The 69807-nt window shown below is 49.4% G+C and overlaps 3 protein-coding genes and 1 pseudogene across 4 annotated transcripts; 3 read left to right on the top strand and 1 right to left on the bottom strand.

Annotated features, from left to right (window-relative positions):
* The first annotated feature begins 5765 nt into the window (after positions 1-5765).
* Aqp2 (aquaporin 2) lies at positions 5766-11745 on the top strand. Its single transcript, XM_004649818.2, has 4 exons — positions 5766-6230; positions 10009-10173; positions 10574-10654; positions 11536-11745. The coding sequence occupies exons 1-4, from the start codon at positions 5871-5873 to the stop codon at positions 11743-11745; spliced, it is 816 nt and encodes a 271-aa protein (XP_004649875.1). The 5' UTR covers positions 5766-5870.
* A 7405-nt stretch (positions 11746-19150) lies between these two features.
* Aqp5 (aquaporin 5) lies at positions 19151-22960 on the top strand. The gene is made up of 4 exons (XM_004649819.2): positions 19151-19513; positions 20518-20682; positions 21114-21197; positions 22349-22960. The coding sequence occupies exons 1-4, from the start codon at positions 19151-19153 to the stop codon at positions 22535-22537; spliced, it is 801 nt and encodes a 266-aa protein (XP_004649876.1). The 3' UTR covers positions 22538-22960.
* A 9761-nt stretch (positions 22961-32721) lies between these two features.
* Positions 32722-39031, top strand: Aqp6 (aquaporin 6). 2 transcript variants are annotated; one of them, XR_006637741.1, is made up of 5 exons: positions 32722-33242; positions 34808-34966; positions 35193-35273; positions 36121-36829; positions 39020-39031. XR_006637741.1 is itself a non-coding variant. In XM_004649820.2 (4 exons), exons 1-4 carry the CDS (start codon positions 32850-32852, stop codon positions 36316-36318), a joined length of 831 nt encoding a protein of 276 aa, XP_004649877.2. In that variant the 5' UTR covers positions 32722-32849; the 3' UTR covers positions 36319-37881. The 2 variants fall into 2 exon arrangements, 1 of the variants encoding a protein (XP_004649877.2); XM_004649820.2 differs by lacking the exon at positions 39020-39031 and having other exon boundaries at positions 36121-37881.
* Positions 39032-47168: 8137 nt separating this feature from the next.
* Positions 47169-48459, bottom strand: LOC101608748 (annotated as a pseudogene).
* Between the last annotated feature and the right edge of the window lie 21348 nt (positions 48460-69807).

The raw sequence follows: 69807 nt of genomic DNA on the forward strand, positions 1-69807 counted from the left end.
AAAGAGTTCTGTCAATAACTCAAAAAATTGTTTAGTGACAAGCTGAGCATGGTGACACATGCCTTTAATCCCAGCACTCAGGAGGCTGAGGTAGATTATTGTGAGGTCAAGGGTTGCCTGAATTACAGTGAATTCCAGGTCAGCCTGGGCTAAAGTAAGACACTACTGAAAAAAAAAAAAAAAAAGGAAAAGAAAAAAAAAAACAAAACCTTAGAGGTAAGAAAGCATTCTCTGACTTGAAGCAAAAAATATTATTGTTGCCAGGCGTGGTGGTGCACACCTTTAATCCCAGCACTCAGGAGGCAGAGGTAGGAGGATTGCCATGAGTTGGAAGCTACCCTGAGACTCCATAGTGAATTCCAGGTCAGCGTGGACTAGAGTGAGACCCTACCTTGAAAAACAAAAACAACAACAACAAAAACATATTTATTTATTTATTTATTTATTTCCAGGTATGGTGGCATAGTCTTGTAATTCCAGCACTTAGGAGGCTGAGGCAGGAGGATCAGGAGTTTGACACTGAATATAAAGAGACCTATCCGAGAGAAAAAAAAAAGGAACAAAAAAAGGAAAGGAAAGAGGAAAGGAGAAGAAAAACCGTCTCATCTCAATCAAAAGGGAATTCAGGAAAGTTGGACATTGAATGTGAAGAAATAGTGGGACCATTTTGGTCAACTTGTTTGCCTGTGATTGATTCCTCTGCTATGCACAAGAGTGATTTTGACTTGAAAAAAATCATATCTAATATAAAGAGTTCTGTCAATAACTCAAAAAATTGTTTAGTGACAAACTGAGCATGATGACACATGCCTTTAATCCCAGCACTCAGGAGGCTGACGTAGATTGCTGTGAGGTCAAGGGTTGCCTGAATTACAGTGAATTCCAGGTCAGCCCAGGCTAAAGTAAGACACTACTGAAGAAAAAAAAAACCTTAGAGGTAAGAAAGCATTCTCTGACTTGAAGCAAAAAATATTATTGTTGCCAGGCGTGGTGGCGCACACCTTTAATCCCAGCACTCAGGAGGCAGAGGTAGGAGGATTGCCATGAGTTGGAAGCTACCCTGAGACTCCATAGTGAATTCCAGGTCAGCCTGGGCTAGAGTGAGACCCTACCCTGAAAAACCAATATATATATATATATATATATATATATATATATATATATATATATATATGCCAGGCATGGTGGCATAGTCTTGTAATTCCAGCACTTAGGAGGCTGAGGCAGGAGGATCAGGAGTTTGACACTGAATATAAAGAGACCTATCTGAGAGAAAATAAAAAGGAACAAAAAAAAGGAAAGGAAAGAGGAAAGGAGAAGAAAAACCGTCTCATCTCAGTCAAAAGGGAATTCAGGAAAGTTGGATATTGAATGTGAAGAAATAGTGGGACCATTTTGGTCAACTTGTTTGCCTGTGATTGATTCCTCTGCTATGCACAAGAGTGACTTTGACTTGAAAAAATTCATATCTAATATAAACAGTTCTGTCAATAACTCAAAAAAGTGTTTAGTGACAAGCTGAGCATGGTGACACATGCCTTTAATCCCAGCACTCAGGAGGCTGAGGTAGATTGCTGTGAGGTCAAGGGTTGCCTGAATTACAGTGAATTCCAGGTCAGCCTGGGCTAGAGTGAGACACTACTGAAGAAAAAAAAACCTTAGAGATAAGAAAGCATTTCTCTGACTTGAAGCAAAAAATATTATTGTTGCCAGGCGTGGTGGCGCACACCTTTAATCCCAGCACTCAGGAGGCAGAGGTAGGAGGATTGCCATGAGTTGGAAGCTACCCTGAGACTCCATAGTGAATTCCAGGTCAGCGTGGACTAGAGTGAGACCCTACCTTGAAAAACCAATATATATATATATATATATATATATATATATATATATATATATATATATATATATATATATTATTGCCAGGTATGCCAGGTATGGTTGCACACACCTTTAACCTTAGCACTTGGGAGACAGAAAGAATATCACTGTGAGTTCGAGGCCAGCCTGAGCCTATGTAGTAAATTCCAGGTCAGTCTGGGCTAGAGCAAGATCCTACCTCAAGAAAAAAAAAATTCTTTTTATATGTGATAAAATAAAAGCTATCATCAGATCCATCTTTTAATATTTTATTTATTTATTTGAGAGATAGAGAAATAGGCAGAGAGAGAGAATGGGCACACCAAGACCTCTAACCACTGTAAACGAACTCCAGACACATGCATCACCTTGTGCATCTGGCTTACATGGGTCCTGGGTAATTGAACCTGGGTCCTTTGGATTTGCAGGCAAGTGTCTTAACCTCTAAGCCATCTCTCCAGTCCCCATTATGTTTTTTTTTTAATTTTTTATTTATTTATTTGAGAGCGATAGACACAGAGAGAAAGACAGATAGAGGGAGAGAGAGAGAGAGAATGGGCGCGCCAGGGCTTCCAGCCTCTGCAAACGAACTCCAGACGCGTGCGTCCCCTTGTGCATCTGGCTAACGTGGGACCTGGGGAACCGAGCCTCAAACAGGGGGTCCTTAGGCTTCACAGGCAAGCGCTTAACCGCTAAGCCATCTCTCCAGCCCCCCATTATGTTTTTATGAGAACAGAAAATTTTGTATGCACAGTCAAAAAAAATCACTGCAATTCACCTCTGAACTGAGGTGTTTGGGCCAGCATTTGTTGGCTGTGCAGTGCAAAACACTATTCTGTGTCTAGAGCCAAGGCTGCCATGAGGTCACACAATGCCAAGTCAGGCAAGCACTGCAAGAAACATCTGATTCCTTACGCACTTGTTTCTTTTTTTGTTTTTGGTTTCTCGAGGTAGGGTCTCACTCTGACCCAGGCTGACCTGGAATTCACTATGTAGTCTCAGGGTGGCCTTGAACTCACAGCAATCCTCCTACCTCTACCTCCCGAGTGCTGGGATCAAAGGCATGTGCCACCACACCTGGCTTGATTCCTTACACATTTGATTTCGAGTTAAATTTTTGTCGTTGGGTATTCAGAAACCATTTACTGTTGCCAAAGTTTTACAACCCCTCCCACATTCAGTTATGTAGTTTATAGTTTACCAAGTTGGGAGCTAGACAAAAAAAAAAAAAAAAGCTGTGACCTCAAGAAGTGCTGCAGGCACCCAGAGCCACAGCGGGAGCTCAGCGGCTATGGTAGGAATGCCTTCTTCCTCCCTGGCATGACGGAAGACCAAGTGCAAAGCCAGGGTATGAGTAGGGCACAATCATAGTTGGTCTCCCCCTCCTCCCTGGCTGGGGCCAGACCAGAATGCCCTGATAGCTACTGTTAGGTGTGTGACCCAGCAAGCTCTAGAATATAAAACAAGAAACAGGGCTGGAGAGATGGCATAGTGGTTAAGCGCTTGCCTGTGAAGCCTAAGGACCCCGGTTCAAGGCTCAACTCCCCAGGACCCACGTTAGCCAGATGCACAAGGGGGCGCATGCATCTGGAGTTCGTTTGCAGTGGCTAAAGGCCCTGGTGCGTCCTCTCTCTCTCTCTCTCTCTCTCTCTCTCTCTCTCTCTCTCTCTCCCTCTTTCTTTCTGGGTCTGTCACTCTCAAATAAATAAATAAAAATAAAAAAAAGAACCATAGGTGACATGACCGAGATAGCTATTCTGTGTTAATCGTGTCGCTTGACTGGGTTGGGACCTATGCTGCCCAGAATTGCAGTCAGTGAGTCAGTCACTCTCTCATGTCACGTCTCTCACAAACACCTGAGCCAAAGGTGAGAAACCAGAAGGCTTATGGCAAACTCCTCAGTGGTTGTGGGTGGGTTTGGGAATTATAGTCATAACCTCAGCTCATGCAGGGACCCCTGGGGCTCAGACTCGAAGTGAGCGTGCTGAGGTGGGAAGTATGGCCAAGGGTCATGTGGCCACCAATACAAGAAGTAGGGAAGCACATTCTCTTGATGGGGTCCTAGATCCTTTCTGTCTGCCAGGTCAGGAGGTGGGTCCCAGGTGCCCTCATCAACACAGAGCTCTGCTGTCTTCTCCCTCTGACTCTTCCTGGAGCACTTGAAGCACGTGAGGAGGGAGGGGTACTGTGGGAAGTGCCTGGGTCAGGCCCTGGCCAAGGCCCAAGGCCCATGAGAACCACTCTTCCTTTCAGGTTGTTGGCTGATTCTTCCTCCCCTCATCTTCCTCTGTAGCAACAGGAGTCCCAAGTCATGTGTATGCACATGCACACTCATGTGTGTGTGTGGGGGGGTGCATTCTCAGTTGCAAACTTCGCTAGCCATTATCTCACTGTGTTCCAAAAAAAATCATTACTACCATTGTCTAGACAAGGAGACTGCAGCTCAGAGTGTTCCTAGGCCAGGAGAAGGTGCCATGGAAAGCTTTCCACACAAGGCTCTAGCCCAGCTCAGTCATCAACCAACTGGGACATCTTAGGTAAGTCACTGGCCCTTTCTGGGCCTCATCCCTCCACCCCAAACAACACAAATGGCTCCACACACTACAATCTCCAATCCCTCCCAGATCCCAGCTTTCCATTTGGGTGGCTGTAGCTGGCGAAGATGAGAAGGCCATCTCCCTGATCTGAGAACCCACCCTTGCCAAAGAAGGAGCAAGGGGGAGGCTTAGGAAAGATCCATCCTCTGAACCCCAGCAGCCCCCAGAGCAGTGACGAGTGGTGAACTGACCCAGCTGAGTGACAAGGCCAGAAAGTCCCTATCAGGCCTCATGGCCTCACTGCCCCACAGAAACGTCTTCCTCCTGTGGCACCAAGCTTCAGGGGCACCTAAAGCCTGTCGGCTTTGAAGGCGCCAACTTGACTTTGGAGATCTGGTCTTAGAATGCTGTGCACAATGTGTGGGCCAGGTGCTACTGTGAGGGTTCTACAAGCATTTCACTTAATCCAAATCCTGCTTCTGTGAGATGCTTTTTTAAATATATTTTTTATTGACAACTTCCATAATTACAGACAATAAACCATGGTAATTCCCTCCCTTCCCCTCCCCACCCCGGCTTTCCCCTTTGCAACTCCACTCTCCATCATACCCCTTCCCCTTCTCAATCAGTCCGTGAGATGCTTTTATCACCGTATTTACAAAGAGACGAGAAAAATTCCGTCTCAGAGATGGAGTGGGTGCTGCTCAGCAGAAGCCCTCAGCTTCCTCTGCTGACCCCAGGTGACTCCACCACCCAGGGCCAGGGTCTCCGGGCCCCTGAAGCCACTGCTGAGTCCAGGCTATGGGAGCTGATTTCTGGCTAGGGTTCCTGGGAGAAGGTGAAACTTAATGATGTATGGGTGATTAACTACCAGAAAGCAAGCACGAGACGCAAGACCTTTATGCCTTGGAAATTTGTTACAAGGCAACCAGTTGTTTTCCATCCCTGTCAAGCTAGCACAGCAAGGAGCGCTTCCCAGTCGCTGGAAGGGAAGGTCTGACATCTTCCCTCACAGTCAGTTTTGGATGAAGTGTTGCCCCTATCAGTCAAGGACAAGGTCAGTGGACACAGCCTTGTACAGAGGAGCTGTGTTGGTGATCACTCAGAGGGCTCGGCCAGGCCCTGGGGCAGCTGCCCTGGGGTAACTGAGGGAACAAATAGGGAAAACAGGGGACGTCAATCCTTATCTGGACCTCATTAATGGGGAACATTAGTCAGCTGTGAAAGCCAAGATGGGGTGATAGGCCTATGGGTGGGCAGGGGTGGGGGGTAAAGCCACCAAAGGGGAGACAGGGTATTGGCTAAAACTCCACCTCCACCCCACGTGCCCAAAGCCGGGATGGAAGGGCCCTTTATAAGTACCCATGGCCCAGCCTCCCCAGAGGCCCAGAGAAAGAAAGGAGAGAGAGAAAGAGAGGGAGGGAGAGCCACCACCTGCTGGCAGAGACCTGCTGGCCAGCGCGCAGGGCACGCAGCATGTGGGAACTCCGCTCCATAGCCTTCTCCAGAGCTGTGTTCACTGAGTTTCTGGCCACGCTCCTCTTTGTCTTCTTTGGCCTCGGCTCAGCCCTCAACTGGCCTCAGACTCCACCCTCTGTACTGCAGATCGCTATGGCCTTTGGCCTGGGCATCGGGACCCTGGTGCAGACTCTGGGCCACATCAGCGGGGCCCACATCAACCCTGCGGTGACCGTGGCCTGCCTGGTGGGTTGCCACGTCTCCTTCCTGCGCGCCGTCTTCTACGTGGCTGCCCAACTGCTGGGGGCCGTGGCCGGAGCCGCTATTCTCCATGAGATCACGCCAGTAGAAATCCGTGGGGATCTGGCTGTCAATGCTGTGAGTAGCCTGAGCTTCGGCCCTTCCACAAGGGGAAGACCCGGGGGGCGAGATGGGAGGGACCGGTCCTGGGTGGGGAAACGGAGATGGAAAGTCTGGATCCCTGAACACAGCTGCCTTAGGACAGCCAGGGAAGAGGGCCATAGTGTCGGCCGGGGCAGGGTAAGGAAGGCCTTGGAAGACCTTCTTAACCCAGCTCCACTGAGAAAGCACGCCTTCAGGTGTCTGGGTGGACTCCATTCCAACATGACGTGAGGACTGGGCTAGAACTCAGCAAGAGCCAGCCCCCTGGAGCAGACGGGCTTTCTGAGCTAGGGAAACCTCAGAGTGAGGTTGCAAGGATCATCTACTAGGGGAAAAGAAGTAGACATTCCCCAGTGTTGACTATGCCTGGGGCCATGCAGGAGCTCCTCACAAGCCCTCTGCAAAGTAAGGAGGGCCGGGACACACATGCTTATCTTGTGTAAATGTGAGAATGGAAGCGCCAAGAGGGGAGCACTGCCCAGCCACAAACCCAGGCTCAACTACCAAACTCACTAACTTTCCCTCAACCAGTGGTCCTGAGCCACCAACTAAACCTCCTCTTGCAAACCAAAAAAGATGAGGCTAAGAAAAGGAAGCAATGGTCCAAAAGTTCTAGAGTTTGCCAATACCAGAGAAAAGACTGGAACCTAGAAGGAGGCTGTAGGTGCAAGGCCGCCCCAGCCCTGGAGAAAAACACCCCCTCACCCCTGGACTGTGAGTCAGGGCTGGCTTCGTGGCACAGTAGCTAATCCCTCTGGGCACTTTAGGGGCTGAGGGTGAAGCCACAGCCCCTTCACTCTCCTGTGTGTCCAGGCCTAAGTACCCAGGGGCATGCATGGACTGGGGTTTTCTCAGCACAATTCTCACCCTGTTCCCACCCTGAGTTAGGAAAGCAAGTGCCTCTCATGCCTCCATCTCCCACATTTATATATATTTTTTTAATTTTTAAAAATAATTTTTTATTTATTTATTTGAGAGTGGAAAAGAGGGGGAGAGAGAGAGAGAATGGGCGCGCCAGGGCTTCCAGCCACTGCAAACGAACTCCAGATGCGTGAGCTCCCTCCACATTTATATATATTTTTTAATTTTTTTATTTATTTGAGAGCGACAGACACAGAGAGAAAGACAGATAGAGGGAGAGAGAGAGAATGGGCGCACCAGGGCTTCCAGCCACTGCTAACGAACTCCAGACGCGTGCGACCCCTTCTGCATCTGGCTAACGTGGGACCTGGGGAACCGAGCCTCGAACCGGGGTCCTTAGGCTTCACAGGCAAGCGCTTAACCGCTAAGCCATCTCTCCAGCCCACATTTATATTTTTTAATAATTTTAAAAAAAAATTTAATTTGTTCCTTTTTATTTATTTGAGAGCAACAGATAGAGAGAGAAAGAGGCAGATAGAGAGAGAGCGAGAATGAGCACGCCAGGGCCTCCAGCTACTGCAAACAAACTCCAGACGTGTGTGCCCCCTTGTGCATCTGGCTAACGTGGGTCCTGGAGAATCGAGCCTCAAACTGGGGTCCTTAGGCTTCACAGGCAAGCACTTAACCGCTAAGCCATCTCTCCAGCCCCACATTTATATTTATTTATTTATTTATTTATTTGAGAGCAACAGACACAGAGAGAAAGACAGATAGAGGGAGACAGAGAGAGAATGGGCGCGCCAGGGCTCCCAGCCTCTGCAAACGAACTCCAGACGCGTGCGCCCCCTTGTGCATCTGGCTAACGTGGGACCTGGGGAACCGAGCCTCAAACCGGGGTCCTTAGGCTTCACAGGCAAGCGCTTAACTGCTAAGCCATCTCTCCAGCCCACATTTATATTTTTTAAATTTAGTTTATTTGCGACTCAGATGGACAGAGAGAAAGAGGCAGATAGAGTGAGTATGGGCGCCCCAGGGCTTCCTGCCTATAAATGAACTCCAGATGTATGTGCCGTGTTGTGCATCTGGCTTTATGTGGGAACTGGGGAATCAAACCTGGGTCATCCGACTTTGCAAGCAAGCACCTTTAACCACTGGGTCATTTCCCAGCCCATCCCACATCTATTTTTTTTTTTTTTAAGTCTGCTCCTGGGCCCTATACAGCTTTCCTTCTCTGAAGAGGTGGCCTCCCTCGTGGGAGGTACAGAGGTGCTCTGGTGGAATGCTTTTATTCAAGATGGAAAATAATATGAGGCTGGGCATCCAGGGCCAAGAAAGGCTGAGGTGGGCGGAGGCATGCAGCAGTGTGTCTATTTCCACTAAGAATTAAATGAGTTCACTTTGCAGCAGGGAGAAGCCCAGACAGAATTAAAGAGGAACTTCTGGGGAGTACATCCCAGGAAGGGTTTGTCTAATAGCAGGGCACCGGCAATGCTAATGTCATAGGGAACACTCAGTCCTCGTTCCCCATTATGTCCCAGCCAAAGCTTCTGTAAGCTGCTCTTCACCGTCAGCCGAGCTTGAGTAGAGGAGGGAACCTAGCCTAGCTGAATAGATCAACATGGGGCCTGCTTGTCCTGAGGCCAGAGAGAGCCTGATGACACCCCACCATCACCGTCAATTCGTCCCATTTCTCTGAGGACAGCAAGAGCCAGAGTGGTCCCCAATGAATTGGCACTAATGCAGATAACACTACAGGTTCAATTCTGAGGATCACCCCGCCCCATCCTAAGGGATAAAATAAGTTCAGTGTTCAGTGGACTGGACTCACAGAGCTATCTGGAAATAGCCCCAGCTATGTGAAACCAGACCCACATCCAAGCCATCTCCCTCCAAGCAGTGGTTTCCAGCAGGAGTGGAACTGGGACTCTGCCCCTCGTCGCTCTTCTGTCCTCTAGTAACTGTTTGCCTTCCTCATGGTACAGAATGAGAAACTGAGACCAAAGCAAATAGAGAGCCCAGCAAATCAGAAGCCTCTAAAACGTCAGTCCCCAACGCTCTTTTCCCAAGTCTTAGAAGGCTTGACACTAGTCAGCAACAGGAGAGGCTGGGGATACATTCTAGAAAGATCCTGGGGTGTCAGAGATGGGGCTTTAGAAGCGTGGGAGTTTTAGACATGTGGGAGTTTGTGAGCTGGTCCAAGCTCCACCAGTAAGTACAGCGCTCGGCCCCACAGGGCAGGGTGTGGGGTGCAAGATGACAAAACCCAAAGAGAAATCCAGCACTGGGTGTGGTGGTCTGGTTATGAAACCACCTCTTTGCTCAGCCTCAAGTTCTCTCCTTACCCAGGGCAGGGGATTCAGGGATGATGGGTGCCTGGCATGGGTGTGGAGGCTTCACCATCAGTGCCCCTTTGCCCCCACCCCAGCCTCCACAGGATTCACTGGGAGTAACCCTGGGGCAGAACCCAAGCCTGAACACAGTGGGGGGCAAGGAAAACTGATCTATGCTGGCCTGGTAGGGGAGGGGCAGGTGCCCAGACCTCAGGCCTCCCTGTTGCATCAGTGAGATCTATGGGAGATAGAAAGACCTTCCTGTTACCAGGACCAATGCTTCCTGCTACAATTGGAAGCTCTTCCCAGATTCTGGGTCACAGCATCTTTTTTTTCCTGTCATGCTGCAGACACAGTCCTTGGCCCCATCATCTAATGGGCTCTGGCCTCTTCCTCCCCTGCTTTGGGAGTAGAGGCAGTAGCTGCAGCTCAGGTGTCTGGGGAGCTTGTGTTCTGACTCCAGCCCAGGGGCCAACCTGGAGTCAATGGCAGAGGGGTAGGAGGATGAAACCAGCGAGAACACCACGCTCAGCGTCGCCACACTCCCTCCCTCCTGTTCTCAGCTCAACAACAACACGACAGCGGGCCAGGCGGTGACCGTGGAGCTCTTCCTGACCCTGCAGCTGGTGCTCTGCATCTTCGCCTCCACCGATGACCGCCGTGGTGACAACCTGGGTAGCCCTGCCCTCTCCATTGGTTTCTCCGTGACCCTGGGCCATCTCCTTGGGGTAGGTCGTGGCTACAGGTTCCAGAATCCCTAGAGGGACCAGCACATACATCTTCCCTTGCTCAAAGACATTCCCGTAGACCACTCTAGAGACAAACATATCGGACTCCCCAAAGTATCGGACACAAAGATTCCCAGAAGGACAATCACAAAGTATACCCAGAAAGGCACACAAACTCAAACTTTTGGCTCCCTAACACTCCTGAAGGGCAGATAGCACTGGAGCCCTAAGGGAATCCAAACAGGGAGGTGAGTGGATGGGGGAATTAACATATAAAGTTAACTAACTGTCCATCACACAGATCCACTGTAGGCTGACACTGAACTATTGGTCAGAGGAGACAGAAAACTCTACCCCGTCTTCACCTCCCCTTTCTCCTTGACCCTCTCTTCCGCCACAGATCTACTTCACTGGCTGCTCCATGAACCCTGCCCGCTCCCTGGCTCCTGCTGTCGTGATTGGCAAGTTTGATGACCACTGGGTAATGACCAATCCCCTCCCTACCTTCTCCACTGCTAGAAATCATCCCAGGAGGACAACAGGGGCTATAGTAGACTGGGGGTGGGGTCTCATCTACATCTGTTCCCCAAATCCTGTACATTCCTTCTGAGGCCCTGGAGCAGCTTGGGATAACCTCAGAGTTTGTGTCAAAGACTCAAGTCTCTGGTGGAACGTTGTAGCCCACGCCTTTAATCCCAGCTCTCAGAAGGCAGAGATAGGAGGATCTCTGTGAGTTCGAGGCCACCCTGAGACTACAGAGTGAATTCCAGGTCAGCCTGAGCTAGAGTGAAAAAAAAAAAAAGACGCAAGTCTCTCCTACCTGTCCCAGGCTATAAATGAAAAATAACAGTGTATGATTGGCTTCCTAGGGAAATGTATATATATATATATATATGAGCTTACCTGTATAAAACAGGTAACACCATGCCTGGCACTCGGAGCTGCATAAGTGACATTTCTGCTTGGCAGTTAAACAGTGCTCAGTACGTACGTGCGTTGGACTCTAAGTACTTCGCCAAGCATCAGCTCCCTTAATTGCCACAACTCTGGGAAGTAGGCGAAATGACAGGACGAAGCACATACATGGAGGGTGACCTAAGCTCATACAAGTGGTGGAAAATCAAGATTCAAAACTAGACAGCCGGCTTCAGAATTCGACCCCCCCCCCCCCCCAGTGCCAAACTAGCAAGTCTTCCGTCCCCAGCAGTTCAGGCGACGCTGCTCATTGCATGAGTATTTCACCGTAGGATGGGTTGGGAGAAGGGGGAGGGTTGCTTCCCCTTGGAGCCAGGGAAAGGAGCGTGTCCCAGGCCAGCGTCGGCCTGGGTGCGCGGTGCCAGCGCCCCTGTCGCCCACCCTCAGGTCTTCTGGATCGGACCCCTCGTCGGCGCCATCCTGGGCTCCCTCCTGTACAACTACGTGCTGTTCCCGTCGACCAAGAGCCTGCAGGAGCGCCTGGCCGTGCTCAAGGGCCTGGAGCCGGACACCGACTGGGAGGAGCGCGAGGTGCGGCGGCGGCAGTCGGTGGAGCTGCACTCCCCGCAGAGCCTGCCGCGCGGCAGCAAGGCCTGAGCGCCGGCCGCCCGCGCCGCCCCGCAGCCGCCCGCCCGCCCGCCCTCCCCTCCCCGGGCCCGAAGGGGCACCCGCCCCCACCCCCGGCTGCCCCCAGCGCCAGGCCGCAGGAAGCGGGGCGCGGGCCCCGGCGTCTCACCCACGAGCCTGGCCCGTGCCCGCGGTCGGTGGACCCGCGGGTCCCCTGCCCGGACCTGGGGACTTAGGGGGCCCGAGCTGATGAGGAGGGAGGGCAGGTGGAGAGCTCGGGAGAGCCCGCGCCTCGGTGCCGGTGCCGGCGGCGCAGTCAAAAGCACAGACTCGACCTTGCGGGGTGGGGGGGCGTCTAGGATTGATTGGTGCGTGCGGTGTTGCTGATGTGCAAACGTGCTTTCTCCAATCCCCGCGTGGCTCTCTCCTCGCGTGCAGGGCCCGCGTGCACCTCAGTGTGAACGGGAATGCCTGCGGTCGTACCGGGCTGGGGACTTCGCACTCCCACTTGGCCCGCACCGCCCCCCCCCTTCCCACACCCGCAATGAACCCACTTCCGTTGCAGTGGCCGAGTCCTCGGTGGCATCCAGCCCCTGGAGAAGCAGGAGGAGGAGGGGGAGGCTAAAAGGAAGGCCCTGACCCCCAGCCTTGCCCCTCCTGGAAAATTCCCCCAGGCAGCAGCCCTGGACCCCAAGATCCGCCAGAACTCATTGCTGGAAGTAGAGAGAACAGAGAACCGAGAACAGCTTCGGTACAAATGGTCTGTGGACAAAAAGGCCAGCTGCGTAGCCAAGGACTTCCTTTCTGCCCTGACTGAGGGCTGGTGTATGTGTGTTGGGGGTGGGGGGGGCGACGTGTGTGTACACACGACCCCAACTCTCAGGACCACACCCAAAGATTAGCCTTCTACTTGGGTAAAGTAATCAAAACCTCTCTGTGGGCCCCCGGCTTTTGTCCTAGGGGGGAGGGGGGGAGATTTGCAACTAGACACTTCTTGAAAGGAGACACTCTGTTTCGCAAGTGAGCCCTCGAGCCCCGCACGCCGCACACACCTATGGCTGGAAGGGCAAGGCACTCAGGCATGCAACCTTAGGCACCAGGCAACACCTCTCTATCACCTGTTGCCCCCCCCCCCCCAAGGAATCTCTGTTCCCTCCCTTCCTCCTCCCCTGTGCTCCGCCCTCTTCTGGCTCCCACTGCCTGACAGTTACTGTGGACCTTGCTGCTATTCTTAGGACCAGAGAAGGGAAATGATTTGTTCAGGCCCGGGCAAGTCTAAATCTAAAACTCAGACTTCTAAATGCCCAGGCGAGTGCAATGGTTCTCAAATGAGATTAACTGGTATTAAGTGAGAGGATGTGTGTAAAGATGCTGTGAACTGTAATTCTTAATACCATTAGCATGTCGTATTAGGATCATTTTCTTTCTTTTTTTTTTCTGCTTCCTTGGGTGGGTGGAGAAGGTAGAAGAGGCCTGACTTTCAGCTTCCTCCACTTCCTTTAACTGGTGATCAAAACAAAGGAGAGCCTTGGGGACCCTAAGATCCAGAGTCAAGGAACTAAGTTTGAGGCTGGCTTCATCCAGGTCTAGCCTCTGAGCCTCTCTCTACAGAGTGCGCATTGGCAATCCTGCTTTTTTTTTTTTTTTTTTTTTTTTTTGACTCTGCTGCCCTCCCCAGCTGCTGCCAGAGATCACGCTCTGAGACCCCTTGTCCATGCTGTGTGGCCATGACTTTAGGGTTTCTCACTGTGTCACTCATGCCACAGGACGGCATATAATGAGCAACACTGTAACTGTCCCCTTGACTCAAACTCTCTTTGGAGGTAGAATAAGGCTGCCTTGGGCAGCTTGTGGAGAGGACCCTCCCAAACCCCAACCGCTGGTGACAAGTGGCTTGGCCTTATTGCTGGTGGAAGCATGGAGTGAGAAACTCCAGGGATCTCTGAGGCTGCCTCCTGATAATGGGGTGTCCAGTGTCCGTGCCCTGGAAGTTCCAAGGCATCCTACTTTATCCTAACACGCCCCTCCAGAAGGTATCAAGAATTCGTTTGTGCCACTTCCCTGGTTTGTATCTCCCCTCAAACTGTGAGAGGGTGACCTCTAGCCTCTATTCCAGATTGGAGTCAGAGGTCAAAGCACGATTCCAAGTGACGGGAGGGAGTGGGGTGATGGACACTTACTGAGTGTCACTGTACTTCCAAACCACTCCCTCAGCATCCCAGCCCTATGAGATGAGCAGGGCAAATACTCTTATATCCATCATATAGATTTAAAAAAAAAAAAAAAAAGGAGGCCAAGAGACTTGACTTAAAAGTCACACTAGGGAGGCAGAAGTGGGAAGACCTACATGAATTTGATGCCAGCCTGGGCCACAGAGTGACTTCCGTGTCACTAGAGTGAGACCCTGCCTCAAGAAAAGAAAAAAAAAAAAGTCACATAGCTAGTATGCAAGCAGCCAAGACTTGAACTCATGTCTTCTTATTCAAAAATCCCATGATCCTTCCACCGAGATGAGCTGTAGCTTCCTTGTGGGAGCCCCTGGCGGCAACCAAGACTCTTATAAGGCTGTGTTTATTCAACCTAGCCCCTGTATCTTGTGGCGGACCCTGAGCCTTAGCGGTGTGGGCAGGGTTGGGAGGAAATGACTAAGGACTCAGACCTGGATCCTGCCCTTGAAGAGCACTCAGTACAGAAGGTGGAGGGCAGAGGGAGGCAGGGCGACATCAAGGCAGGTGGACAGACCTTCGGGTCCCCATACTGGGGACACAGATGGCTCTGGGCTGAGAGGAGGGGGTGCCTTACCACTGGAGGCTTCAGTAGCATCCATTCCTACATTCCCATTGTGTGCCAAATGACTTGGTAACCTCCTATCCAGATTGTAAGCCCTTTGGGGGCAGGGAAAGTTCTTGAATGACATTCTTCTATCCACCTTCCCTCATTGGTATTACCTAATACAGTGCTCTGTATATAGTAAGCACTTAATAAAATGCTTATTTGTCAATAAGTGTTATTTCTTTGACAACTTGTATATATATGGTCGGTATGTTTGGATGCCATAGATGGGGTGGGCTCCCTACCATTTCTATGCCAGCTGTCTGCTTCTCTCAGGCAATCCAGAGGTCAATATATAAAGTGGGGAGGGAAAGGCAGTCTCCCTGAGGGATGTTAGCCCCCGTGCCACAAATGGTAAGACCTATCTCCCAGCCCAAAAGTTCAGGAAAACCTTGTTTTAGAGCAGAGGGTTCTAAGTCCTAAGACATACTATTTCCAGTAAAATATAAATATATATATTTGCAAGGAGAGAAGGAAAGAGGGAGAATGAATGGATGTTCCAGGGCCTCCTGCCACTACAAGCTCCAAACATATGGGTTGTTTTATGTGTCTGGCTTTAGGGGGGTCCTTAGTAATCTATCCTAGGCTGTTAGGTTTGCAAGCAAGTGCCTAAACCACTCAGCCATGTCTCCAGTCCCTTCAATAGTTTTGTTTGTTTGTTTGTTTTTTGGTTTTTGTTTTTTTCCTTCAAGGTAGGGTCTTACTGTAGCCCAGGCTGACCTGGAATTCACTATGTAGTCTCAGGGTGGCCCCAAAGTCACAGCAACCCTCCTACTTCTGCCTCCCAAGTGTTGGGATTAAAGGCGTGCGCCGCCACGCCAGGTCAGTAATTTCTTGTAACTACCCGGGAACCTAGTAGTGGACCTGGTGGTGGGAAAGATGGGAAGGCCTCAGGCACAAGTCTAGAAAACATTATTAGTTCCTTTGGGGTAACCTTGACAGATGGGGCCTCTTTTGGCCTCACCAAGGTCACTCCTGGTGACCAAGTCTGTATGGCAAACTGTGGATCTTATCTCAGGTCACATTGTGTGATCCTCAGCAAGTGAGTCTGGGTTCCTTCACAAAGTTGTTTGTGTTGTGTTGTTAAATTACACAGCAGGGCTGAGCAGATGGCTCAGCGGGTAAGAGTGCTTGTAGCATAAGCATGCAGGCTGGAGAGAGCCTGATTAGCACCCTGAGCTTGACTCCCCAATAACTCCATAAACAGCCGGGCATTGCCACACTCACCTCTGGCCTCTGCATACACACACAAGAGGCGTAGACATCTTACACACATGTGCATACACTACACACACACACACACACACACACCTTGTCACATAATATTCACAAATGCATGTACGTGTGCAAAAATAAAATACACAGTACGCCGGGTGTAGTGGCACCAGCCTTTAATCCCAGCACTCGGGAGGCAGAGATAGGAGGATCGCCATGAGTGCAATGCCACCCTGAGACTACATAGTGAGTTCCAGGTCAGCCTGGGCCAGAGTAAAATCCTACCTTGAAAAGCACCCCTCCATACAATTTTTTTAATATAAAAAATAAAATGCACAGTAGAGATTATCTATATTTGCATAGACTACTCTGAATATATAAATGCAAGAATAAGGTTGGTGGGATGGCTTAGCAGTTAAAGTGCTTGCCTGTAAAGACAAAGGACCCAGGTTCGATTTCCCACGACCCATGTAAGCCAGACGCTCAAGATGGTGCCTGCGTCTGGAGTTCATTTGCAGCGACTGAAGGCTCTGGCGTGCCCATTCTTTATCTGCCTCTTTCTCTCTCTCAAATAAATGAAATAAAAAATAAATATAAAGCCGGGTGTGGTGGCACACGCCTTTAATCCCAACACTCGGGAGGCAGAGGTAGGAGGATCGTCATGAGTTCAAGGCCACCCTGAGACTCCATAGTGAATTCCAGCTCAGCCTGGGTTACAATGAGACCCTACCTCGCAAAACCAAAAATAAAATAAAAGTAAAAAATGTTTGTTTAAATGCAAGGATAGTCTTGGCCTTCGTTAGCTGGGAAGGACTTGGTTTAAATCATCAGGCAGGAGCTTCCTCTAGTCGCTCACTCTTCTGTGAATTAAATCCTGCTCCACTCTAAGAGGATGGAATATGGGGCTTTTGGATTCAGGTAGACAGTGCCCGTGCAGAGAAGAGAAAGACAGAAGCGTGTGGATAGAAGGCAAGTGTGGCAGAGGCAAAAGTGCCTGGTCCCCAGGCCTCTGGGGTGATCTTGGTCATTGTCCAGCCTCTGCCCCAGACCGTGAAGAAAATCCTTTATATTGCTGCTCTGCTCTGCTGGAGGCACAGCCCAGAAACCTATGGGGAAAGGACAGCCTGCCTGCCTTTAGAGAGACGTGGGGGAGGAGCTGCTCAGCAGGAAATGCCAACAGCACAGAATGGGGAACAATACCGGGGTTTCTTGAGCCCCTGTTTTCTTTGGCCTCTTAGCTGCCACTGAGCCCAGGGCCCCTCCTCCAGGTCCTGGCTTTTCTCTGGGCTCCTCCTCTCTACCCGAGCAGGACTCACAGACAGGCGGCACCGGTTGTTTCCCTCCTTTGCACCCAGGGTTCAATCCTCAGGAGGCATGAAACTTTTCCTGAGCCTTGATGGGAGCCTGGCTAAGTGCTTCTTAAGTAGGCGCGGTGATGGAGGGAGAAGCGCAGCTCCTCTCCCAAGATCCCAAGGAGGGGTCCTTGCCCTCCCTCCAAGTCCTCGAGAGCCCTTCAGCTTCATTCCCCACGTGCCAAACCTGAAAAGGGGGAAGATGGAGGGGTGGGAGGGGCACTGGAGAGTGGCTTGGGTGCTCAGAAGGGAGGAGTAAAGACAAGAGAAGGCTGGAGAAATGGCTCAGTGGTTAAGGGGATTGCCTGCAAAGTCTAACGACCTGGGTTCGATCCCCCAGTATCCATGGAAGCCAGATGCACGAGGTGGCATGCTTCTTGCAGAGGCAGGAGGCCCTGGCACTCCCCCCCCCCAGCGTATCTCTCTACTTATAAATCAATAAAATATAATTTTAGAAGACATGAGAGATGAGAACTAGAAAAAGTGTTGCCTGGTCCAAGAGTAAAAAGTTTGGAGGAACCGAAGGGGGGAGGGGTGTAAAAGAGCTGCGTGTGCAAAATGAGATGGAGATAGAAACAAAGACCCCAAAATTCAATGAGGGCGAGGAAAGGAGAAACAGTGAGAAGATTCCAGGGAAGAAGAAGGAAAAAAATAAAATAAAATAAAAAGGAATAAAGGTCGGCTGTAAGAGGAAGAAAAAATACAGAAAATGAGAACGAGTGTAAGAGAGAGAGACAGGGAAGGTGGAGCGACAGGCCGAGAAGAGACAGGGCAGTTGAAGAAACTTACGGAGGGAGCGAGAAAGAGATGATCACACACACACACACACACACACACACACACAGAGAGAGAGAGAGAGAGAGAGAGAGAGAGAGAGAGAGAGGGAGATTGACCTTGTTTGGAGAAAGACAGGCAGGGATAAGAAGCGGGCAGACTGCTACCCGTATAGCAACCAAGGAAGGGTTTAAGGAAGAACCTAAGTGAGGCTGACAAAAGGAAGCAAGAAAGAGAAAGCGCCGTCTAAAGTGGGGGGAATAGATTAAGCCCCCTCACTGACCCCCAAACAAACCCGAACCGATCACCCCCTATGAACAAGAAGAGTTCAAAAGCCCCAGCTCCCGTCCGGAGCTCACTGGGGTTCCCAAGAGAGCTGCTCCCCGCGACGGCTGCCGCCGCCGACAGCGCCCTCCGGGAGTGAGCGAGCGCGCGCGTGTGCGCCCCGGACCCGGCGCTGCCGGATGCGCGGCGGCGTCGAGGATTGCTAAGCGCAGGGCTCGGATCCCAACGCCCCCGCTCCCGCCGGGCTGGGCCGGGGAGAGGCGCACGACCGCCGCACCGCCCCTGCCACGGGCGCACGGGGGAAGCTAAGAGGCGCTGTCCTCAGAGCAGCGCATCACACTCCGGCCCAGCCGTGGGTGAGGCTGGGTCAGGATGCTCAGGTCGCGCGAGGCCAGGGAGGAGCAGAAGGAGAGAAGACGACCACGGCCGGAGGTGAAGGCCGACCGGAGGTAGTAGACTTCCAGAGCGTGCCGGCACCCGGAGAGCCCGGGACTGGGTGCCACGTCTCCGGGGGAGCCCGGGACGCACTTGAGCGCAGCAGCGTGCGGGGAAGCTAGCTGGCCCCGGAGCGCACCATGCGCGCGACCCCGGCCGCCGGGCCGGCCTACACCGCCGCTTGGGTCACATGGCCGGGGCGGGTCCGTCGCTGTCCGGGCGGGGGGGCGTGCGCGGGGCCGGGGTCGGGGGCGCGCGGGGCCGAGCGCGCGGCCGTCAGGCTGGCTCCGTGCGCGCTGCGCTGGCCGCTGGCCCCGGGAGCCGCCCCCCGCCCCCCCGCGCTCGGCCCGCCGCGGCCCGCGCGCCCTCTATATAGCGCGCCCCTGCCCGCGCCGCGCCAGGCCGCCAGCCACGGAGTGGGCGCCGCACCGCGCGCAGCGCCCCGCAGCCAATCTCGCGCCCCCGACGCCTCCGCCTCCGCTTCCGCCGCCCCGACGGCCGCTCAGCGACGTAGCCGTTGTCGCCGGGCCCCCAAGGCCACCATGAAGAAAGAGGTGTGCTCCCTATCCTTCCTCAAGGCTGTGTTCGCCGAGTTCCTGGCCACCCTCATCTTCGTCTTCTTCGGCCTCGGCTCGGCCCTCAAGTGGCCCTCGGCGCTGCCCTCCATTCTGCAGATCTCGTTGGCCTTTGGCCTGGCCATAGGTACTCTGGCCCAAGCTCTGGGGCCTGTGAGCGGTGGTCACATCAACCCGGCCATCACCCTGGCCCTCTTAGTAGGCAACCAGATCTCGCTGCTCCGGGCAATCTTCTACGTGGCAGCCCAGCTGGTGGGTGCCATTGCTGGTGCAGGCATCTTGTATGCGCTTGCACCCATCAATGCCAGGGGCAACCTGGCAGTCAATGCGGTGAGTGCCCACAGGATTGTGGGGGTGGGTGGGCCCAGACCATGGGGGGCGTTCTGGACCAAGCCCTCCTCACCCCATCTTGCACATGGGTACAACCAAAGGGCCACCATAACACCTTTGCCAGGAAGGCCACGCAGAAAGATCTCCCCGCCAGCCTGTGCTCCCCCACCCCAGTTCACATCCACTTCTGCCCCCTCCACTTGGCCTCCTCCCCTCTGCCTTTTCTCCTGCTTTTACCAACCGTTGAGTTCTTTCTTGTCATCCCCCTGGTAGTATCCTTTTAATGGAACCAACAGAGAGCAATGGATGGTAATCCTGGTTTGGAGCCACCCTGGCCGCTTTGTGCTTCCTGTTCCTCGGCCATTATATGGGGATGGTCACACCACAACAGTTGTCATAGAGATTACACTTAGAAATTATGATGTGACTCCTTAATGCGGTGCTGGTGCACAGTGGTCTCTATTGATTATTGGCCCATCACCCCCGCTCCTGCCCCTTTGCTGCCTCCCAGCTTCTGCAGCCCCAGATTCAGGCCCCCGGTTCCATATTAATTGGGTTCATTAATCAAACACAGAGGAGGATTTTTGCGGCCATTGTCAAGCAGTGAGTCAGCCACACTGGAGAGACGGGTTTGAGGTTGGCACCAGCAGCGGGTCAGGCACGGGTAGGAGGCCGGTGGCAGTGTGCAGTAGGCAAACTGGGCAGCTGCCCACAGAAGGGAGGGTAAATGCCAACTCGTGGGGGCTGGGGATTGGGCACAGCGGTTGACAGGATGGCGTCCAGGAAAGGCTCCCCTGACACCCTGCCCTCTGGCCACAGGCCTGAGCTTTAAACTTACACACAACGAAGTACAGTCTCCCGGACGAATGGCCTGTCTGCTGTGTGCAGGGCTTGGTGTTCAGGGCTGAGGCTCTAGATGTCCTTGGAGGCCAAACGTCTTGTTCCCCCAGCTCTAGTCACAGAGCCGGAAGGCAGCAGGGTCCTAACCCAGCCTTCCTTCACAGCTCAACAACAACACGACAGCGGGCCAGGCCACGGTGGTGGAGCTGATCTTGACTTTCCAGCTGGCACTCTGCATCTTCTCCTCCACTGACTCCCGCCGCACCAGCCCTGTGGGCTCCCCTGCCCTGTCCATCGGCCTGTCTGTCACACTGGGCCACCTTGTGGGGGTGAGTACCCCAGCTGACACCAGCCAGGGGTGCCACTGAGGGAAGCCGCTCAGGGCAAATAATGTAATAATGCAGCAGAGTTTAAGGCCTGATTTTGGGGCTGCTGAGCTGTGGCCCTATTGGGCCCTAGGTTTGACTTTCCAGAAGACTTCTCTGGGCCGAGGAAAAGATGAGAATGAGCGGAAGGAAGGAGGTGGGTACAGGGAATCGAGGCCAAGCCAAAGACCAAGGAGGGAGGACGGCCTGGGCAGGAGTCCACAGTTAAAGGGACAGCTGGGGTGCATGGATGGAGAAGTCACCAGCCTAGGCATCAGGAGACTTGGGTTTGAGATGTGGCTGTGACCTCTGAACTGTGTGGGACCCTGGCAGAGTCCAGGATCTAGAGGAGTACAGGGGGTATTGCCTTTCTCACTACCACCCCCTCTATCCAGATCTACTTCACTGGCTGCTCCATGAACCCAGCTCGCTCTTTCGGCCCCGCGGTGGTCATGAAGAGGTTCAGCCCCTCGCACTGGGTGAGTGTGAGCCCCTCCTTGGCTCCCTGGCAGCGAGAGCTGGAAACTGGTAGTGCAGAGAACCAACTGGACTTTCTGGATACTGTGGGACCGGTACTTGGGGGGGGGCTGGGACCTGTGGCTGGAGAGAGAAGGGAGCACAGAAGGGAGTGGGGTGCACAGGAAGAAGGGCCGGGGTGGGTTTCTATGCCCTGAGCCTCTGGGGACAGCCCTCTAGAGAACAGGATCTGAACTTCCTCTAGAAGTACAAAGGGGAATTATGTTGATCTCTGAAGATTTTGTCTGTCCCCGTGTATCTGTCCTCTCTGGTTTTTTTTTAAATATATTTAATTTATTTATTTGAGAGAGAAGAAAAGGGAGAAAGAGAGAGAGGGAGGGAGAATGGGTATGCCGGGCCTCCTGTGGGGGTGCTGGGAGGCACCAAACGAACTCCAGACGCATGCACCCCCTGTGCATCTGGCTTACATGGGCCCTGGAGAATCGAAACCGGGATCCGAACCGGGATCCTTTGTCTTTACAGGCAAACGTCTTAACCCCTAAGCCATCTCTCCAGCCCCTCTCTGGGGTTTTATGTATCTATCCCTGTAGAGGGTCTAATATTTTTTTGTTTTGTTTGTTTTTGTTTCTGTTTTTCAAGGTAAGGTCTCACTCTAGCTCAGGCTGACCTGGAATTCACTATGTAGTCTTAGGGTGGGCTTGAACTCTTGGCAATCCTCCTACCTCTGCCTCCCAAGTTCTGGGATTAAAGGTGGGCGCCACCACTCCCGGCCCTGTGCACAGATTTTGAGTTCATGGTCAGTCCTCCAGGGGCTGCCCTCCAGGGGACTATTCTGTCCACCTCTGTTTGAGACTCTTTATTTGTCCCCTTGGAAGGTCCACTTGCCTCTCCTTAGGGTGGGGCTGGGGGCCTGCCCATCCTGGGTTCTTTCTGTCTCCTTGAAAAGCCTCTGTGCCTGTGATCTTTCTCTGCCATTGAGAAGCTGGCTGACAGTGCTGTCTGTCCCTAAGGTGGGAGAGCATCTTTCTCTCTGAAGATCTTGAAGTCTGTACACCCATCTCCTCTCAGGATTCATGGGTCTGTCTTCTTGCGGGGCAGGTCATGGTCCCTGGGGTCTGGGGCTCAGCCTGTGACTTCATCCCTGTCTCCATAGGTCTTCTGGGTGGGGCCCATCGTAGGGGCCATCCTGGCTGCTATTCTGTACTTCTACCTGCTCTTCCCGAGCTCTCTGAGCCTCAGTGAGCGTGTGGCTGTTGTCAAGGGCACATATGAGCCCGACGAGGACTGGGAAGAGCATCATCGAGAGGAGCGGAAGAAGACCATAGAGCTGACTGTCCACTGACCAGCATCAGGCGGGGGCTGGCCCCTCAGCTCCTGAATCTCAGGAGGAAAAAAAAAAAAAGAAAGAAAAATGTGATGGCAAAGCATGTCTCCTCACAGCTGGCCGGGAAGAAGGTGGTGGCTCTCCAGGTTGCGCAGATAAGAGATGGGCGCGAGAACACATAGAGCTAGGGTGCTTGCGTGGGGACCAGGGGCTGATGGGGGCTGGGTCTCTCTGGGACTGGCAGCTGTGGTACCACAGGGTCAGACCTCAGAGGTTGTGAATGCAATGCTAAGCTCACAGGCTTTGCAGGGCCAGGCCAGGAAGGGGTGGCTGCAGTCTGTTTCTCCCACCCAATCCAACCCCTCAAGAGTCAGAGCCACCCCTTGGCAGGCAGAGGGGGACCTCCCCCAGAGCTCCTCAGTGGGCAGAAACATGTCAGTTGTCATTGAATGTCACCTTATTTATTTCTGGTCAAGGATGGGGTGGCTGCTGGTATTTGATTTGGTGGTTTCCCAATAAACCACTGCTCTTCACATTCTGCCTCCATCTCTCTCTAGAAGCTTCTTGGACACACTAGTTGGTCATCTCCTCTTTGTAATCCTATGGCCTCCTTCATGATCGCCACAGGATATAGTGAGACCATAAGACAAGTGCTCAGAAGAGAAAGATTTAGAAACAGAACAAGAGGCCAAGAATGAGAGAGCTGAAGGCAGAGAGGGAGGGATCCTCAGCTATGTCAAGAGTCTCTGCCACTTGAGTAGGGCCTGGGTGTGCCACTCAGGGTGGAGAAGTGAACCAGCTGCAGCCCCTCAAGATGCCAAGGAGGTGACCAGCCAGCTAGATTCTGTCACGAGGAGGCCCAGCCTGACCTTTTCTGTATCTCCATGTTTCTGAAAAGTGATGTGTTGGAAGCCTGTGCTCAGAGTTACAGCGCCATCCACAGCCAGAGCCAGCCCTTAGGTGGGCAGAAGGGGACCTCAGCAGTGGTACAGATGGTTCATCGAAGGTCACACCCCTCCACACACACATACAGAAGCCACTGCCTGCCCAGCCCTTTCCCAGGTCTCTTCCGCCTCTGCCCTTTAGGGTCTCCTGTCATACCACCCTTCCCTGGGCATTTGTCTGCTCTTGTCCTGTTGTCATTAACACACCTCGGGAAACCTCCACCTCTTAACCTCTAAAATCGCATCACAATGCTTTCTCATGGGGTAGTGGTGAGGGCCACTGAGGTGAGGTGAGGTGAGGTGAGGGAGTGAGGTCCCTGGCAGTGGCTGGCTCTCGGAGGGAGAAGGTGAAAGACACTCAAAGAAGTTCAGGACCCAACTCAAGAAAGGCCAGTCACCCATGTCCAAATGTCCAAATCTTTCTTTACTTATCTCATCTGAAATAGAGATGCATTTACCCACCACATGGTTTCTGTGAGGAGAAAATGAGGCAGGCGATGGCTGGAGGTAAAACGCCAGTGCAGATGGGTACGTGATGTGCAAGGAAATCAGGGACACTCTGCTCCCAGAACAGTGCTGATCTCTTGCTCTCAGCCTTGCTTCAGCAGAGCGATAGGAGCAGAGAGATGAGAAGGGAGAGGCTGCCAGGCCAGGCCCAGGCTGGGAGGCCAGACGACCTAGGCCTGCTCAAAGAGGAAGGGGGAAAGCAGGAGCTTCAACCTCAGGTCCAGCCTGCCTGCCACACACACTTCCCAGGAACCCCAGGCGGCAGAGTGAGAGAACCTGGGGTCCCCCATCCTGATCATCACACCTTCACCAGCAGCCTGTGAGGGGAGGGGGAAGGGCTGCAGGCACCAGCTCTAACCAGTAGGGGGCAAACTCGCCCACCAAATGCAGTGGCTTCCTCTGTGGGAGTGGGTCCAGTAGGACTCGGGCGTCATGTCGTGTGTGGATCCCCTGGGGTCAGATGTACAGCCTAGCTTCCAGGTTCCTCCAGCACATACTTGCGCAGGCATATACAGTCAGCTCACAGCCACAGCCAGCCAGATGTGGGGCCTTGAAAGACCTCTGAGCAGCAGTGAGCTCAAAACTGGGCACCAGAGCTCAGGACTGGCTGGGAAGCAGCCCGTTCCCGGCCTACCACACCTCATTCCCCAGGAGGAAGTGGAGAAGAGAGGGGAGCCCCTCCTCAGTCTCCCTAAGACCTAAGTACAGGCTTCTTATGCTAACCGAGAAATTTACGTTCCCTTTCCTGACAGGTGTGTGTGTGGCACAGTGAACCGTGGTTCTTTGAGGGACAGACTCTGGAAGTGGGTGGGGCATCTGGTCAGAGATATTTACGAGTCTCCAGCATCCAGCGAATGGCATCCCGCCTGCCATTAGGCAAGGGTCCAACCAGGGCTTTCGGCTGGTGAATCGCGGTGGCTGGGGATGCTGGGCCGGCAGGGGGCGCTGTGCACCTGCGTGTGATCTTTCCTGGGCCCATACTGATCCTGCCGTCATCTGGGGTGGGGGGTGGGCTCTCAACCACCTTCCGCTGGGCTTGGGGTCTGCGTCTTCTCTGGGATGACCCTTCCCTACGGCGCCGACTCGCAAAGTCATAGCCTCTTCCCCACCACTCGCTCTCTCAGGACCAGACCCTATGGCCTAGGTTCCAGGTTCCTCCAGCAAGCAGATCCAAGCACATGGATGTTCCATCCCCTCTCCTGACCCTCCGCTCCAGTGGGAGATAAGATCCAAGAAGAGCTTAGATTCTCCCATTGGAGGTTTTCCTCTCCTCCTCCCTCTGCCAGTCTCCACCAGCACTGACATGATAGACAGCAGAAAGCTGGGACTGGAACTAAAGGTGGAGTATGGTGGACAGAAAGTGGCTGTTTAGATGGAAGGGCAGGAGGGGCGCTGGCTTGGAGGATCGGATCTCTCAGCGCCTCTCAGCCTCAGCTCCCTCGTCCTCCACGGAGAGTAGAAGAAGCTATCAGACTCCAACCTGCCGAGATTTTTTGTAGGATTCGGTGAGGTGATGCACGAGCAGCTGCCTTGAGCTTTCTTTCTAGTCAATCTTTTGTTCTCTCTCCTTCTGGCCTGACCTTCCCCAAGCCTCCAGAGGGCCCTAGTCAGAGCTCACACCCACAGGGAGCCTGGGGCAGCCAGGTGTGGGGCCTTGAAAGACCTCTGAGCATGAGTGAGCTCAAAGCTTGGCACTAGAGCTCAGGACTGGCTGCGTCTGGGAAGGTGCTGGCTGGCGCAGGCAGAGCTGGGCAAGGCCCACCTGCCCTCAGGGGTTGAAGGACCTTGACTAGGCAAGAGCCCAGGGTAGCTCTGCCTACACTAGTAAGGGAAAGAGGCTGTCACTCGAATCTCTCAGCATGCTGGGTTCAAAGCCGGGATGCAGGTGCTGCCTGACCCACCCGGGTGTCCCAGGAAAACCAGGACCCTTCTCACTCCAGCCAGTGTCCCTGCTGTGTTGCTGGAGAAAGGAGGGTATGATTATGTTATAATTAGTACAATGATTACATTATCATGAGCTTTTTCTGACCAGAAGCACTTCCCTAGGAACTGACACATTCAGTACTCCCAACACACTGAGAGATGGAAATTGTCCCATATTACAAACAGGATACTGAGGTCATCGAAGCTCAGCAATTGTCAGAGTCACAGTGTGCATGGCGACATATAAAACCCTTCTGTTTGTCACATCTAAAGTTGTCAACACACAGAGAGCGGTGCTGCTTGGAAAAGGTGTGGAAACGGAATTCAGATGTGGGCAATGGTGTCTGTCCCTCTACCAGGGGTGCATAAAGGGAAGGCAGAGACATGAGCCTTTGAGTAGCCCTGGGGTACTCTGGTGCCCCTCAGCCACCTTTGTTTGTTAGACAGTTGGTCTGTGCCACGCACAGTAGGGACAGGACAGAGACCACAGTTGGACCCTGGGTTTGCTCAAGCCTGCCTTTTTTTATGTGTGTGCAGCTCTCGCTGACTCCTCTAGCGAGGGAAACTTGGGTGGGCTTTGTCTTGAAGGAGAAACCAGGAGGAAGGCTTCTGCAGCACACAGAAGGTGCAGAAACGCATTTTGGAAAACTCTAAATGTCTGGCCTGACTGGACTAAAAGGGAAAATTGTTTGCAAGGAATGAGACCCTTCCTCACATGGGTATTCAGACTTGTACCTAACACACCATTATCTCTTTTTTTTAAAAAATTTTTATTTATTTGAGAGCAACAGACACAGAGAGAAAGACAGATAGAGGGAGAGAGAGGGAATGGGTGCGCCAGGGCTTCCAGCCTCTGCAAACGAACTCCAGACGCGTGCGCCCCTTGTGCATCTGGCTAACGTGGGACCTGGGGAACCGAGCCTCGAACCGGGGTCCTTAGGCTTCACAGGCAAGCGCTTAACTGCCAAGCCATCTCTCCAGCCCACCATTACCTCTTGATACTGCAAACTCCAGGTACATGTGCCACTTTGTGCATCTGGCTTTATTGGGGAGTTGAACCTGTGCAGTCAGGCTTTGCAAACAAGCACCTTTAACCACTGAGGCCATCTCTTCAACCCATTTTAAAAGAAAAAATGATCTTTTTATTTCTTATTTTTTGAGAGAGTCAGAGAGAGAGAGAATGGGTGCACCAGGGCCTCCAGCCACTGCAAACCAACTAAAGATGCATGTGCCACCTTGTGCATCTGGCTTATGTGGGTCTTGGAGAATCAAACCAGGGTCCTTTGGCTTTGCAGGCAAACACTTTAACCACTAAGCCATCCCTCCAGCCCAGCCCATTTGTTTTTGAGGCAGGGTCCCACTGTAGCCCAAGCCGACCTAAAGCTCACTCTGTAGCTCAGACTAGCTTTGAACTCACAGTGATCCTCTTACCTCAGCCTCATGATGCTGAGATCAAAGGTTTGTACCACCACACCCAGTACCATTGAAGGGTTTTTGTTGTTGTTTGTTTGTTTTTTGAGGTAAGGTCTTGCTCTAGCCCAGGCTGATCTGGAATTCAATAATGTGTCCTGGAACTCACAGTGATCCTTCTACCTCTGCCTCCTGAGTGCTGGGATTAGAGGTGTGCACCACCATACCTGGCTCCGTTGAAGGTTTTGAAGGATTTGTTTGTTTGTTCTTTGAGATAGGATCTCACTCTAGCCCAGGCTGACCTGGTATTCACTCTATTCTCAAGGCAATCCTACTACCTCTGCCTCCTGAGTGCGGGGACTAAAGGTGTGCGCCACCACGCCCAACTGAAGGGTTTTATTTATTTATTTTCTTGGTGTTTTTTTTTTTTTTTTTGAGATAGGGTATTTATTTATTTATTTATTTATGAGAGAGGTAGATAGGCAGAGAGAGAAGGGGGGAGGAAAAATGGGTGCTCCAGGGCTTCCAGCCACTGCAAATGAATTACAGACACATTACCACCCTTGTACATCTGGCTTATGTGGATACTGGGGAATTGAACCTGGGTCCCTAGGCTTCACAGGCAAGCACGTTAACCTCTAAGCATCTCTCCAGCCGCCTCCATTGAAGGGATTTTTTTAGCATTTAAAAAATTTTTTGTTTATTTTTATTTATTTATTTGAGAGTGACAGGCAGACAGAGAGAGAGAATGGGCGCGACTGCAATCAAACTCCAGATGCATGCGCCACCTTGTGCATCTGGCTTATGTGGGTCCTGGGGAATCGAGCCTTGAACCAGCATCCTTAGGCTTCACAGGCAAGCACTTAACCACTAAGCCATCTGTCCAACGCCCCCCCCCCTTTTTTTTAGCATTTTTTAAATTATTTTTTTTATTTGAGACAGAGACACACACAGAAAGAATGGGCATGCCAGGGCCTCCAGCCACTGCAAATGAACTCCAGATGCATGCGCCACCTTGTGCATCTGGCTTACATGTGAACTGGAGAATCAAACCTGGGTCCTTAGACTTCACAGACAAGCTCCATAACTGATAAACCATCTCTCCAGCCCTCCATTGAAGGCTTTTAAGCAAAGGAGTGATGTGATTAGCCTGGCATTTTGGAAGGCTCTCTGGCAGACAAAAATGAATGGGCATGGATGTACTATAGTCAGAGCTTGGTAAGGAGGCTGAATGTGTTGAACCTAGGGAGACAATAGAGCTGGCCTAGGTCAGTAACAAATGGGGCTGGGGAAACGTGTCAGATGTAAAAAAGAACTGCCAGCAATATTGTCTCTTGTTGGTAGTGGACTGAGAGAAGGGGATGTATCTGATGATCCTTGTCTCTGGCTTACATAGCTGAGTGGATGGCCAAGTCTTTGGGGGCAGGAGCATGAGGGGCGGCTGCAAGTGCAGTGGACCCAGGGTTCAGAAGCAAGGTCCACAGCCAAGGAAGAGTATGGAGACCACTGATGCACACAAGGCTGACCGGGACTGCCTTACCAGGGCTGAACAAAGCAGAGGGCCAGGAGCAGGCAAGGCCTGGGCTGGAAGGTAAGCAGAAGAGCCAGCCCAAGGCTGAGGAGACACCTGCCTTCAGAGAAGTGGAAAGAGCCGACAGACAGCTGTGCCTCATACCCCAGGAAGCCAGAGGAGGTCCATCCACAGTGTGCATGTTACAGAGGATGGAAGAAGAGGAGGGCCAAGGAGGAGGCATAGGGACCTAGTCCCCACAGGGTCAGCCCAGGGATTGAGGGTGTCTTGTGTGGTGTATGTGTGTGACTAGAATTTATTTCAAATGATCACCTTCCACTGTCAGGCTCTGCAAAAACAAGAAGAACCAGACAGAGGGCTGGAGAAATGGCTCAGTTAAGTGCACTTCCTGTGCAAGCATGAGGGCCCAAGAAGGCCTCAGTAGACCCACATCAGTAGGTGGGTGTGGCCACATGCATCTGTAACCCTAGTCCCACAGGGGAGCAGAGACCTGATAAGAATCCCAGAAGTGGGCTGGAAAGATGGTTTAGCGGTTAAGGCGCTTGCCTGCGAAGCCTAAGGACCCACGTTCAACTCTCCAGATCCCACATAAGCCAGGCACACAGAGGTGAGGCAAGCACAAGGTCGCACATGCCCACTAGGTGATGCAAGTGTCTGGCGTTCAATTGTAAGTGGCTGAGGCCCTGGCATGTCAATTCTTTCTCTGTGTTTGTCTCTCTCTTTCTCTCTCTAAACTTCAAAAAAATAATAATAATCCCAGATCAGTAAGAGACTCTGGCTCAAATAACAGCAGGCAGAGGAGTGATGGAGCAGGACACTCTATGTTTTGCTCTGGTTGTTGCAGGCAAGGGCCTGGGGTACCACATGGGCATATATACATGCATACAATATACACACAAGTAAAAAGGCAAAAAACAAAGCCAGGAGAGAGATGACACTTGGAATGGCCAAGGAACGGCCCCAGTCACTCTGGGAGCCAAGCACAGGAGCCCCACGTGGACACAGCAACGACTGGCTCTTCTTCAGAGCCATGGACAGCTGGGATGGACTTGGGCTGCAGGCGAGCTTGTGGCCGGAAGGACAGAGAAGCCTTGTTGATAGCCTGGTTTTCTATGTGGGATGGGAGGCCAGCAGCTGCAGGAAGCCAGAGGAAGCAGGGAGTCTGAGGAGAGTGGGGAGATCTGAAGAGTAGGGGAGAGTCAACCGGGGACAGTGGAGGGATTGATGAGCAGAGCTGTGGCCCTTGCTGAGGTCAGAGGAAGCACGGGCCAGGCCCCAGCAGGTTTAGCTAAGAGATGAAAGCGGTCTTGTGCTGGTGACTGGAACCGACTCCAATCCATCGCCTTCCCTGGTCCTCATCACCAGGCACTGCGTGGGGAAGAAGCAGGCGAGGGGAATGAGCCACAGATGAGACGGGGCCTTCAATGATGGCAGCGGTCTGCGTGGCCGGCTGGTTCTTCCAGCTGGGCCTGGGGGCACAGACGGGGCAGAGAGGTGTGGACGAGAATGAGAAGAGCAGAGGTCAGGGACGCTAGGAGAGGGCACTGGCAAGAGCTTGCGCACCACGGAGGGAAATGCCAAGGGTTCGTGTGGGGAGAAGAAGGTGGAGCCAGGAGCGCTGGAAGAACAGAAGGGGATGGGCGAGGGATTTGACTGGGACTGAAATAGCAAATAGGATGGCAGAGCTCGTGGTCCCAGGAGGGCTTGGAGGACAGCCATAGGAACAGCAGGCTGGGACGAAGCACACGTGACAGTCATCTGCCTCCAGGAGGCTGAGAAGTTTTCCTTCACTCACTCAACAAGTGATTATTGAGAATCTACCGTGGCCAGTCTCCATGCAAGACGCTATGTAAGGATGAGCAGAGTGTGGTTTCCTGCACCTAAGGGCTCATCACTTTGTTGGGGAGACACAGTAACACCATAGCTACACCCTGTCTGTGCTGACTGTGTACAAAAGTGCTTAGGCGAGGCGGGAACACACAGAGGAGCAAGTGGCACGGACGCTGCCCTCAGGGATGGGTTGGGAGTTACCCAGGCAAAGAGTGGTTCTCCAGGAAGAGGGGCATCCAGAGACAAGCAGGGGGTTCAATCCTAGGGGCCAGAGAGGCAAGGACAAGGCAGGGCACGGGGTGATTGGGGACAGGAGGAGCAGTACAGAGAACCTTGTCATCAGCAGGCTCAGAGCTCCGGAGGCGGCTCAGAGGCCAGTAAGGACTCCAGCAGGGAGCAGCAGTCCAGGCTTTGAATTTTGGAAGCAACCCTGGGGCTTGCGGTGTGGAGAATTGATTGGAACAGAGCACAGAGACTGGCTAAAGGCCGCACGGTGGCAAAAGGAGGGCACAGCCCAGACCTAGGGAGGATCCAAAATCAGCAGGGAAGGGCTGGGAGGATAGCTCAGTGGTCAAAAGTATTTACTTGCAAAGCCTACCAGCCCACGCTCGATTCACAAGACACCCACATAAGCCAGATGCAAAAAGTGGCACAAGTATCTGGTGTATGTTTGAAGTGGCAAGAGGCCCTGGCATGTACACACACACACACACACACACACACACACACACACACACAAATGCATGAGCACAAATACAAAATACAAAAATAAATTGGGTGTGGTGGCGCATGCCTTTAATCCCAGCACTCAGGAGGCAGAGGTAGAGGATTGCCATGAGTTCAAGGCCACCCTGAGACTACGCAGTGAATTCCAGGTCAGCCTGGGCTAGAGCGAGACCCCACCTTGAAAACCCATAAATAAATAAATAAATAAAACCGGAGGTAGGGTAGAACAAGAGAAGGTTAAGGCAACTAGCTAGTCACTGTAGGGTAGGATGAAATACACCAGCAGAGCCAGATGCTTTTCTGTGAGAGCAGTCAAGAGAGCTTCTCAGGCACCTCTAATTGACCTGGACACAGGAGCGCTTGGGGCGGGGTTGGGGGATGCGGGGGTTGTGGTGAGACGAGGATCACATTTTGAGACAGATTGTATTTGCAGAGTCTGAGGAAATCGGGGACATCTGTGAGCAGGTAGGTACAGCCAGAGGCAAGGTCAGAGCAAGGAGTGGGTATTGCTTCAATAGTTGCACAGATTCCTCGAAGAAGGAATCCCTTTGTTTGAGAAAATGCGTTCCTATGCTACTGGGGAAGAATCTAGGCACGGGTGACATTAGGACCAGCACGGCCACCAAATGGATAAGCTGCCTGGAATAAGAAATAGGAGGAAATAGGAGGGCCTTGATGGGCAGAAAAGGAAGACCCAGATGAGGGGTGAGGGAATGCAGAGAGAGAGAGAGAGAAAGAGAGAGAGAGGGCACCAAGTGAAGGTAGGGCCAGTGGAAATTCCTACTGGTGGCAGCAGTGGTGCCAACTCCCACACGTGGCAGCTGGCGCAGTTTTGACTGGCAGTGCAGTGAGTCCCTGCCCCTCCTCCAGTCCCAGATCCTCAGGAAAGTTGGCTATTCATATTTGCAGCCTGTGAGGGAGGGAACTTAATGTCACATCTGGATTTATGGGGCAAGAGTAGAGTCAGCGTTTTTGGAGCAGAGCCTGCAGATGGAGGGGATTCAGAGAGCAAGCGCCTGGGGCAGCACAGGCAGCCCTGCAGCCGGCCTTTGGCTCGGGTTAAGGGAGTGAGCTTGTCCTCTCTGCACTGACATTGCCGGCCACTGCCCCATGCCTGCCGCCCTCAAGCTAGCAACCTGTGTATGGCTGTCCTGGAAGGTTCCAGCTCAGTGCCCAGTGGCACTCCCTTGTTGTGGGGCAGGCGGGGGGGGGGGGGATCCTGTCAGGTGAACTCAGGGCTGAGCAGACACGTGAGCACCACCCCCCACATGTACCCCCCCTCTGACATACATAACCCCATTGGTGGACTCCCCACCAGTCTGACTGGCTCATTCCTTGAGATAGCAGTGTGGTGGCAGAGCTGCAGGAACAAGAGACCAGGGGAGCCGGGGGATCTGGAGGCGAGGAACAGAGAAGCCAACCTTGAAGGAAAGGAGGTGAAAGCATTAGGCACCAGGACATGGAGCCAGGGGTGTGCGGCAGGGCTCACAGGCTGGTGGGCAGGCTCTGGACCACCATCAGCAAGCCACTGTTCGCGGAGTTCCTGGCCACGGGGCTGTATGTGTTCTTTGGCGTGGGCTCAGTCCTGCCCTGGCCCTCGGGGCTTCCCTCGGTCCTGCAGATTGCCATCACCTTCAACCTGGCCACAGCCACGGCGGTGCAGGTCAGCTGGAAGACCAGCGGGGCCCACGCCAATCCTGCTGTGACGCTGGCCTACCTTGTGGGCTCCTATATCTCTCTGCCCCGGGCTATAGCCTACGTGGCTGCCCAGCTGGCAGGGGCCACTGTCGGGGCAGCTCTGCTTTATGGGGTCACTCCAGGAGACGTACGAGGAAGCCTCGGGATCAACGTGGTAGGTGCAAGGGGGAACATGTGGCAGCTGCTTGGGGACATGACAGAGTCAAGTAGTCAGGGTAGAGAGAGGGCCAGATCCAAGAAGAGGACAGGGGGCTGGAGAAATGGCTTAGCGGTTAAGCACTCGCCTATGAAGCCTATGGACCCCGGTTCGAGGCTCGGTTCCCCAGGTCCCACGTTAGCCAGATGCACAAGGGGCACATGCATCTGGAGTTCGTTTGCAGAGGCTGGAAGCCCTGGCGTGGCCATTCTCTCTCTCTCCCTCTATCTGTCTTTCTCTCTGTGTCTGTTGCTCTCAAATAAATAAATAAAAAATGAACAAAAAATATTAAAAAAAAAAAAAAAAGAGGACAGGGAGGAGGACACAAGCCATCCATGTATTCCACAGAAGCTCAGTGTGTGTGGGTAGAGTCGTTGGGGGCGGGGTGCTCCAGACTCCAACTCCAGAGTCGTCCACACTGGCCTTCATCTAGGCAGGAGAGAGAGTATGGTGTGAAGAATAGGTGGGAGTCGGACATGGTGGCGCACGCCTTTAATCCCAGCATGCGGGAGGCCAAGGTAGGAGGATCGTGAGTTCAAGGCCAGCTTGAGAATACATAGTGAATTCCAGGTCTGCCTGGGTTAGAGTTAGACCCTACCTCAAAAAAAAAGAAAGGGCTGGAGAGATGGCTTAGCAGTTAAGCGCTTGCCTGTGAAGCCTAAGAACCCTGGTTCGAGGCTCAATTCCCCAGGACCCACATTAGCCAGATGCACAAGAGGGCGCATGCATCTGGAGTTCGTTTGCAGTGGCTGGAAGCCCTGGCGTGCCCATTCTCTCTCTATATATATATCTGCCTCTTTCTCTCTCTCTGCTGCTTTCAAATAAATAAATAAAAATAAACAAAAATTTTTTTTTAATTTTTAAAAAAAGAAAGAAAAAGCTGGGCGAGGTGGTGCACACACCTTTGATCCCAGCACTAGGGAGTCAGAGGTAGGAGGATTACCATGAGTTTGAGGCCACCCTGAGACTACCTAGTGAATTCCAGGTCAGCCTGGGCTAGAGTGAGACCCTACCTCAGGGGAAAAAAGAGAGAGAAAGAGAGAAAAGAATAGGGAGGGAGATGCCACGTGAAGAGGAAGGCGTTACAGAAGGATCAGCCACCTAAGGGTGGGCCTAGTCACTGATGGTGATTGTGGGCAGAATGGGTCCTGCTCTCCTTCCTTACTGTGTTCCACTCATGTCCTCTGCTCCTCCATTTTCTTCTCCCAGGCTCCTCCCTCCCAACTCCCTGAGGCCTGCTTCACTCCTCTAATCCCCCCTCATTATAACTTCCTCCCCAGATCTCCTCTTCCCCCTCCTACCCACAGGTCTCAGGTGTGTATCTCCAGATTGCTCCAGCTTTCTCCTTCCCCGACTCCTGGGTCACCCCCTGGACCACTGACTCCAGCTGGTGTCCAGGGAAGATGTGAACCCATTGCACAGATCTCCTTAGGTCCTAGGACTGGACACTTACAGTAGAGGCTAGGCCCAGGGAGGTCCCCCATCTTGCGGGCAGAACCCATATCCTACCCCTTCTTGCCAAGGTCAAAAACAGCACCTCCACGGGCCAGGCGGTGGCAGTGGAGCTGATCCTGACCCTGCAGCTGGTGCTCTGTGTCTTTGCATCCATGGATAGCCGGAAGACCTTGGCCTCCCCCGCCGCCATGATTGGGACTTCTGTGGCACTGGGCCACCTCATTGGGGTAAGGAGCCAAGGGGACGCTGCCCGCGCACACACTGGGGTCCTCCTTAGAGAAGTCACAGAGCCCTTCAGGCCAGCAGTGTCTCCCTGAGCCTCTCATGTCTTGAGAATGAAACGGTGCCTATAATGTGGGACAGGATGGGGGATGTGAGCCAGGGCAGAAGGGCCTGTCCTTGCCCAGGCTGAGTGGAACCTCCTTACACTATCTCCCTGTATTTGCACCGCAGCTCTACTTTACTGGCTGCTCCATGAACCCAGCACGCTCCTTTGGTCCTGCTGTCATTGTTGGGAAGTTCACAGTCCACTGGGTGAGGCCCTCCACTGGCAACATGGGGAAGGGAGAGGGCCCAAGGAGAATGACTAGATGGTAGGTTTTCTCAGTGGGGATCCATAGAGAATTGGGTAGGCAAGACACCAGTCCCCAGGTCATTGAGACCCAAGAGTGGAGATTTCCCTGAGTGAGAAGGCCAGGGTGAATATCTTGGCTTATACTATCTTTCTTTCCAGTCTCAGTATCCCTCAGTACCCAGGAATTAGCAAGAAGTCACCAGGGTAGAGCTGGGCATGCTGGCGCACGCCTTTAATCCCAACATTCGGGAGGCAGAAGTAGGAGGATTGCTGTGAGTTCAAGGCCACCCTGAGGCTACTTAGTGAGTTCCAGGTCAGCCTGGGCTAGAATGAGACCCTACCTCGAAAACCAAAAAAAAAAAAAAAAAAAAAAAAAAAAAGAAATGACCAGGGTAGAAGCTCCAGCCTTGGTCCAGGTTTCATGTTCCAGCTCTTTCCTTCCTCACTTTCTCTAGCTGGACAAATTTTCAAATGTGAATAAAGGAAAGACAGCCAGAAATAGACCATGCAGCAACAGGGACAGAAGGACAATAGCCGGAACTTGGTTAAAATGGGAAGGTGAAGGGAAAGAGGGGGTGACTGGAGCACCCGACTTTAGCCATGGCTGCATAGACAGGACCCCAGCGAGTGGAAAGCAAGTTCCCCTCACCTTGTAGACTGGGGAGGCAGGATTCATGTTCTCAAGTTGCCACTTTGTAGGCAGTTTGGGGGTTCCAGGAAGACCTTGTCATCACTAGGGAGGCAGGTCTTGCAACCACCTTGTGATGCTGGCACACGGCAGGGGCATGCCTACTTCTGCCTCCTCAGATCTTCTGGGTGGGACCCCTCACCGGAGCTGTTCTGGCTTCGCTGATCTACAACTTCATCCTGTTCCCTGACACCAAGACTGTGGCCCAGCGACTGGCCATTCTCATGGGCACCACAGAAGTGGAGAAAGCCAGAGACATGGAGCCCCAGAAGAAAGAAACCCAGCCTCGCTCAGAGGACAACGAAGTGGGCGTGTGACGCAACACAGCCCTGGGTCCCTGTGGCACGAGGGAAGAGGCCAACAAGTGACCACACGCCCTGTGTGCCTGACTTGAGGTTTTCCTGGTTGGAGGTGGGGCGGGATTACAAGGCTTGGCCCCATGTCCTAACAGGGTGGGCTGGGCTAGGGACCATCTCTACCTCTAGAGTTGCACTTCCTTCTTCCTCTTCCCTCCCTCCCTCTCTCCCTCTTCCATTCTTGCCCAGATTGGCCTTGAACTCCCAATTCTCCCACTTCAGCCTACAGAGTAGCTGGGACTATATGCCAACGTGCTCAATTTCCACATTCAGAGAATCTTGGAGCAAATCCATCCTGGGTACTCCCGCAGGCCTTTCTGTTTTCTTTAGTGCTTTGTTTTGTTTTTTAATCAGCAGACAAAGAAACGTGTGTCATGTCATTTTCATTCATACTTCGTTTTTGTTGATGGTCTTCCCTACTCCCCTCCCCTCCCCACCACACAGTACACACTCTTCCGCTTTCATTTCCCATGTATATTCTATTACTTTAAAAATTATTATTATTATTATTATTTTATTTTGTTTTTTCCAGGGTCTCACTCTGGCCCAGGCTGACCTGGAATTCACTATGTAGTCTCAGGGTGGCCTTGAACTCACATGATCCTCCTACCTCCGCCTCCTGAGTGCTGGGATTAAAGGTGGGCGCCACCATGACCCGGCTTCTATTACTTTCCCCTGCCCCTTTCACAACCCAACCTTAGGCCCTTTCTGTTCCCTCTCATGGTCTCATTTCCAGTTCATGACCTCTAGCCCAGGCTGACCTAGAATTCACTATGTAGTCTCAGGGTGGCCTCAAACTCTCAGCAATCCTCCTACCTCTGCCTCCCGAGTGCAGGGATTAAAGACGTGAGCCACCATGCCTGGCTCCTTTTTCCTGTTTCTTAAAGGATGCTGGGCTTCCAGATCCCTGTCTTAGGAGGAAGGGGAACTGGAGTACAGGCAGCCACTCTAGTTGGGCTCTCACCAGGGGGCCTCAGGGCACCCTAGCTACACTCCACATGGAGCCCTTGGGGAGGAGGGAATAGCCTCTGAGACTCTTAGAGGAATTTCTCTGCCCTTTTGTACAGCTTAGGAGTCACAATTCCCCATCGCACACAGGGCTTATTGGAGACAGAGACTGCCCTTCTAAGAGACCTTCATTCCTGCTTTCTCCCAAATGCTCAGGAGAGTCCCCATCCTTGGGCAGAGCTGACACAAAGGAACCTTTCTGTGGGTTGACAAAGAAGGGAACATTGGGCCACACAGGCCTGTCCCAGAACCAGCTTTCCTCAAGAGCTTGCCCCTCAGCAGGAAACCTCTATTCTCTGTCTTCAGCTCATGACCTAGGCTGGAGGAAGCCTCACCAGTTGCGCTCAGCATCACAGGCCCCTTGAAGACGCTGCTGAGCGGAGAGACCATAAGTAAATGGGAGCAATCCTCCCCCAGGGTGGACCATGGAAACAATGAGACTAGAAAATGCTTTGGAGATTTAAATGCTATTAGAATATCACCAATAAATTATGATTGTTGTTGCAGTTACTGTAATTATTGGGCTTGCATACAATTGTGTATGTGAGAGAGAGAGAGAGAGAGAAAGCTTCTAGAGAGCAGGTTTTGCTTTCTTTCATTGGGTCTACTTACCAGAGGCCCTGCCTCTTTCTCTTTGGGGTCTGTTGACCTGGGAGCTTTGTGGGGGTGGGGCTAGAGGAGGAACTCTGGAATGAAGAAACAAGCCAATACAAGTCAGCTCTCATCTCTATGGCACCCATCACCATGGTACCCTGAGATGCAGCAACCAAATCCATAAAAACAGACAGGTCCTTTTCTGTGATGTCTCCCAATGGGCTGGGGATGGAAGAGGGGTTGCCCGTCTTCCTAGGGCAGGGTGACAGGCCCAACCCGAGACCACTGCTGTAGCTGAGTCCTGTGTCAGTGCTCAGCATTCTGTACCGTCACAGGTGCCGAGAGCATTTCGTATCTCATCAAGCTGGGTCCCACTCATCCATCCTCGCAACCCACTTAGAGCCCAGGGCTTCCCGTGCCCTTTTATGAGCAGCTGGGTATGTCTGTGTGTGTTGGTGGGGTGTAAGGGGGAACAGAAGCTATGATTGACTTGCTAAAGGTCACTTGGATCAGGTGCATAGACCCCTAAGGTCTCCCCAGATCCCAGTTTAGAATTTTCCAAAATAGAGCTGGGGCGGGGGTGGGGGGGTGCCGACAAAGCTTCAGCCACTGAAAGAAATGAGGCAGAAACCAGAGGACCGGGCAGGGCGTGAGAAGCTTCTGCAATAGGATCTTAAGCTTCTTGACAAATCACTTCTGCACCCCCAGAGTCGAGCACACACTGGGTGCTCAATAAAAGTCTGATGAATGAATCACTGACTGAGGCTGGGCAGCTGGGGATGGGAGGAGAGGCAGTAATTGATCAACGGAAGAAAATTTGGGAGTTACAACTCCAAATGAGCCAAAATGACAGCAGCTGAGAAACCTCCGCTTCCAGGCTGTAGCATCTCCAACCCACCGCTCCAGACCAGCCATGACAATCTGATTCCAGAACTTAGGGACCAAAAGATCAAGAGCAGATGCCCGAGGGGAAAGCTGTCACTCTAGTCCTTTAGCCACCTTTTGGTCAGGATGGGTTGGAGGAGAGAGGCTCCCTAAAAGCGAGGAATTCGGTTACAAGCGGAAGAGCATCCAAGGGCAGACACAGACATAAGTTACCAAAGGTTAGCTTCTCTTTCTCTGGAGTCCTTTAATAGGACAGCAGGCCATCTGTTTGGATGATGGAAGAGCTGGCCTTTGGCACTCCGGATGTCAGCAGTTCCAGCTGGGGAAGCAGGCTTCCCTGCCATCTCTCAGGGGCTGGGTGGGGCCTGAGGGCCCTGGGGAGGATAGACACCCAACCAGGCAGGCTCTTGGAGTGCATTCCCCGCCTGCCGCTTGTCAGGGGAAGTTTTTAATTAATGGTGTGTAATCTGATCTGGCCCCTCTTCCCTGCTGAGCACCGCTTTCAATCAGCAGGGCCATCTGCAATCGCAATTCATAATTCTCCTGAAAGGGAGGGGGCCTCGGGATGGGTGCCTTGGTGATTAATACAATTAGCCTTTTATGTTGATGATTGTCTTAGCAGGAGCAGATGATGGGAGCTCAGAGCCTAGCAGTTGCTTCCGATTGGTTGGCAGGAAGCCCCTTGCCACACACACACCACCCCCACCCCCACCCCCAACTGCCCGTCTATAACAAGACAAGAGGACAGGCTTCACCTGGGAGCAGACTGTGCAGTGGGACCAGAATGTTCAGGAAGGGGCTCGGCCCCAGGTCACATTTGGCCCTCTAAGACTGACAGAAAGGGAGGAGCAACACACTGGTCCAGAGATGCTCACTTTCCTAAGAAAATCACTTGGCCTACAGGAACTTTGTGACCAGGTGTGGTGGCACACACCTTTAATCCTAGCAGAGGTAGGAGAATCACTGTGAGTTCAAGGCCATCCTGAGACTACAGAGTGAGTTCCAGGTCAGCCTGGGCTAGAGTGAGACCCTACCTCGAAACTGCCCTCCACTCCCCCCAAAGAGAACTCTGTGCACCAAGGTTAAAAGAAAAGCTATGTTAACCAGAGAGATAGCCCAGTGGTTAAGGCATTTCCCTGCAAAGCCTAACGACCAGGGTTCTATTCCCCAGTACCCATGTAAAGCCAGATGCACAAGTGGCACATGCATCTGGAGTTCATTTGCAGCAGCTACAGGCCCTGGTGTGCCCATTCACTCTCTGTCTGTTGCAAATAAATAAATATTAATAAAAAAGAAAAATAAACTATGTATGTAGCTCAGTGCAATGCTTGCCTAGCATGTATAAAGCCCTGGGTTTGAGTCCCAGCACTGCATAAACTGAACATAAAACATAACTCAGCATTCAGGAAGTAGAGGCAGAATTGGAAAGTCAAGGTCATTCTTGGCTAAGGGGGAATCTGAAGCTAGTCTGGACAAACAGACAGGAAAGAAGGGGGGAGGTAGGAAAGCAAAGAAGGGGAGGAGAGGGGAGAGAGGAAGAAGAGAAAAAGGGAAAGAGGGATAGGGAAGAGAGAGAGGGAAAGAGGGAGGAGAGAGGGGAGAGAGGGAGAAGGAGTGGGGAGAAAGGGAGAGGGGAGAGAGGGAGAGAGGCAGAGAAAGAGAGGGAGAGAGGGACAGGGGAGAGAGAGAGGGGAGAAGGAGCTGCCTAAGTGAAGACTAGAGATCGACAGTTTAAATACAGGTTCAGGCACTTACCAGCTGTGTGACTCAAACAAGTTACTTTTTAAAAAATATTTTATTTTTATTTATTTATTTGACAGAAAGAGGAAGAAAGAGACAGAGAGAATGGGCAGGCCAGAGAATGAACTCCAGACACATGTGCCACCTTGTGCATCTGGCTAACATGGGTCCTGAAGAACTGAACCTGGGTCCTTTGGCTTTGCAGGCAAACACCTTAGCCGCTAAGTCATCTCTCCAGCCATTGCTTTTTTTTTTTTTTTTTTTTTTTTTGGTTTTTCAAAGTAGGGTCTCACTCTGGCTGACCTGGAATTCACTATGTAGTCTCAGGCTGGCCTCAAACTCACAGCAATCCTCCTACCTCTTCTTCCCGAGTGCTGGGATTAAAGGCGTGCACCACCATGCCCAGCTTTGCTTTTGTTTTTTGAGGTAGGATCTCTCTCTAGCCCAGGCTGACCTAGAATTCACTTTGTAGTCTCAGGGTAGTCTTGAACTCATGGTGATCCACCTACCTTTGCCTCCCAAGTGCTGGGGTTAAAGGCATGCACCACCATGACCGTTTTAGTTGTTCTTTGAGATGATTTCTCTTTTTAGCCCAGGCTGGCCTGGAACTCACTATATAGTCCTGTCTCCCAAGTGCTGGGATTACAGGCATAAACCACCATATCTGGCTTTATGCAAATTACTTAAGGATCATCCGAAAAGTGGCATACTCAAACCAGGCGTGGTGATATACACCTTTAATCCCAGCATTTGGAAGGCAAAGATAGGAGGATCATTGTGAGTTTGAGGCCATCCTGAGACTACATAGTGAATTCCAGATCAGCCTGGACTATAGTGAGACCTTACCTTAAAAAAGCGGGGGGAGGGGGAAAGCTGGAGAGAGATGGCTTAGGGGTTAAGCTGCTTGTCTGCAAAGCCAAAGGACCCAGGCTCGATTCCCCAGGACCCACATAAGCCAGCTGCACAAGGTGGCACATGCATCTGGATGTGGATGGAGGCCCTGGCACACCCATTCTCTCTCTCTCTCTTTTTCTCTGCCTATTTCTGTATCTCTCTCTCAAATAAATAAATAAAAGTAAAATATTTTTTTAAAAGCTGCTGAAAACATTATATAAGAAGCATTTTGTAGCATATCTAACAGTCAGCTTTCAGTCAATTACCATATCACCATATCAGATTCTACTTCACCCACCATAAGCAAGCAAGGCTGTTTCCTCTGTGGCTCCGGCTGAGGCCAGGGTTGTTACTGTAGAAAGAACTGCTTCCATCCCATACCCCACGCAGGCGTAGCTCAGCTAGAATGCATATGTGTGGGTCTTCCAGGAAGTGGGGTAGAATCCCAAAGAAAAGAGAAGCTACAGGGTGTGGGGGCGCACGCCTTTAATCCCAGCACTGGGAGGGGGGCAGAGGTAGGAGGATCACTGTGAGTTCGAGACCACCCTGAGACTACACAGTGAATTCCAGGTCTCGGTCAGCCTAGACCAGAGCACTACCTCGAAAAAGAAAGAAAAGAGGAGTGAAGTCTCCAACACAAGAGAAATAACAGCCTTCTCAGAGCAGAGAAGTGAAACACTGGAGAAGTTGATATGGAGGAATTTAGGAACTGGAGGCTGGGTAGGGTAGTGACTTAGTGAAAAGAATGGGAGCTTTGAAGATTTGGAACTTCACATGAAAGTAAACAGTGTGGAATGGAAATGCATCAGCGTCCCCTCCCACAAAAAAAAAAAAAAAAAAAAAAAAAAAAAAAAGGCCTGCGGGGTGGCTGGCCTGTGGAAGCCGAGCTAGACTTGCTGTTTCTGTAGCTGCTCAGCAGCCTGGAGGAACGAGAGGTAGGAGCACCGAACACCCAGGGCCAGCCCTCATGCACCGAGGCTCACTGCGCTCTAGGCGCCCCATCGAGTACAGTCCCTACAGTATGCCTCTGGGATGGAGCCCAGGACTGCTTGTATGCCAGTAAGGCCTAAGACAGGGTGGTCAGAGTTAACACCCAGGTCCCAGATGAGGCAAGGCAGCTCCGTGAGACCAAGACCCTAAAACATAAGTCCTACAGGATCCCCTGAACTGGTTTGGAATCCCAGTCTGCAGCGGGCTCAAGCCAACTTTCGAGATGGCCTGCTGGCTAAGCCAGCTCCCAGTCCCCCACATCAGGTGGGGCTGAAGTCAGCTCCAGGGTCAGCAGATGAAAGCTGCTTCTATGAGACCACTTCCAGTGCATGCTTGCATAGGAACCCCTCCCCGGAGCCAGATGCAAGGCTACTATCAGGCCACTCAGCTATAGAGTCACTCCTGGCTGATGAAACACTGTATGAACAGCAGCAGGAAAGGACAGGACTTGGTGCCTCAGGGTCACCAGATACTAGAAATACCACAGCAGGAGGAAGACCATGCACAGCTGACAGATCAGGACAGTATGACTCCAGTTCACAAAAATACACACAACCAGAGCTATAGCTCAGTGACAGAGTGATTGTCTGACCCACAAAAACAAAAGTAAAGGGCTGGAGAGATGGCTTAGTAATTAAAGGCACTTGCTCACAAAGCCTGATAGCCTGGGTTCAAATCTGCAGTACCTATGTAAAGCCAGATGTACAAAGTGGCACATGCATCAGGAGTTTGTTCGTTTGCAGCAGTCAGAAGTCCTGGCACGCCTATACACTCTCATCTCTCTATCTGCTTGCAAATAAATATAACCTCTTTTCAAGGTAGGGTGTCTTGTTCACTAGCCCAGGCTGACCTGGAATTTGTTTTCTGAGATACAGTTTCACTCTATTCCAGGCTGACCTGGTACTCACTATGTAGTCTCAGGGTGGCCTCGAACTCATAACAATCTTCCTACTTCTGCCTCCCAAGTGCTGGTTAAAGGCATGTACCACCACACCCATAATAAAAAATATTATTATTTTTTAAAAAGTAAAAATAGCACACCCAGCTGGAGATGATAGTGCCCTCTAGACCCAGACATTCTAGTGTTTGAGGCAGGAGCCTTAAGAGATGGAACCAGGGCTGGAGAGATGGCTTAGCGGTTAAGCGCTTGCCTGTGAAGCCTAAGGACCCCGGTTCGAGGCTCGGTTCCCCAGGTCCCATGTTAGCCAGATGCACAAGGGGGCGCACACGTCTGGAGTTCGTTTGCAGTGGCTGGTAGCCCTGGCGTGCCCATTGTCTGTCTGTCTCTCTCTCTCTCTCTCTCTCTCTCTCTCTGCCTCCTTCTCTGTCTGTTGCTCTCAAATAAATAAATAAAAAAAAAATAAACCAAAAAAAAATTAAAAAAAAAAAAAAAAAGAGATGGAACCAATCTGGACATGGTAGTGCATGCCTTTAATCCCAGCACTGGGGAGGCAGAGGTAGGAGGATCACCATGAGTTCAAAGCCACCCTGAGTGAGTTCCAGGTCAGCTTGGACTAGAGTGAAACTCTATCTCAGAAAATAAACAAGCAAAAAAGAAGAAGGAGGAGAAGGTGCCTCTTGCTTTATTGCTATGGCTACGACTTCCAGTACTATATTAACTAAAAGTGGGGACAGTGAACACCCTTGTCTTGTTCCTGTTTTTAGTGGAAAAGCTTCAAGCTTTTCTCCATTTAGTAATATGTTGGCTGTAGGCTTGTCATAAATAGCCTATATTATGGTGAGATATGTTCCTTCTATTCCCAATCTCTGTAGGACTTTTATCATGAAGGGATGTTGGATTTTGTCAAATGCTTTTTCTGCATCTAACGATATGTTCATGTGATTTTTGTCCTTTGGTCCATTTATATAATGTATTACGTTTATTGATTTGTGTATGTTGAACCATCCCTGCATCTCTGGGATAAAGGCTACTTGGTCAGGGTGAATGATCTTTCTGATATATTCTTGTATTCTGTTTGCCAGTATTTTGTTGAGAATTTTTGTATCTATGTTCATATGGGAGATTGGTCTGCAATTTTCTTTTTTTGTTCTATTTTTGCCTGATTTTGGTATCAGGGTGATGCTGGCTTCATAGAAGGACTTTGGTAGGATTCTTTCCCTTTCTACTTTATGGAAAAGTTTGAGAAGCATTTGTGGTAGTTCTTCCATGAAGGTCTGGTAAAATTCACCAGTGAATCCATCTGGGCCTGGACTGTTTTTAGTTAAGAGATTTTTTATTATTGCTTGGATATCCAGACTTGTTATTGGTCTATTTAAGTGGTTAATTTCATCTTGATTTAATTTAGGTAGGTCATATCAATCAAGGAAATCATCCATTTCTTTCAGATTTTCAAACTCAGTGGAGTATATGTTCTTATAGTATGTCCCTATGATTTATTGAATTTCTCTGGTATCTGTTGTATGGTGCCTTTTTCATCTCTAATTTTATTGATTTCTTCCTCTTTTCTCTTTCTTTTGGTCAGATTTGCTAAGGATTTATCAATCTTGTTTATCCTTTCAAAGAACCAACTCTTTATTTCATTGATTCTTTGGATGGATTTTTGGTTTCTATTTCATTAATTTCTGCCCTAATCTTTATTTCTTTCCATCTACTGATTTTTGGTTTGTCTTGTTCTTCTTTTTCCACGGCCTTAAGGTAAGGCATTAAGTTGTTCACTTGTGGTCTTTCTAATTTCTTAATATAGAACTTGAAGCTATAAATTTCCCTCTTAGAACTGCCTTCATTGTGTCCCAAAGATTTTGGTATGTTGTGTTCTCATTACCATTTGACTCTACAAATTTTTTGATTTCCTTTGGATTTCTTCATTGACCCATTCATCATTTAGTAGATTATTGTTTAGTTTTCATGATTTTGTGTATGCTGTATAGTTTTTCTTGTTATTGATTTGTAGTTTGATCCCATTGTGATCAGATAGAGTGCAAAGAATTATTTCAATTTTCTTGTATTTGTTAAGATTTGCTTTATGTCTTAATATATGGTCTATTTTAGAGAATGTTCTATGTGCCACTGAAAAGAATGTGTATTCTGCAGCATTTGGATGAAATGTCCTGTATATACCTGTTAAGTCCATTTGTTCTATGACCTCATTTAATCCAGATGCATCTCTGTTTATTTTTTGCTGGGATAACCTGTCAACTGATGAGAAGAGGGTGTTAAAGTCACTCACTACAACTGTGTTTGGTGTTATCTATGAGCTTAGTTCTAACAGCGTTTGTTTGATGAATTGAGAGGCCTATGTTAGGCACATATATGTTTAGGATTGTAATGTCCTCCTGTTGGAGTGTGCCTTTAATCAATATAGAGTGACTTTCCTTATCTTTCTTAAGTAATATTGATCTAAAGCCTTCCTTGTCAGGTATTAGGATAGCAACGCTTGCTTGTTTTCTAGGTCCATTTGCTTGAAACACCATTTTCCAACCTTTCACCCTAAGATAGTGTCCATCCTTTGTAGAAAGATGAGCTTCTTGGAGGCAAAAAAAATTGAAGGATCCTTCTGTTTAACCCAGTCTGCAAACCTGTGTCTTTTGGTTGGGGCAATGAGGCTGTTGATATTAGGAGTTATGGAAAGGTGTGTATTTATTTTTGCCATTTTTCTTGTTTTGTAGTTCTTCCAGTTTTACCTTTGCTCTCCTGTATTAACTAGTATTTGAGTATGGTTAGTTTTTTCCAGGTTCCTTATATGTGCTTTTCTTTTTCTTAAGCATGGAGGATCCTGTCAAATATTTTCTGTAGAGCTGGTTTTGTCTTCAAATATTCCTTTAGCCTGCTTTTGTGGAGTGTCCTTATTTCTCTATCTGAATGGATAGCTTTGTGGGATAAAGTAACCTTGGTTGACAGTTCTTATCTTTCAGAGGTTGGAATACATCATTCTAAGCCCTTCTGGCTTTTAAAGTTTGTGTTGAGTAATCTGCTGTGATCCTGATGGGCTTGCCTTTGTATGTGACTTGATTTTTCTCTCTCATTGCTTTCAGTATGTTTTCTTTGGTTTGTATAATTGGTAGTTTAATTATAATATGGCAAGGAAGGGTTCTTTCCAGGTTTTGTCTGTTTGGTGTTCTAAAGGATTCCTGTATCTGCATTGGCATCTCTTTCCCAATTTGGTGGAAGTTATCTTCTATAATTTTGTTGAGAATGCCTACTATGCCTTTAGAGTGAAATTCTTCTCCTTCTGCTATGTCCTCAATTCTTTTTTTTTTTATTTATTTTTAAAGCAGTTTAAGAGTCTACATAAGGTAGAGAATATAGGCCATATACTATAATTTTATATACACAAAAGAAGGACATAATGGCTGGGCGTGGTGGTGCACGCCTTTAATCCTAGCACTCGGGAGGCAGAGGTAGGAGAATTGCCGAGAGTTTGAGGCCATCCTGAGACTACATAGTGAATTCCAGGTCAGCCTGCAGAGTGAGACCCTACCTCGAAAAACCAAAAAAAAAAAAAAAAAAAAAAAAAAAAAGGACACAATGATAGTAAAATGTTCCCTATTATGAAGGATGAACCATTATGCAAACTTTAAAAGGGTGCTTTCCATCTCTGTGCTAATGATGTAATCTGATGACTCTCTACCAGTTTAATTTATAAAGTGTCTGTGGCAGTACAGTGAGACTCTACCAATCTCAAAAAACAAAACAAAATCCCAACAAGAAAAAGTGTCTGAGATGAAATTATCAGTCATTTTCATGCCCCCACAGGGAAAGTAGTAGGAGAGTGTCTGTAGGAGGACAGCCTATTGTCCGCTCCTCTACTCACAAGTAGCCCTGTGTCTGTTCAGTCCACACTTAGGACTTTATCTTCATGAGCAGCCAAATCACAGAGAGGAGCCTTACAACTTCTTGTATCCCACAGCTTGACAAATATCATCTAAAGAGCCTGAAATCAGCTGCTGTTCATGGGTAGGAGACCGCTTCACCGATGTGACCCAGCCTGTACGTGAGGTTAGGGACAGCGACACCAAAGAACCATCTTTAGCTCGAGGGTCCCACAGTCTGATATGCCTATCTGCGCTTCCAGATGCCAAATGTTTACAAAGTGGAGAACAGGAAATACTATTAAACACTCTGTTTCCTAACAAAGTTGACTTAAGACCACCAGACTCAACATCCCACACTCTAATTGTGTGGTCCCAAGATGCACTGCAGATTTCTTCAGCATCTGACCACAGTACTGAGGAAATTGCTTCTGTGTGGCCAGAGAGGGTCACTATGGGAATCCTTGTCAGCCCCAACTGCTCCGTTTTCTGTTTCTTTCTTGGGTGATCTGTAGATTCCTCCATTTCATCTTCTTCATCTGTCGGGACTGTAGACCAGATCTTTAGCATCTTATCCCAGGAACCACTGCAAAATGTAGTCCCTGAGCTATCAACAGCTGTGGAGTCCACACTGCCGGCATGACCCCTGCCGCAGTGCAGGGCTTTCACCTTGTTCTTGTCCACATCCCACTCCCACAGGAGGATCGTCTGATCCATGGAGGCACTCAGGAGACAGCAAGACAAACTATCTTTATTTTAACCCAAGCCACATCTTTCACAACATCTGTATGTCCTGCAATTGCCATTATTGACTTTCCTTCCAAGGACCAGATTTGAGAAGTCTTATCATAAGAGCCAGTTAAGATCCATTCCTTTGCCCAGTTGAATGAACTGATCCAGTCATCATGGAACATGCATTGATCTGGATGGAGTGCTGTGTATTTCTCCACATAGTCTAGCTCCACAACTTCTTCTGATGAAATGTTCTCCAGTTCCATGTGCTTTACCAAGGGCATTTGCAGAAACTGGTCCTTGATAAGGAAATCAAACTCCACATGCTTGTGCAACTCATTTTTGGCCTGCAGTAGTAATAAACTAATTAATTAATAAAATGATGCTACTGAGGTCGGCAATTTTGGAGGTGGCAGGAATTGAGAAGGGAACATCATTGACTGTGTATTTCTTGTTTTCAGTGTAAAAGTGTGCCTTGAGCTGAGCCATGGCGGGGAAGACACACGAGATTTATCCGCAAAAATGCACGGGCTGGGTTGCTCAAAAATTACACGGTGGCCCAGGGTGAGCGAGACCCAAGGCCAATGCATGCCGACAGCTTTCTGCCCTCAATTCTTATGTCTGATCTTTTTAGTGTCCTGGATATCTTGAAATTCACATTCATACCTTTCTATTGGTTTGTCTTTCTCTTTGTTGGACTGTATTAGATCTGCCACCTGGTCTTTTAGTTTAGATATTCTGTCCTCTCCTTCATCCATTCTACTGGTGATATTTTCTACAGAGTTTTCTATTTTATTGACTGTGTTCTTCATTGCTAGTAATTCTGACTGGTTTTTCTTTATTGTTTCTATTTCCTTATTAATGTCTTATATTGACCTCCTTATTTCATTAAATTGGTGTCTTCTTTTACTTCTTTGATTTCCTTGAAGATATTTATAATCATTCTTTTGAAATCTCTCTCAGGCATTTCCTCCAAATCAGTCTCACTGGAGGTCATTTCTGATTCATTAATACATTTTTATTTTTTTATTTTTTTTTTATTTTTATTTATTTATTTGAGAGTGACAGACACAGAAAGACAGAGAGAGGGAGAGAGAGAATGGGCGTGCTAGGGCCTCCAGCCACTGCAAATGAATTCCAGATGTGTGCACCCCCTGTGCATCTAGCTAACATGGGTCCTGGGGAATCGAGCCTTGAGCCAGGGTCTTTAGGCATCACAGGCAAGCGCTCAACCACTAAGCCATCTCTCCAGCCCTCATCAATACTTTTTGGTGGATTTATATTTTCTTGATTTTTTTTTTTTGGTTTTTCGAGGTAGGGTCTCACTCTGGCTCAGGCTGACCTGGAATTCACTATGTAGTCTCAGGGTGGCCTCGAACTCACGGTGATCCTCCTACCTCTGCCTCCTGAGTGCTGGGATTAAAGGCGTGCGCCACCACGCCCGGCTGATTTTTTTGTTTCTTAGTTATAATGGACAAGGTAGAACATGTGTCTGGACTTTGTTTGCAGTTATTAGAGGTCCTGATGCACCTAGTCTCAATCTCTCTCTTTCTCAAATGAATGAATAAATAAAATATTTGAAAAACTCTGAAGCCAGGCATAATGGCACACACCTCTAATCCCAGCACTTGGGAGGCAGAGGTAGGAGGATTGCTGTGAGTTTGAGGACAACCTGAAGCTACATGTTGAATTCCAGGTTATCCTGGGCTAGAGTGAAACCCTACCTCAAAATTAAAAAAAAAGGAAGAAAAAGGAAAACACCACCAAATTCAGATATGAGAGTTGAGATGTAGCATAGATCAAAACCATTGTCATCTATAATGAGGCCAAATGATGAATAATGAACAACTGATCTGAGTGTTTTGATTTTCTGAATTTTTATTTACTTATTTATTTTGGTTTTTGGAGGTAGGGTCTCACTCTAGCCCAGGCTGACCTGGAATTCACTATGTATTCTCAGGGTGGCCTCAAACTCACAGCGTCCTCCTACATCTGCCTCCCGAGTGCTGGGATTAAAGGCGTGTGCCACCATGCCCAGCTTCAAAATAATTTTAATTTGCATTTCCCTAATGGAATATTTTTTATTTTTATTTATTTGGGAGAGAGAGAGAATGAGTGTGCCAGGGCCTCTAGCCACTGTAAACAAACTCCAGATGCATGTACCATCTTCTGCATCTGGTTTATGTGGGTCCTGGGGAATCAAACCTGGGTCCTTTGGCTTTGCAGACAACCACCTTAACCCCTAAGCCATCCCTCCAGCACAATTTATTTTCTTTTAAAATTCTTTATTTATTTGAGAGAGAGAGAGAGAGGAAAGGAGAGAGAGGCAGATGGAGAGAGAGAGTGGGCATGCTAGGGCCTCCAGCCACTGCAAGTGAGCTTCAGATGCATGCGCCCATTGTGCATCTGGTTTACATGAGTACTGGGGGATTGAACCTGTGTCCTTAGGCTTCACAGGCAAGTGCCTTATCTGCTAAGCCATCTCTCCAGCCCAAATAGGGGTTTTGATGGGAGACTCCACTGGGTCAGGAGAAAGGATCTTATACAACGCTGTTCTAACAGGGCTCTTCTCTACGGTCCAGAGAAGCACTCGGGAGTGCAGGAAATAGGCTCAAAGAAAAATGAACTTGAAGCCAGGTGTGGTGGGGCATGCCTTTAATCCCAACACTTAGGAGGCAGAGAGGTAGGAGAACCGCCATGAGTTTGTAGTGAATTCCAGGTCAGCTGGGGTAGCGTGAGACCCTACCTCAAAATAAATAAATAAATAAAAATAAAAGAGAAGAAGAAAAAGAAAACCGAGTTTCATATTAAGAGATTTTTGGGTTGGAGAGAGGGCTTAGTGTTTAAGCACTTGCCTGTGAAGCCTAAGGACCCCACTTCGAGGCTCAATTCCCCAGGACCCATGTTAGCCAGATGCACAAGGGGGCACATGCATCTGGAATTCATCTGCAGTGGCTGGAAGCCCTGCTGTGCCCATTCTCTCTCTCTCTCTCTCTCTCTCTCTCTCTCTCTCTCTCTCTCTCTCTGCCTTTTTCTCTGTCTATTGCTGTCAAATAAATAAATAAAAATAAACCAAAAAAATTTTTTAAAGAGAGAGATTTTTAACCTATAGCTTAGGGCCAAGCTCAACAATGTCATAAAGAAAGACAGGGAGGAAGTTAAGAGCTAATCAAGGTGAAGGATCTAGCCATGCTGTGGCCGCTCTGGAAGCTGTGGCAGGGGGTCAGCAGAGCCAACATCTATAATCATCTTTCAGGAAAGCTACACTAGGACACAGTCTTATATTTAGCAAACCTAGGGAGGTCAGGCACGGATCCTGAGGGAGGTCTACAGGAATCCAATGGCACTAATTAATAGGCTGCAGTCAGTGGACAGAAAAAGGAGAAATGGAAAGAATGTTTTGGAGCTCTGATTAAGGCAGGCGAAAGGGCTATGATTGCCAGTGGGAGAGGCCAGAGACAGGGGCGGGGACCAATAACTCCCACCCCAACACCATAGATAGATGAGATGAAACAAGGCCCAGCCAGGCTAGAGCCAGCCCTCAATCAGAAGGCAAGACAACAGTCGGAGGGTATCAATCTGCTACAGGTTCAATGTACTTCCTCCACCTGGGAACAGGCTCCTGGTCCTGGCTGGATTTCATCCTCAGTTCCGGCTTCTTACTTTATTTTGTGGCAGTACTGGGGACCAAACCCAGGACCTTATGCATGCTAGGCAAGTGCTCAACCACTGGGCTCTATCTCCAGCCCTAAATTCCAGCTTTGTATCATGACTTCTAAGGCCCTCAGCTTCTAGCTGTCCATTTGCTGAGCTCCCACACACTCTGTGCCCACTTTGTTTAATGTATTTGCAGAGAGAACTCAGAGATAGAGAGAGAGACAGAGAGAGAATGGGGATACTATGGTGTCTAGCCACTGCAAATGAACTCCAGATACATGTGCCACTTTGTGCATCTGGCTTTACGTGGGTACTGAGGAACTGGGTCGTTAGGTTTTGCAAGCAAGTGCCTTAACCACTAAGCCATCTACTACTTATTTCAGAACAACAGGTTCCTTAAGTCCCATAAAATAGGCTCCATTTTTCATTGGTTCCACAAGTCACGACTTTCTATTTAGTTGTTTTTGAAACAGGGTCTCACTTTGTGGCCCAGCCTGACATAACACTGTTGTCCAGAATGACAAATGCACAGCAATCCTCCTTCAGCTTCCTAAATGCTAGGATTATACACAGGAGTCACTATGACCTTTTTAAAGGGAGGAGAGACCTTCCCCAGATAATCTGGACTTGGTGATCAAAGACTGTATTGAACAGCCAGGAGCGGTGGTGCCTTTAGTCCCAGCACTCAGGAGACAAAGGTAGGAGGATTGCCATGAGCTCAACGCCATTTTACAGAATGAGTTTCAAGTCAGTCTGGGCTATAGTGTGACCCTACCTTGACAAAACAAACAAACAAACAAACCAAAGACTGCATTGAACATTCCCAACCTCCGGCTCACACAGAACACCTTAACAATCCTAGTCTCTGCTGTTAAAGAATCTTGACCTCAGGATGAATTCCATCATTGATCTTCAACAGCGTTTCTCACATGCCTCACTCAGAGATCACACAATTCTGGGAGACATAAGTAAGACAAACTTTTTGTTTGTTTTTGGGTTTCCAAGTTAGGGTCTCACTCTAGCCCAAATGACCTGGAATTCACTATGTAGTCTCAGGGTGGCCTCAAACTCACAGTGATCCTCCTACTTCTGCCTCCCTTGTGCTGGGATTAAAAGTGTGCATACCACACCCAGCTGCAGGGCAGATTTTGATCCTGGTGTTTGGCTGCTGCTTCGTGCTAATGTCTGTGTAGAGTCACTTTCTCTGCTTTTCCTACAGCAATTTCCCTCAGACCTGGGAAAACTATTGGTTTTAGGGATTGAATACAGAGTTATAATATGCACTGTCTCTCTGGAACTTTAATATCTCTGACCATAGCAAAGTAGCGTGTTCCATGTCCAGGAGATTTGGTCCAAGCAAACACAGTATTGTACTTAAACAGAATAAGAGGTTGGGGAGATGGCTCAGTGGTTAAAGGCACTTGCTTGCAAATAACAGTGATAATAAAAATATGCACCACTATTTTATAAGCCACTAAGAATGATGATTCATTATAAGATTCTATTGATTATAAGATGCCCCAAGTAGTTATCTTTTTCAAAGTAGGGGCTTTCTCTAGCCTAGGTTGGCCTGGAACTCACTATGGAGTCTCAGGGTGGCCTCAAACTCATGGCGATTCTCCTACCTCTGCTTCCCAAGTGCTGGGATTAAAGGTGTGCGCCACCATGCCTGGCTATTTTTTCACTTTTTAGTATTTCATTTATTTCCAAGGAGAGAGCAGGGGAGGGAAAGAAAAGAATGGGCTTGCTAGGGCTTCTAGCTATTGCAATCGAATTCTAGACGCATGTTCCACTTTGTGCATCTGGCTTTATGTGGGTACTGGGGGCTCAATAGGCTTTGCAGGCACACACCTTAACTACTGAGCCATCTCTCCAACCCCTCAAGTCTTTATTTCTTAAAGCATATCCTATAATCAACAAAATGATCATTTCTCCTTTAAATCTTGACTCTGTAAGTCTGGATTTAATAAGAGTGAAAGGACAAAGTGGGGACCATACTGTTAGGCGTCAAGTCTTCTGTCTCTCAGTGGGATGGCTGCCCATCTGTTGCAATATTAGCTTTTAGATTATCCAAGCTTTGCTTCTGAACTCTTCCCCCACCCCCCGGAGGCAAAATAAAACACAAACCATGCCAAGCTGGGAACACAATTTTTTTTTCTATAGCAGAACATTACCACTTTATTTTCTATAAACTCTTTTTTTTGGGGGGCGGGGTTTTATTGAAGTGGAGTCCCACTTTAGACCAGGCTGACCTGAAATTCACTATGTAGTCTCAAGGTGGCCTCTTAAGTGCTGGGATTAAAGGTATGCACCACAATGTCCAGCTATAAACTCTTCTTTCATAAACAAGAAGACAGGAAAGCCAAAGAGAAAAGTGTGCGAGCAAAGAAAGCAAGGAGAAGGTGGGTGCCATCCACTTCCTCTGAGGGACTCTGAGACAACAGCTACACCATTAACAGGGTGGTGGTGGAATCTGTGAACCTGGGATGGGTCGTGGCCTGAGGAAAAGGCAGGAAGAAGGAGAAGTCTGCTCTTTCTTTCTTTTTTTCCGAAGTAGGGTTTCGCTTTAGCACAGGCTCACCTGGTATTCACTATGTACTCTCAGAGTGACCTTGAACTTATGGCGATCCTACCTCTGCCTCCCAAGTACTGGATGAAAGGTATGTGCCACCATGCCAGGCTGAGTCTACCCTTTCTGGATGTAGAAGCCTAAGTCATACAGCACAGAGAACTAGGGAAGCTCTGCCTGTGCTTCCATGAAATTGGCGATGTGCTGTGGGCAAAGCGGTGCGTCTGGTCAGTGTTGGGTTGAACCTGAAGGAGACCCAGCGGCAATCCTCCTGCGTAGCTGCCTCCCTGCTCTGCAGGCTGCAGGGATAAGGGAGGAAAGGTCATGCCCTCTCCATCTGAGAAGTATCAGGATAGCAGGGCAGGATCAGAGGTGACAGTCACCACAGAGCTCTCTCCGGGTCCTTTCAGTTCAGCCTCCTCCCATCGACCAAGGGCAACAGGATTTTCCTGCAGGTAGTGTTTGTTCTCATTCAGCTCCTTCAGAACAGCAGCCAGGTTGTTCCCATCAACACACCTACCTCCTTATCCCAAAATATGAAAACAGGCTTGGACTCTTCTGAGGTCAGCTTCATGCCTTGACATTGCAGCAGGAAGTTTTTTGTGCAGGCAGGAGTTGGGACATCTCCAAGAGGTGTTAATTTGACATCCCTGTCCAAACCCAACATCAGTAGTATGGTTTCAGTGCACTCCTAGCCCCTGGGCTTGTTATATGGCTGACTGGTCTTCTATAGCGAGTCTGACAGGAGCCCCACGGGCCCATTGGCTTCGATGAAGCCACTTCTATCTTATACTTTTGTTTTGTTTTTTTTTCAAGGTAGGGTCTCACTATGGCCCAGGCTGACCTGGAATTGACTATGTAGTCTCAGAGTGGCCTCGAACTCACAGCGATCCTCCTATCTCGCACACCACCCCATTCAGCTCTATGTTATACTTCTGACAAGCCTTTGTAACCCAGCTCTAGAGCCCCTGCGCTGCCTGAAGCACAGGTAGCAAGAGCTATGCCAGCTCCACCATCTCACTTTTCCCATTTGTATTCTCGTCATACTCACATGAACTCCATCATCTCCCTGAAGTTGTCACTCTTCGGTATCACGCTAGAGCCATTTCTTCCCCTCTCCAGCACTTGGAAACTTTTCTAGCTCTTTTATGTGCATGTGCATGTGTGCGTACATGTGGGTATGCACATGTATGTGCCCCTGTAGTCCATATGCTCACCTGAGGTGGAGGTCACTTGCCTATAGTGGCTTGTCAGCTTTCTACTCCATTGCTCTCCTGTCTGGTCTTTTTTAAAAATATTTTTATTTTTATTTATTTGAGAGAGGCAGATAGAGAATGGGCATGCCAGAGACTTTAGCCGTTGCAAATGAACTCCAGACACATGCGCCACCTTGTGCTTCTGGCTTACAATGGGTCCTAGGGAATGGAACCTGGGTCCTTTGGCTTTGCAGGTAAGTGCCTTAATCACTAAGCCATCTCTCCAGCCCTGGTGTTTATTACTATTATCATCTATTTATTTGGAAAGAGAGGGAGAGAGACAGTGGGATAGAGAGAGAATGGATGTACCAGAATCTTAGCTATGACTGCAAGTGAGCTCCAGATGCATGTGCCAGAATCAAAACCAGGTCCTTAGGCTTTGCAGGCAAGCACCTTAACCACTGAGCCATCTCTCCAGCCCTGGTCTTGTTTTGAGCTGGAGTCATATGGAAGTTTCAGGGCTCCAACAATTGTCAGGTCTGTGCTCCCATGAGGGACTGGGGATATAGGCCCATTTGACCACTCTCGGCTGTTTTACATAGGATCTGGAGATTTGAACTTGGGCAGTCTCAGGCCTTCTCAAGCCCCCATGCTTGTGCCAAAAGGACAGTTAGTTAAACAGGAAGCACACTTAACTGATGACCCATCTCTCTAGCCCAGTTTTCTAACTTTTTTTTTCCCGAGGTAGAATTTCACTCTAATCCAGTCTGACTTGGAATTCACTATATAGTCTCAGGGTAGCCTTGAACTCATGGTGATCCTCCTATCTCTGCCTCCCAAGTGCTGGGATTAAAGACATGCGCCACCACACCTGGCTTCTAGCTCTTTAAAAAAAAAATATTTTGTGTAAAGGGACCAAACTGATGCCATGACAGGCTTCAGTAAGGTGCCACCCTAACTAGGTCTAAGTTTCACTTTCCCAGAGAAGCAGACAAGACTTCTGAGAAAGGACGGGCTGTTAACCAAAAGTGATCCTGACATGTGGTCGGAAAAGATAACTGCCCAGAGGCTGCGTCAGTTCCTGCAGATGTGTCCTTTTCATGCCTTTTGCAACCCTTCTGCCCTAACCAGAGATGCACAACTGTAATTGCTGCTTGCCTAGCCAATCCTTTTAAAAATTACCTAACTTGCCTGAAATTCCCCTAGACCTAGCCCACCAAAACCTTAGGACCAATCAAAAGAATGCAAATACAGCTACTGTCCAAATTAGCCCATCATGTTAGAAAAGACTAAGCCCACTAAAATTCCTCTAGCTGTGTGTGCTTAAAGGGAGCCTACGAGTTCCTCTCAGGGTCACCACTTTGTATGAATCGTTGACCCCCACATGCTGGCTGATTCTGCAGAATAAACACTCTTTGTTTTTACATACTATTTGAGTCTGGGGTCTTTCTTCAGTGATATTTGGACCTTTACATTTGGGGGCTTGTCCGGGATCACTGGGAAACACCCTCCCCCCCACCCCGGTTAAATAGTGGAGTGTTTCCAGGAGAGCATTTGGTTGTCTGCCAATTGGTGAGTCGGGGTGCCCCTCTGTACTGTGTGTCTTTGGTCTGCTCTGTTCTTTTGTTTCTGGTAAATCTGGCATCTGGGAGCAATCTGGAGGCCCATGGAGCCGGGGGTTCGGAGGACGCTTCAGACCCTCTTCTAGTGGAGCCTGAGAGCTCCAATTTGGCAAAGCCTGAGAGCTCCAGTTTGACTCTGGTTTTGGTAAATGCTGATGGGTCATGCCCGTCTGGCAGAGCCTGTTTACAGGATAGGCCACCATCTGTAGCGTTTTGGTTTCTTTTTCACTTCCCAGGAAATTTGTTTTTGTGTCTGTGTCTTGTATGTCCTTTTCTGGTTTCTCGAAAGTTTTATTTAAAGGTACTATGGGACAGGCAACTAGTTCCACCCCACTGGACCTAGTCCAGCCACATTTCAAGGATCTCAGATGCCTGGCAGACAATCTAGGTTTAACAGTATGGTCGGGGAAATGAACCATCTCTTGCAGGAATGAATGGCTGACTTTCAATGTGGGATGGCCAGAGAGAGGCAACTCCTACCTTCCCACCATTTATAAAGTTAAAGGTATCATATATGGGAGTCCTGGGCATACTGACCAAGTCCCATACATCACAGCCTGGTAGTACCTGGTAGAAAGTCCCCTCCTTGGTTGAGCCCCTTTCTGCCACCAGCCTCAGCCATCCTGCTTGTTAAGGAATCTAAACTGCTGGAGGATCATAAGCCAGCAGTCCTGCCCTCTTCTTCCCCTGAGCAGGGTCTCTACCTGCCTCCCTATGTATCTGCCCCTGCACCAGAACCCATACCACAAGTGGTAGCTACCGATCAGGGCCCCAATGAAGAGGGAGGAAACATTATCAGTCCTCCCCATAGATGAGCCCAGACTGTGAGACAGGCAGACCCTACCATGGTTGCACTGTCTTTGCAAGCAACAGGACCCCCTGATCAGGACAGCCAATAGTTCATGGCCCATATCCCTTCTCCACTAGTGACCTGTATAATTGGAAGGTACACAATCCAAAGTTTTCAGAAAAACCCTTGGCCCTCCTAGACTTGTTAGATTCTATAATGATAACTCACCAACCTACTTAGGATGACTTTCAGCAGCTTTTACACAACAGAGGAAAGGGAACGAATTTTAGCCACCGCCCACAAGCTAGTTCCTGGACCTATACGCCTCTCTGGACCCAGAAGCAAGAAAAAACCACTGTGCAATGAACATGGCTTTCGTCAACCAGGCAGTGCCAGACATTTGCAGAAAACTCCAAGACTGGATGGTTTTGCAGGTAAGCAGATGTGAGAACTTGTAGCAATACCAGAAAAAGTTTACAATAATAGAGAGAGCCCAGAAGATAAACAAACTAGAGGCCTGGCCAAAATACTACTGGCTGCCATGGGAAAATCTGACCCAAGGGAATTAAAAACCATGGCTTATGAGAGAAACAGGGGCAAACCAGCCCCACAATTGATAGGGGAAGGACAACACTGACTGTCTCCAAAAAGACCAATGTGCTTATTGCAGAGAGATGGAACAATGGAAAAACGTATGTCCATAAAGACAAAGGGACAAAAATCCTAAAATCCCAGAGATAGGAGAACTCAGTGACTGAGGGCGTCAGGGCTCCCATCCCCTCCATGAGCCCTGGGTAACCTTGAAGGTGGAGGGGAAACCAGTAGACTTTCTAGTCAACACTGGGGCTCAGCATTCGATCCTGAAGCAGTTCATGGGAGGAGCTCTACCTGCCTCCCTATGCACCTGGCCCTGCGCCACCAAAAGGACATGGGTGCAGGGAGCCACTGGGACAAATCAATATTCATGGACTACCCAAAGAGAAGTGGATTTAGGAATGGGATGGGTAACCCATTCATTCATGGTCATTCCTGGATGCCCATATCCACTCTTGGGGCAAGACCTTTTGACTAAAATGGGGGCACAAATCCATTTCAGCCCCAAGGGAGTACAGGATCTTAATAAGTATGGTCCTGTACAAATGTTAACTGTGTCACAAGAGGAAGAATATAAACTCTATACCTCTCCCTCCCAAGCCACCCTGAAAGCCCATATCTGAGGGAACTATGGGAAAGGATTCCAGGTGTATGGGCAGAAAGGAATCAGACCAGGCTGGCCAAACATCAGGCCCCAATCATGGTCCAACTGAGGGCTAATGCCAGCCCAATCTGAATCCGCCAATACCCTATGCCCCGAGAGGCCAAACTGGGAACAACACTCCACATAAACCAACTTTGGGGACAAGGGATTAGTCCCTTGTCAGTCTGCCTGAAATACTCCTCTCCTGCTAGTAAAGAAGCCCCACTCCAATGACTACCAGCCTGTGCAGGATCTGAGAGAAATTAATAAACAGCTAGAGGACATCCACTCCACGGTGCTGAACCCGTACAGTCTGCTAAGCACTCTGTCACCTGAGCACAATGTGTACACGGTACTGGACCTCAAGGACACATTCTGCAGTCTGCCATTGGCCCCAGCCAGTCAACCTCTGTTTGCCTTTGAGTGGAGCAATCCAGAACATGGATTCAATGGATAGCTGACTTGGACCAGACTGCCACAAGGATTTAAAAACTCATGCACATCTTTGTTGAGGCACTCCATGAGGATCTGGGGGAGTACCACCAGGCCCATCCCCAAATAAAGCCTCCTACTCAGCCACAGAAGCCTTGCTGAGAGAATTGGACCACATGGGATACCAAGTTTTAGCCAGAAAGGCACAGCTCTGCCAAAGGGAAGTACCGTACCTTGGGTACATGCTCAAGGGGGGACAACACCTGTTGTCTCAAGACCATAGGAGATAATCCTCAACATCCCCACCCCAGAACCCAGTGACAGGTATGTGAGTTCTTGGGGTCAGCGGGGTTTTGTAGACTCTGGATACTCAGATTTACAGAGATTGCCAAGCCTCTCTATAAGGCCACGAGGGGATAAGAAAATTCCCTTGATAAAAAAAAAAAAGAAAAAAAAAAAGAAAATTCCCTTGAATGGACCCCAGAAAGGGAAATGGCCTTTCTCCACTTGAAAAAGGCCCTCCTTGAAGCCCCAGCATTAGCTTTTTTTTTTGGTTTTTCGAGGTAGGGTCTCACTCTAGCTCAGGCTGACCTGGAATTCACTCTGTAGTCTCAGGGTGGCCTCAAACTCACTGTGATCCTCCTACCCCTGCCTCCTGAGTGCTGCCAGCATTAGCTTTGTCAGACATCCACAAACCTTTCCATCTTTATTTTGATGAGAACAAAGGCATAGCTGAAGGGGTACTGACTCAAACTCTCGGCCCTTGGAAGAAGCCACTTGCTTACCTATCAAAGAAATTAGACCCAGTGGCAACGGGATGGCCCCCATGCCTCCAAATAATTGCGGCCTCCACCTTATTGGTCAAAGACTCAGATAAACTGACTTTGGGCCAAACCCTGAGAGTGACTACTCCTCACGCTATTGAAGGAGTGCTAAAGCAGCCCCCTGACAGGTGGCCGACCAATGCCAGACTGACTATCAGGCTTTTCTTCTCAATGCCTCATGGGTCCAATTTGCTACCAGTCAGGCCCTCAATCCTGCAACGCTGCTACCTGATCAGGATCTGGTCAGTCCACCCATGGCTGCTCGGAGACCTTGAGCAGTTTACAAGGGACCTGACTAGATCTCAAGGACGTTGCCGTTAAAGGGGCAGAGCTGACCTGGTATACAGATGGAAGCAGCTTCCTTAAGGACGGTGTCCCATATGCAGGAGCTGCAGTGACAATGGAAGAAACAACTGCATGGTCAGAGCCCTCCCTCCAGGTATGTCTGCCCAGAAAGCTGAACTGAAAGCCCTGACCAAGGCCAAGGAAAGAGACTTAATATCTATACTGACAGCCGTTATGCTTTTGCAACAGTACATGTTCATGGGGCCATTTATAAAGAAAGGAGACTGTTGACAGCAGAAGGAAAAACCACTAAAAACAAACAGGAGATTTGGACCTCCTGCAGGCTATATGGCTCCCCAAAGAGATAGCAATCATACACTGCCCTGGTCACCAGAAAAGGGAGGATCCTACTTCTAAAGGGAACAATAGGGCTGACAAGGTGGCATGAGAGACAGCTCTCCAGGTTGCTACTACCCTGGTGGAAAACTGCCTCCAATAGTGGTACCAATCTTGCCAGAGACACCAAACTACACTGATTCAGAACTATGGAGGATTAAGACCTGCACGGCAGCCTATAAGGAACAAGGATGGTATAAGACTCCTGATGGATGGATCATCCTCCCATCAGACTTTGCTAGCCAACTCATAAGACAAATAAATACACAAGAACACTCATCTAGGACAACAGAAGATTGAGGACTTACTTAGACGGGCTCACCTTAAAGTTTCTGACTTGAGACAAAAGGCAGCAGAAGCCATAGCCTGATGCCATGCCTGATGCCTGGTAAATGAACAAAGCAGTTTCTCAGTCAGTTAATCAGGGAAAGAGGAACCCGACCAGGAGTAAATTGGGAAATTGACTTTACAGAGATAAAACCTGATTTATATGGATATCAGTATTAACTAGTATTTATAGACACCTTTTCAGGATGGACCGAGGCTTTTCCAACTAAGAATGAGATTCTCACAACTGTGGCCAAGAAACTGTTAGATGAAATCATTCCAAGGTTTGGTTTACCTGTTCTTTTGGGGACAACAGACCAGCCTTCATCTCACAGGTAACCCAGGCCATAGTTAAAATTGTGGGGACAAATTGGAAACTCCACTGTGTGTATCATTACTAAAGTTCAGGACAGGTAGAAAGAATGAATTGAACCCTAAAGGAGACCCTAACAAAATTAACCCTTGAAACTGGCGGTGACTGGGTGTCTCTCCTTCCCTTTGCCCTCTTCCAAGTTCAAAACTTCCCATACACCATTTTGAAATCATGTATGCAAGGCCCCTATTCTTGCTGCCTAGTATAAAAGGCAGAAATGTTAACTGAATTTGATGACAAAGGATTCCTCTTCTCCCTACAAGCTTTATTTCAGGTGCAAGAACATCTCTGGCCTCAGCTGCAAGCCACCTATGAAAAGGCACCTCCACCTACACCCCATGGGTTCAGACTGGGAGATCTAGTGCTCATCAAGACACCGAAAGAGCCGGGCATGGTGGTGCACGCCTTTAATCCCAGCACTCGGGAGGCAGAGGTAGGAGGATCGCCATGAGTTCAAGGCCACCCTGAGATGACAGAGTTAATTCCAGGTCATCCTGGACCAGAGTGAGACCCTACCTCAAAAAAACAAAAAAAAAAAAAAAAAAAGACACCGAAAGGTAACTCTTGAACCTGCCTGGAAGGGATCCTTCACCATGATCCTGACCACCCCAACTGCTGTCGAGATAGATACCACCTCCGCTTGGATACACCACACACCACTTCCACGTGAAACATGTTGACCCACACTTGAATCTGGACGACTACACACCCGAAGAGAAGCCAAGCCTGTAGTGAACCATTGCACACCCACAGGAGCCACTCAAATTGAGGATCTGTAAGCCAGACTCAATAATGCAAAACTATCCACATGGGCTGGAGAGATGGCTTAGCGGTTAAGTGCTTGCCTGTGAAGCCTAAGGACCCCGGTTCGAGGCTCGGTTCCCCAGGTCCCACGTTAGCCAGATGCACAAGGGGGCGCACGTGTCTGGAATTCGTTTGCAGAGGCTGGAAGCCCTGGCGCGCCCATTCTCTCTCTCTCTCCCTCTGTCTTTCTCTCTGTGTCTGTCGCTCTCAAATAAATAAATAAAATTAAAAAAAAAAAAAACTTAAAAAAAAAAAAACTATCCACATGATCCTTATGATAGCCCTGTTTGGGGCTCAAACCACATCAGACACTAACACGCACTGAGGTGTTAGTACCAAATGGATACTTTGGGGCCCTGAGGCTTCCCCACAAGACCTAGGGGGAGTTGTGCAGACTTTGACGTTAACCGGTCCAGTGAGTACCACTTTTCCCGTCTTCCACCTAGATCTCTGTGCCCTGGCCAGTTCTATATGGAGACATCCAAGTCCAAAGGGCGGGAACTGTCAGTCTTATCAAGACTGACAAAACGGCGTGGCAACCTGTGGAGACAACTGCCAGGAACAAAAACTTGCAACTAATGACTATAGGACTTGTGGGGAATGGAAAGTTTCTTTTGCTATAAATGGGGATGTGAGACCAACGCCCCCGGGTAAAGAATAATCAGGATCTTATCCAAATCAGTAGAGCAAAAAACCAGACATCACAGGGAAAGCGAAACCCCATCTCCATCTCAATGACAGAAAAGGGACAAACTAGCACAGGATGGGAAGCTGTAAAAATTTGGGGCCTAAGGTTATATGCATCAGGATCGGATAGGGGACTCCTCTTTCAGATCCAGAAACAGGCTATCCTGGCACCCCCTCACCCCATAGCTATAGGGCGAGCAGCTCCAGCTTTTCCCATTTTAAAACTGGCCCTAAGCAGAACTGTATTGGCTGGGCTACTATGGAAAATCTGTCAGCTCCTTCAGAAGGCCCACCAAGATGCCCTTGGGGAAGGTCCCTGGGCCTTATCCTTCAAGCTGTAACTGGAAAAGGGCTATATATGATAGGAACAGGGGGAAAACTAGATAGCTTCCTTCAGCTTAAACATCTCTATAATCATACTATCACTGCGAATGCTGGTACGTCCTACCTTGTGCCCCCTAATGGAACCTGGTTTGCATGCACCACCAGTTTAACTCCATGCATCCACCCACTGTTACTTCAGAATTCCAGCATGTGCATTCTAGTAACACGGTTCCCTCAGGTTTATTACCTTCCCTTCAGCTCCTATATGGAGACAGTCCCAGACCACCACAGAGAAAAACGAGATTTTGGGGCCTCAGTGATCCTTCTCACAGTGTTGGTTGGGGCTGGCATAACTGCAGGAATTGGCACTGGTACAATGGCCTTAATTAGGGCAGATCAGACTAATCAGGCTTGAAGTAACCAGATCTCGCTCAATTAGAGAAGTCTGTCCATCACGTAGAGCAGTCACTGGACTCACTAGCTGAGGTAGTACTGCAAAAGAGAAGGGGATGAGACCTGCTCTTTCTACAGCAAGGAGGGCTGTGCCAGGCCCTGGGAGAACAATGCTGTTTTTATGTCAACAACACAGGCATTGTCAGAGACAGCCTGGCCATGGTCTGCAAGAGGTTAGAAGAAAGGGCTAAAATTAGACAGAAAATCAAAACTGGTATGAATCTTCGTTCAACTGGTCTCCTTCGTTAACAACCCTAATTTCTTCCCTGGCAGGCCCCCTTACCCTCTTGTTGCTGGCCCTCACTTGTGGGCCCTGCATTGTTAATGCCCTGGTCAAATTTGTTAAGGATCACTTAGCCACAGTACCATTAATGGTTCTAAGACAACAATACCAACCTTTAGATACATCTCAAGAATTCAAGATGGGGCCATACTCAAGGGGGGAATGAAGGGACCAAATTGAAGCCATGACAGGCTTCAGTAAGGGGCCACCCTAACGAGGCCTAAGTTTCAGCTTCCTGGAGAGGCAGACAAGACTTCTGAGAAAGGGCAGGCTGTTAATCAATAGTGATCCTGACATGTAGCTAGAAAAGATAACTGCCCAGGGGCCGAGTCAGTTCCTAGAGACATGTCCTTTTCGTGTCTTTTGCAACCTTTCTGACCCAACCAATCAGAGATGCACAACTGTAACTGCTGCTTGCCTAGCCCATCATTTTAAAAATTACCTAACCTGCCTGAAATTCCCCTAGACCTAGCCACCAAAACTTTAGGACCAATCAAAAGAGTGCAAGTACAGCTACTGTTCAAATAAACCAATCATGTTAGAAAAGACTAAGTCTACCAAAATTCCTCTAACTGTGCTTAAAGGGAGCCTGCGAGCTCCTCTCAGGGTCACCATTTTGTATGAATGGTTGACCCCCGCATGCTGGCTGATTCTGCAGAATAAACGCTCTTTGTTTTTACATACATTGAGTCTGGGGTCTTTCTTCAGCAATTCTCAGACCCTTACATACATATTTTATTAATTTATTTATTTGAAAGAGAATGACAGAGAAAGAAGCAGAGAGAAAGAATAAATGATCATGGCAGGGCCTCCAGCTGCTGCAAATAAACTCCAGATGCATACACCACCTTGGGCATCTCGATTTATGTGGGCACTGGGAGACTGAACCTGGGTCCTTAGGCTTTGTAGGCAAGCTCTTTAACCACTTAGCCATCTCTCCAACCCCAGTTTTCAAGCTCTTTGTCATCAATATATCCACTTCCATCTGCAGTAAAGTGCTTCTGGTTCTTCAGGAATTGGGGGTTCCATCAGTTCAAGTCAGGGTGCTGCTGTGGGCCAGCCACAGCAAGCTTTGCGGAGACCTCAGGAAGCACAGCACTTTCACTCAGCAGTGACATTCCTGAGACCACAATTTTGAGGAGATAACAGCCTGGCACTCCACGCCATTATCCAGCTACTTCCCATCCCACCAGGTTATCTTCCTCAGAGCCTCCAAGCAGTGTCATGAGAAGATGCAGAGATTAGTCATTTCCTCCTAACCCGGCTCAGACAACTCTGTTAAGCTGCCTACTGCAGACCGTCCCCGTTAAATCAAAGCAGCTGTGAAGGGCTTAGCCTTTTAATGCCAGCAGCTGTATCTCGGCAGTGTGGCTGCTCTGCCAAGGGACTGGACACTTTCCAGAAGCATCAGGCATTTAGCCCCAGTCAATGTACATTAACCCAGGAGCCAGTTCCCTGGGAGGTGGTTCATTTAAGCACCTCCACCCCAGGCTTTGCTTTCCATTGAGAAAGAAAAGTTTCAGCCCCTCTGCAGCTCCTACAATCTGGACGGATTATATCATCGCACAGGCAGAGAGCTCTCTCTGTAGAAGGAACAACTCACCTAAAGACAGTCACTTGTTCGTGTTAACAACAAGACTTTGGGTCATTAACCACCCAGATTTATTCTACTTTAAGCTGATTTCCCCCTCTGAGATCTAAGTATTCCTCTGATCCCACATGTGTGTGTACGTGTACACAACAGACTGACTACTCGGCAGTGAACACCAGGCCCCAGGGTTGATGAGAGAGAAGCCTGAAGTGCCTTCAGAAAGCCCTGGCACAGAGCAGACTGCTGAAGAGAGATCACTCAAAAACTTCTTACTCAAAGCCAGATGGTAAACATGAGACAGGGCGAGAGCTAATGCCACTCAGGGGGAAAGCCAAAGCGCTAATCCGCTGACACGTTTCTTGAAGCAGGCTGATAGCTTGGCTTAGACTTGTCTGTCCTTGGCTTTGAGCTTCATAGCACACAGGTCACACATGGGTGGCCTGAGAACAGACTACCACCAGGAACAACCTCAAGATCTCATGCCAGTTATACTCCTTCTTCAACACGGAAAACAGTTCAGAATCAAGTCAGGTCCTCCATTCTGCCACCCAACCACTAAAAAGTGCTATCTTGAATTTTCCCTCAGCAGTCTGGTCCTCCCTGCTCTTTCTGGATCATGTTGAGAATACACAGCTACATTCACAGTCACCAGTGACATCTTGGTTTTGGGTTGGGTACCACTTAAAATGCTGAGCATGGGCTGGAGAGATGGCTTGGTGGTTAAGGCAAAGCCAAAGGACCCACGTTTGATTCCCTAGGACCCACGGAAGTGAGATGCACAAGGTAGTGCAGGTGTCTGGAGTTCATTTGCAGTGGCTGGAAGCCCTGGCATACCCATTCTCTCTATTTGCCTCTCTCTCAAAAATAAATTTTAAATTTTACTTAGATTTTTTTCATTTATTTATTAGAGACAGAAAGAGGGAGAGGGGAATAGGGGAGTGAGTGAGAATAGGAGCGCCAGGGTCTGTAGCCACTACACATGTGCCACCATATGCACCTGGCTGCCATGGAACCTGAAGAATTGAACCTGGTTCCTTAGGCTTTGCAGGCAAGCAATTTAAATGCAAAGCAATCTCTGTAGCCTCCCCCCCCCAAAAAAAAAAACTTTAAGAAAAAAAAAAAAAGCTGGGCATGGTGGCACAGGTATGTATTCCCAGCATTCAGGAGCTATGGTGGGAGGTTTTCTTGGGCTCAGGAGCTTAAGACCACAGCCTAGACAACAGAGTGAGACCCTAACTCAAAAATAGAGTCCTTATAAAATAATGGGGAGAATTCCTGAAATATAAATGACCATTTCTTTTTTTTGTTGTTTTTTTTTTGTTGTTTTTTTTTTGAGGTAGGGTCTCACTCTAGCCAAGGCTGACCTAGAATTCACTATGCAGTCTCAGGCTGACCTCAAACTCACAGCGCGCCTCCTACACCTCTGCCTCCTGGGATTAAAGGCATGAAGGTATGTACCACCATGCCTGGCTATGATCACTTCTTTGTACAGCCTTTTTGTGCGTTTGTGTATGTGGTAGTGGGAAATACAGGTATTACACATACATGTAAGGTAAGCACACTATCACTAAGTCATATTCCAGACCCTGTTTTTCAGCTGTCTTTTTATTTTTTTTGCCAGGGGTGGGGTTCAAGGTAGGGTCTCACTCTAGCACAGGCTGACCTGGAATTCACTCTGCATTCACAGGGAGGCATTGAACTCACAGCAATCCTCCTACCTCTGCCTCCTGAGTGCTGAGATTAAAGGTGTATGCCACCACATCTGGCTTAACTTTATTTTTAAAAATATTTTATTTTTATTTGCAGGCAAGTACCATAACTGCTAAGCCTTCTTTATACCCTCCCCCCCTTTTTCACTCAAGGTAGGGTCTCACTCTAGCTCAGACTGACCTACAATTCACTATGTAGTCTCAGGCTGGCCTCGAACTCTCAGCGATCCTCCTACCTCTGCCTCCCAAATGCTGGGATTAAAGGCACCACACCCAGCTATAGCCTATGTTTTTAAACTTTCTATTTGGAGACAGGATCTTACTAAGCTGGCTAGCCTGGCTCTGAACTCAATCTAGTTCATGCAGGTCTTAAAGCTGCCTCAGCCTACTGAGCAGCTGGAATTACAGGCCTGTGCTATCAGGCCCAACTAGCTTTGACCACTGAGTATCTACTTGCTTTGCAAAGCTAAACTACGAGCTGCAATTCCCAAGTTCTAACTCCAGATAAAGTTACTTACTCCCTCTTACTCTCTTACACCCGTATTACATGTGTGTGCGTGTGTCTGGCAGGACAGTATCACTTGTCCTCCCATCCTCACAGGGCAAGGTGACATGAACTAGGCAAGAGCAGTCAGAGTAATAAACACAATGCAGCTATGCCTGGCACACTTTTAAGCCTGCAATCCCAGCACTTAAGATGTTGAGGTAGGAGGATTTCTGTGTTTAAGGTCAGCCTGGGCTAGAGAGAGATCATACCTCAAAAACAAACAACAACAACAAAAAAGGGCTGGAGAGATGGCTTAGCACTTAAGACACTTGTCTACGAAGCCTGAGGACCCATGCTCCACTCTCCAGATCCCACGTAAGCCAGAAGCACAAGGTGATGCAAGAGTACAAGGTTGCACGTGTGCACAAGGTGGTGCGTGCATCTGGAATTCGATTACAGTGGCTGAAGGCCCTGGTATGCCAATCCTCTCTTGCATAAAATAAGGACAGTCTGTTGGGTTTGCCTCAGAAAGATAAAAAATACGCTGGGCGTGGTGTTGCACCCCTTTAATCCCAGCACTCGGGAGGCAGAGGTAGGAGGATTGCCATGAATTCGAGTCCACCCTGAGACTCCATAGTGAACTCCAGGTCAGCCTGGGCTAGAGTGAGACCCTACCTAGAAAAGAAAAAAAAAAAAAAGAAAGATAAAAAATACAATAAATAAAAAAAATACCCTCCCCTCAAAAAACAATGAAGCTAAATCAAGCCTGGCATGAGTTATAGGGGAAAAGGGTAAATGAAAGGAGAAAAGGAGAAATTCCTGCTTCCAAATGTGAGACCCCCAAAGTGGCCTCTTTCCTACCCCATGTGACCATAGAGGACAAAGCTCACACTACAAGGTTATTCCTAGTGATGTCAGCTGTCTTCCATCTGACTTTATGAGTAGAAACCAGCAACAAATATAACTCTGAGAATCAGTGTCTAATAAATTACTTAAGTTAGGGAGCTCCTGGACTGTGGCCTTTACTTATTTACAAAATATACCAACTACAGGAAGCATATTAAAAACAACTACCAAGTCCTTAGGTTAAGTGGGCATTCTCTAAACTGTGTATACTGAAAGCACAATCCCAACTCTGCAAGCTTAAATTTTTCCATACAAATGCCTAAGCCTGAGTCACCATCAAGACCATATTAAAAGCACATGTAAAAAAGCCAGCCGTGGTGTCACACGCCTTTAATCCCAGCACTCAGGAGGTAAAGGTAGGAGGATTGTCGTGAGTTTGAGGCCAGTCTGAGACTACATAGTGAATTACAGATCAGCCTGGACTAGAGTGAAACCCTACCTCAAGAACAAACAAACAAACAAAAAAGCACATATGGGGCTGGAGAAATGGCTAGCTGTCACAGCGATGGAAACTGTTATCAGTCAACATTATCACCCAGCAGTGGACCCTGCAAACTAAACAAGACAAGATGTGCCCACTGGTGCAATAGTGGCATGGTGGTAACCAGCTGCTCTCTGGATCTGAGGTCCACCCATGGGAGGAAATTCATGCTTTTTAGTACTGAAAACTTAGTCAAAAGCCCATTTTGGCTAAGTGGATATACTATATTCAATCCCTTTGAATATACACACTTTGGTCAAAGAAGGTCCTTTTTGTAATAGGTGCAGCAGGGGAGACACAAAACTCATTAAAATGCTGAGAGTGCCAGGCGTGGTGGCTCATGCCTTTAATCCCAGCACTCGGGAGGCAGAGGTAGGAGGATTGCCATGAGTTCGAGGCCACCC

Source organism: Jaculus jaculus, chromosome 6 (genome assembly GCF_020740685.1).
Source record: "Jaculus jaculus isolate mJacJac1 chromosome 6, mJacJac1.mat.Y.cur, whole genome shotgun sequence".
Lineage (NCBI taxonomy): Eukaryota > Metazoa > Chordata > Mammalia > Rodentia > Dipodidae > Jaculus > Jaculus jaculus.

Coding starts and splice junctions, on each gene's coding strand:
- Aqp6 (XM_004649820.2), top strand. CDS start 32,850: ATGGAGCCAGGGGTGTGCGGCAGGGCTCACAGGCTGGTGGGCAGGCTC. Junction 34,967..35,192: donor CACTGGGCCACCTCATTGGG/GTAAGGAGCCAA, acceptor TTTGCACCGCAG/CTCTACTTTACTGGCTGCTC. Junction 35,274..36,120: donor GGAAGTTCACAGTCCACTGG/GTGAGGCCCTCC, acceptor CTGCCTCCTCAG/ATCTTCTGGGTGGGACCCCT.
- Aqp5 (XM_004649819.2), top strand. CDS start 19,151: ATGAAGAAAGAGGTGTGCTCCCTATCCTTCCTCAAGGCTGTGTTCGCC. Junction 19,514..20,517: donor GCAACCTGGCAGTCAATGCG/GTGAGTGCCCAC, acceptor CTTCCTTCACAG/CTCAACAACAACACGACAGC. Junction 20,683..21,113: donor CACTGGGCCACCTTGTGGGG/GTGAGTACCCCA, acceptor CCCTCTATCCAG/ATCTACTTCACTGGCTGCTC.
- Aqp2 (XM_004649818.2), top strand. CDS start 5,871: ATGTGGGAACTCCGCTCCATAGCCTTCTCCAGAGCTGTGTTCACTGAG. Junction 6,231..10,008: donor GGGATCTGGCTGTCAATGCT/GTGAGTAGCCTG, acceptor TCCTGTTCTCAG/CTCAACAACAACACGACAGC. Junction 10,174..10,573: donor CCCTGGGCCATCTCCTTGGG/GTAGGTCGTGGC, acceptor CTTCCGCCACAG/ATCTACTTCACTGGCTGCTC.